The sequence below is a fragment of the Scomber japonicus genome, chromosome 16 (genome assembly GCF_027409825.1).
Source record: "Scomber japonicus isolate fScoJap1 chromosome 16, fScoJap1.pri, whole genome shotgun sequence".
In the NCBI taxonomy this organism is placed as follows: Eukaryota; Metazoa; Chordata; class Actinopteri; order Scombriformes; family Scombridae; genus Scomber; species Scomber japonicus.
In genome coordinates, this window is record NC_070593.1 from 10031993 (window position 1) to 10104081 (window position 72089).

At 39.4% G+C, this 72089-nt stretch overlaps 2 protein-coding genes across 6 annotated transcripts in view; one reads left to right on the forward strand and one right to left on the reverse strand.

Moving 5' to 3' along the window:
- Window positions 1-9133: 9133 nt before the first annotated feature.
- On the reverse strand, window positions 9134-50046 carry mta1 (metastasis associated 1). 5 transcript variants are annotated; one of them, XM_053336147.1, is made up of 18 exons: window positions 49946-50046; window positions 39545-39612; window positions 36073-36166; window positions 22404-22530; window positions 20954-21017; window positions 20475-20556; window positions 19371-19473; window positions 18965-19064; window positions 18295-18483; window positions 17167-17241; window positions 16714-16772; window positions 16277-16437; window positions 15343-15494; window positions 14389-14578; window positions 14102-14191; window positions 13369-13524; window positions 10601-10750; window positions 9134-9810 (listed from the first exon to the last, which is right to left on the reverse strand). In XM_053336147.1, exons 1-17 carry the CDS (start codon window positions 49971-49973, stop codon window positions 10641-10643), a joined length of 1848 nt encoding a protein of 615 aa, XP_053192122.1. In that variant the 5' UTR covers window positions 49974-50046; the 3' UTR covers window positions 9134-9810; window positions 10601-10640. The 5 variants fall into 5 exon arrangements, with proteins under 5 accessions (XP_053192122.1, XP_053192121.1, XP_053192118.1 ...); XM_053336146.1 differs by having other exon boundaries at window positions 9134-9807; window positions 10606-10750; window positions 20475-20592; XM_053336143.1 differs by having other exon boundaries at window positions 10606-10750; window positions 20475-20592.
- A 16013-nt stretch (window positions 50047-66059) lies between these two features.
- Window positions 66060-72089, forward strand: part of crip2 (cysteine-rich protein 2) — a 22914-nt gene continuing 16884 nt past the window's right edge. The window contains exon 1 of the mRNA XM_053336149.1: window positions 66060-66212. Coding sequence (XP_053192124.1) covers window positions 66170-66212 — 43 coding nt within the window. The 5' untranslated portion in view covers window positions 66060-66169. The remainder of the gene's footprint in view (window positions 66213-72089) is intronic.

Below are 72089 nucleotides of genomic sequence, written 5' to 3' on the forward strand. Positions count from 1 at the left end.
TCAGACCTACAGCTGAGGTGGGCTGGATGCTATTTTGTTTCTATCATGGTGTCATGTTGGGATTCCTTGCTGTGAGGGCTGTTATAAATAGGTACAAACTGTCAATACGGAGTAAAACTGAGGGAGAATATAGGCTACAGAGGCAGCAGCAGGGATTATCTCACCCCCAAATGATAGTGAACTGCAGGCCTTATATGGAATAAATCGATGAGGGATTTAGAAAATCCAACCCACAGCCCCATATAGTCTATGCAACAAAAAAAAAAGCATCCACGGATGTAACTTTGGTGACGAAATGACATCTCAGTGAACTAAATCGGGCCTGGAAACACTCTGCGGGTTGTAATAATTATGCTAGATGGCCAAAGTCATTTTATCTTGTCCCTGGGAAGTACGGGCCAGTGCGCAGGCCCGGCTGCTGGGACTCCGCTGCAGCATCCCTCACACTGAGCAGTGCGGTACGATTAGGATCCTCAAACACCACAAAACATTACACCCAAAATCAACGGAGGAGACTTAGAAACACTTTTATAGACCTTATAAAGAATCACTGACATCCACAAGAAACAATTAGACACAGGGGCTATACTGTTGGAGTCCTCTTTCTGAGCTTGCATCGCCTTATCCATATTTTAACAGGTGTAACAGCGGGACCGAGGCTAAAAAACCACACCGCATGAAGGGGAACATATCCTGATTTCAAATAAAAGCTCGGTTATTTACTTTCTGCACAAATTACAGAGCACTGCATTTGGGACATAGTTAAGGAACATGCTCGTACAGCTGCCAACTTGCAAGTAAACACTCGTTAAAGATGATCCAAACGCAATTGTCGAAGAAAAGCAGTTAAATGATGTTACAAAACCGTTAAAAATTACTTCTCAAAAAGCCTCACAAATGCATGTTATTATAAATAGTCATGCTTCCTACATCCTAACATACTGGCTTCATGTCGGCTCCGGCTAAAGGACATGAATCATCCTCAGTGCAGTTTTTTTTGTTCTTTAATTTTGTTTTTCTTTTACCTTTAAATAGTGATCTGCGGTGGCTCTGTGTGCTCACAGGCCGGTTGATTAATCGCAACCACCCGGTGAGATCGTCCAGGATGTGGCCGTCTGCTGTGCGTCTGTCCCCGGCTTCTCCTCCACGGTGTCTATGCACTCTGATGAAACTGACACATTTTCCTTCACTGCAGCGGCAGCACATGCTCAGACAGACCCACACGGTCCTTGCATCTTTTTCTAGTTAACCCTTTCTTCACCGTAGCTCAGTCAGCAGCTCAGACCTCCAAGGCTTCGCTGCTTGTTCCGGTGTTTTACTGTAAGTCGGATGCAAAGTCTACTCCTTCAGTCAGGCTGGATCTGCTACATGGCAAACAAGCTGAAAAGGAGTCAATATTTAAACAAGAGATTATCCTAAACAACAAACTACAGAGCCCTGATGAATTAGAGAATGCATGAGTCACTAACACTCAGCTAATCTTAACCCTCATTTAACATTTATGACCAAATAAAACGTGACACTATGCAGTATAAGCAGACCATTTTAACCCTTAGATGCATACGTGGGTCAAAAATGTTTTCTATTATTTCATATTCCAGCTATTCCTCAAAAAACATGTTATTGATATAATGCCATTTACATTTTTAACTTACCTTTTATATATTTTACAAAACTCTAGTTTTTGTATTACTACCCCAAGCTTCCATAGGAGGGTTAAAAATGACCCACCTATGAACCTCATTCATTTGCTATGGAATTTCATGGGAAGTTTTGGTTCTTATCAACTGTGACTGTCTGTCAGAATATATACTACAGATTATATATACATGTTAAAAAAGTGAAAAATAAAAATATTTCAAACATGAATTCATTCTTCTGTGGATCAAAATATAATACAAATGATTATTCTTAACCAAAATGACAAAAGTGGCATAAAAACACAATGATTCTAACACAGGTTATTTTTGACCCACCAACAGTGTAGGGTCCAGTCACTCGTGCATCTAAGGGTTAAAGCAATAGTGGGACTTTCTGGGAAATAGCTATCTTAGCACAATAACAGAAAAACAGGAAACCTCTGAAACACTAATTAATACCTTATATTTTGTCTGTTAAAAAACAAAGAGTGCCAATAATTATATAACGATAATCGATCATTTGTGGCTTTGTTGGTAGTTATGTACAGCAATTCTTGGCTCAGCTTTATGTTGTCTGGCTTCATACAGTATACCTACTGCAATTTTAATTGAAGTCCAATGAATCTTCTCATCTCTCAGCAAGAAAGTGAATAAGTGCATTTAACAAAATATCAAACTAGTATAATTAACAACAGTTGTACTAAATGGCAATAGGCTGGTTTAGCAGAGTAGCTATAGCTAGTTAACTACCATTTTAGCTTGTGGAATTCAGTTTGGTGCAGTTTAAAGCATTTTTAATCACATATTTACATGTATGTAATTGTAAATTAACTAATTTTATTGATTATTAAATTAAAAAAACACTATATTTATTGTTTCCCCCCATATTTCCTGAAGTCTCCAAAGGCAAAATATTTGCCTGTGTGATTTTTTGTATGCTATAAAAACTAACCTTAATCCATACATAAAAAAGCAGCATGCCAGTTAAATCAATAATTTCCTGGTTTTATGGGCAGTTATGTGCAACTATTCTTTGAGGTTTATGTTGCAAAACAAACTTGTGTAACTTAGCCTACTTGTGGATTTGTGTAATTTCTTACGCAGACTGAGTGTATGGTGTGGACCAGAGGATTATGCTTTTATTTTATCAAGCTGTACTAGAAAGCTTAGTTAAAAATGGGATCGGCGTGGTATGGCAACCTCATTGTACAACTAAAAACTAAGCTTGCTCGATCGTCTGGTACATACCGCCATGAAGGTGATGAATGATTACCAGACCCACCAGTCAATATATGCAGTCTTTTCTTAGTCAAGCTCAGAGAATAATGACCAATCCATCTCATTTAAAAGATTATGATACCGGTACCAGTCCAATACACATACCAATTGAGTACTTCAATCAATAGTGTTCCTTGGTTTTCCATATTTAAGTTTTCCACATTTTGTGCACTTGCTTTTAGCTGGCGTAACAGGCATGTAGGGTTTGTGCAGTGGTCTAATTAAGGTATATTATGGGGTGTGTGCAATGTGTATATGTGCAATATGTTTTTACCATGGGCTGAGTGCAATATTTTGTTGAGTAATTCATTGTTGTGATTGAAACTGGTGATGTTTTGTTCATATGGCGTTCATGTGCGCAGCAACTGAGTCCGACACAAATTTCCCTACGCGGACAATAATAAAGTACATCGTATCAAACAGTGATATCAACCTGCTTCCATCTTTGTGCTAAGCTAACTATCTATTAGCTCTAGCTTCATACAGTCCTACTGCAATTGTATTAAAGTCAATCTTTCATCTCTCGAAAGAAAGTGAATTAAAATCAAAACAGCCAAACTAGTCATACTAAATGGCAACAAGGCTAGCTTAGCAGAGTAACCATAGCTAGTAAACTGCCATTTTAGCTTTTGAAGCTAGTGGAAGTCACAGTTTGGTGCAGTTTAAACCATTTTAAGTCACATATCTACATGTTTTAAATTGTAAATTAATTAATTTTATTCTTTTTTTTAAAGATTTATTTTTGCCCTTTTTCTCTATACAGTAGATGGCACAGAGGCCAGCAGGAAACAGGGAGAGAGAGGGGGATGACCTGCAGTATAGGTCCCTAGCCGGATTTGAACCATGGACGCTGCAATTAACCACTCAACTACCAGGGTGCAATTTTATTCATTATTAAAGAAAAAAAACACATTGCGTATATTGTTTCCCATCTCTCTGACAGCAAAATATTTTTAGCTGTGCTATGCTATGCTATGCTATGATGAAATTCACCTCAAAACATAGGCCTATTTAATGGTCATCTTTGTCATCTTTCAACCCTTATTTTTCTCAACCACAGACGTTCTGTAAATGCTCTCTGCCTTTGTTGGGTATTCTAAACCATTTCTCAAAATGCTAAATATGGGAAGTTAAAATGAGGTGTTATTATCATTCAAAATGTAATTGTTCATATAGCTTTAATCAACATTTCTGACACGTATTGTCCAATTTTTAAAAAAAGATTAGCAACATGATGCTAAAAGTGGAAAAAATGAAACAACCATTCAAAAAGGGCTCCTATAATATCATCTCAGTTTAACACATTTCCCTTTGAAGTCTCACGTCTCATGTAAGGTATGTTCTTGCAGGTAATAATAATTTCCAAACACCAATTGTTCCTCATTCCTGTTGAGACTATTGTACTTCAGTCAAAAAGAATGGGAGTGGTTTCCTACCTTTTAGACCTTTGTAGAAACCCAGTTTAATCTCACCTTGCTTCTATTAATTAATATTTCAGGACTTTGAAGAGGTGTGAAACGTCACATATATCCAGTGACACAAGAATAGGTTACACCTACCCCAATGATAACATCTCTGTTTGTATGTGTGAGAGGTCCTGTTTGACAGGTATGAAGCAAGTTGAAAACCACATCATTAGTCATAAGTGTTCGTGGCATCATGATAATTCACTCTCAAATTATTTCAGCAAAATAAGGTCAGGTGCATAAACCCACAATTAAACAAAGACAGGTGGTTATACTTGCAGCTGGACTTCATTTTTCCATTTTATATTCTGCCAAAACTTTGTTGTGGTTTAAAGGGTGGCAACTCCCAAAACTGCTGGCTAGGACAATATTCAGTTACATCTCCAGACTTTCTGTATACAGACTCTACTCAGACATGTAGCACTGGTGTCATATGAATAACTGTTGGATTAGGTAATGATCTTTTCCAAAACAGTTTTAAAAATTACAATTTTGAGTTCATGGATCATGACATGAAAATAATGATTAGGAACCCAACAGACCTTGACAATAACTCTATAAGATGAGGATTATTCTCAACATCAGTTCCTAATTGTTTTTGCCTGACATACTCCCACAGTCCTGTCAAATGAACATCAACACCAACCACCATATCAAAAGATTTTAAACTGGATGTTATTTGACACAATTATATAAAAGTGCAATATTTTTAACAGCATTGATTGTAGGGATGTTCACCACTTTGGTCCACAGACTGAAATATCTTAACTATTTAATGGATTGGCATGAAATGTTGTACAGATATTCATGATCCCCAGAGGATGAGTCCTACTGACTTCGGTAATCCCATGACTTCTCTTCTAGAGCATCCACCTGGTGAAAATGTTCTCTTAATTCACTGAATTATTTCAACATCTACTTGATGGATTACTGGTGCAAAATTTGGTATAGACATGTATAATTCCAAGACAATATATCATAATAACTTTGGTGTTCCCCCGTCTTTTCGTCTGGAACCACAATTAGGTTGACATTTGTGGTTTTGAGTGAAATAGCCAACTATTTAATGGATTGCCATGATATCATTCTTGTTCCCTTCAGGATGAAATGTAATAACTCCTATTGTCTGTTGCCTTCATCTTGCACCATCATTTCACGTAGTGTATATATTGAAAATAAATGGGACCTCTCTCTCCTCTTTCTCTCGCCTCTCTCCCTCTCTCTCTCTCAACCCCAACCGGTCAAGGCAGATGGCCGCCCACCTAGAGTCCGGTTCCGCTAGAGGTTTCTTCCCGGTGAAGGGGAGTTTTTCCTTGCCGCTGTTGCCAAGTGCTTGCTCATGGGAGAATGTTGGGTCTCTTTAAATTAAATTAAAGAGTATAGTCTAAACCTACTTTATGTGAAAAGTGCCTTGAGATAACTTTTGTTACAATTTGGCAATATATAAAGAAAGATTGATTGAAATCGGGGATGGGGGGGATTGAGCAGTAACTATCTTTGGAGCAGTAGAGCGTGAATATTTGTTGTTGTTTTTGTTGAAAGATTTATAGCATAAGTGTAAGAGAAAATGTCTGGCATCACATGTACATCACAATAATGGAAACCACAAAATCAATTGTGTAGAGCTGTACTGATTTCTGTGATTAACTGGTGCAAAACTATTAAATTAGCCTATGGTCACTCAGTGGAGGATTTCCAATAATAATGGCCATGTGATAGAATATACAATAGTGAAAGGCACATTTGGTAAAATCATTAAACCTGATGATGCATGATAATGTAACGCCACTGACTACAATAACCGCATCCATTCTTTCTAGTTTAACATGGTCTTCTAAAGGGAAATGCCCCCATCAACAAGACACGAATGATCACTCAGTGATTTGAAAAGCATTGTAACAATATTATTTGTATGCTCCGGCCGCATCACAAAGCAGATATGATTTCAATTGGACATTAACAGGAGATACTTAAATAATTTACAGACTCCATATTCCACAGAGCCTCATGAAGATGAGACGGGTGCTCACTCAAAATCGTAATGTTAGCAATCAACATCGACTTCACAATGCAGATGAGTGGCCTAAAACAAAAAATAACAGCTTAGATCATTTATCTACAGCAGGAAAGAGAGGGGAAGCATGTGTGGAACCAGAGCTTTTTTAAAGGTTCAGTCTCGGACAGAGCTGAAGAGCACAATAACCCCAAAACTCCCAGCAACACTGGAGTGGCTTCAGAACAAAGATCTGAATAGAGCCAAACTTGAACCCAGACATCCATGAAAATCTGTTAACATGTGGGTCACAGCTCACAAATGATCTACATCCAGTCTGACACAGCTCGAGCCCATCTACAAAGAAAGACTGAGAGAAAGTGCCCAAATACAGTCAGAATAGAGCTCGTACGATTAGTCAATGGACAGAAGATTAATCTGTAACTAGTTTGAGAATTGATTAAACATTTTAATCATTCTTTAAGCAGAAATGCCATTTTCTGTTTCCAGCTTCTAAAATGCAAAGATTTGTTGCTTTTGTATGTTTTTATATAATTATAATTTGAATATTGAATATTAGGCACAACAAGAAATTTGAAGATGTCACCTTGGACTGTGGATTTTTTCACATTACAACAAGCATTTTTCACTATTATCTGACATTTTAACAGAGAAAGTAATTTGTAAATTAATTTGTAATGAAAATAATCATTAGTTGCAGCCCTAATAGTGTATGCAAAGTGTATTCAGCCACTCATGCTGCACTAAGAGAGTTCAGTTATTTTCTGTTTGAATTAAACCATTTCTCCACCTACAAACTGGGTGTAGACATTTTTAATGGCAGGCAGTTACACTGATCAATAAGGATGTGTGTACTTATGACTACAGATGGATATTAATGTAGCCTTGAAACTGAAACCCTAACCCATGGAATGCAGTCATCACTGACGTTATCCGTAACACCTGTTTTTCCTGCTATGACAAGTCTTGCTGTGTTGTGCTGTGACAGGATGTTTTGTAGCTTGCTTAAAGTCTCTCTTATGATTCAAAACTGTAAATACAATATATTAAGGCTGAATGATTTTGACTGAAATTGCAATTGCGATATGATTTGTGATATTAGAAGGAATGATCATTTATATGTAATACTTTCATTTCTCATTAGAACATATATTAAAATGGTTATGAGTGATGTGTGGGGATCTGTACCAAACAAAGATGTTTTTTTAAGTCTGTAGAACATGATTTGTAGACCTGGATATCCCTACAGCACCACAATATTTCATTTAAAATGTTACGGACACATTTTGCCTTAAACAAAAATTGCACCTCCTGCGGTTTGATAATTGCAATAGGCCATATTGTTCAGCCCTAGGGTATCTTATATATGCCATCATGCTTCACCAGCTCTTGGTTTAAAAATCCAAAATCTGAGCGATACACTTTATAGTTGTGAACAAGGACTCTATTTCTCCCTCACAACTTCCTAATCTGACAAGACTATCCACATTACAGGTGTATGGTGTTTGGCTGATTAGAGTTCTCACAGTAAAAGTGTGTTTATGCAGATCAGTTTGCTGGGATCGTGCACTGTTGTCTGCCACGGCAGCCATCAACCCTGACCAAAACACTATCAGTACAAATTAAGTTGGTTGATTCAACACTTCAACATAACTTCAAGCTTTCATAAGACAGGTGGAGTGTCAGGCTTGTAAAAACTCTCAGGAAATTTAGGGGCTTTTAGGCTCTCTGATGTGCAATGACACACTACCTTTCAGCTAAACCAAGCACACTTTAAAAGGGAAAAAAGCTTGCTTTTATTAAATTTGCAAACATATTGAAGCATGTAAATGGGGATTAAGTTGAAAGGGTTTCACCAGCAGTAGATCCAGAATGAAAGTGACAAGCTAAATATCTAACTTGATAGAGAAACTTTAAAAATTTTAAGTGTTAGATATTGGTAACACTTTCAGTCACTCAAATTAGTATTTACTGTATAAGCACTGAATAAACATTCAATAAATGGTTTAAACTATGATGCAGTTATGCACTTATAAGCAGATATAAGGAGATATTTTAAGGTGATAATTAAAGTACAGTATTTGTCAGTGAGTATAACCTCTCCTACGAAAACAGAATTTATATGATTTTGACTGTGTTCACTACCTGTTTATATACTAGCATCCACTTATGGCTACCCACAGCAGGACTTCTGATTGTTGCCAAAAACAAAAATAAATACTTACGCCTACATCTACATTACAGTGTCATAAACCATTTATTAACTGTTCATATACTGCTTATAAAATGCTAAATTGAGGGACTTAAAGTGTTATCTGTATATGGCCTCATAGTGACTGATAGAACCACTGTGGTTGATGTTTTATATCAGTCATGCAACTGAAGAGCTGAATGCCACAAAGACACTGCTGCTGATTAGCATAAAACACATTGACAAAATGACAGGACATGAAAGCAAAGCACATGTCCATGTTATTTTTAGAACTTTTCTCACAACACATTTATGTTTGTGCATTTAGTCTTTTGCTTTTCTTATACTGGTCATTTTTCAAATGAACAAAATATATGAAGCAATTTGGAAAGAAAAGCTTTTCTTTTTTTTTTTTGCATATACCCTGTTTGCATACCCATTTGAGTAGAAAAAACGGAGTGAATACCAGCTTAGAAAATGAACATTCAGTGCAATGTTTGACACCTTTCAACCTCTGTACAGACACCAAAAAGAAGAGGGAAAATCAATTATCTTTTTTTAATTACATTATCGAAGCATAGATGCATTACTTGTGAAAAAGGTAGAAAAAACAGCAAGTCTTTCTCAATAAGTTAAACCTCTCTGGCCAAAGAGCAGGGCCGGCTCACAAAACAGAAGATTCCCGTAAAGCGTTCAAATTCATTGAAACAAAGGACAAGGAGTTAACTCAAGTCGCTGAAATAAAAGTGCGTCTCCTTGTGGAATATGACTTGTTAAAAAAAACAAAACCAAAACCAAAAAAAAAACAACAAAAAAAACATAGAAGATGCAAGTGGCTTATGTTACAGTCCTTCCACCCTTTTCCACAGGGTTTTGCAAGCATTTTTCATGAAACTTCACAAGTTCCATCGTTTGATCGAAAAACAATAAGCTGAGTTATAGTTGGTAAAAAAAAATTATAATAACAATAACAATAATTACATTGACAGTAATAACGAGAAATGTAAGTAATAAACACAGTCCTGTACAGTCAGGCTCATCTTCTGATCGACCACAGCAAAACTGATCGATTATCAATTGGTCTTCAGTAATCTGACAGACCCGAACTGTCTGAATGAAGCAAGGTGGCCAATGCTGTCGTCTCTTCTCCTCTTAGCTTTCCTCAGCTGCCCTCCGCTATGGTTTACTGGAAAATGTCTTTCAGTTTCACGCCCCCTTCTGCTGTGAAAAAGACACAAGGGAAAGTCATTACAAACCTTTCTCCCGTTGTCAAACAGCAGCTAATTGTTTAGGACTATCCTTTCCTGGTTGTGCAGTCGACTGGAATACTATTTCATTAGTATCTTCTCCACACCGTAATGACAGCACAGCTATGCACCCAGTTCACAGCTAATATACACCTGATCTCTACTGGATTTTACCATCATCAGAATCAACCTTTAGGGTGCTTTCACAGATTACCTGCCCGTGCACTTCAGATTGGTTGGGCTGGTGTGAAAACTGACAATCACAATTTCAAGAAAACTCTGGTGCAGTTCATTTGAGTAAAATCAAAACAGCTGAAGCTGCCAAACCGCAGGATTATTGTGAGAGTGGATACGTTAGTTTAGCATAAATTAAATCCATCTACTGATTATAACTATCAAGAAAGTGATGTACGATCTGTTGAAGCATTATGACGCCACATTTTAGAAATGAAAGATATACAACCCAAAGTGCTGTCAGTCTCCAGAACTTGATTTACCCACAAGGAACCCATGCGGGTAAATCAAATTCTGGTACATGTGGTTCATGTAGTGCTGATGATGCAGGATGGCAGTCAGTAAAACAGTCAAATCAACTAAAATGTTTTTGTTTTGTTTTACTCATCTGGACCAAATAAACTTATTTGGTAGGTATTAAAGTATAAATAAAATCAGCTTAAAATGTTAAGAAGTCAAACATTTTTAAAACATGGCAAGCAGTCTGGGTGTTAAGACCACCCTCAGAGAGACCCAGCAGTGTGCCTCACCTCACCGGGGTTTGCAGTAGAGGTCGTTCCTGCAGAGCGCTCAGTCCAGTTCGTGTACCTCATCCGGCATGGAAACCGAGGGTCGCGCCACTTCACTCACCCGCTTGGCCATGATGTCCCACTGAGGAGTCAGGCCTTTGGATTTAGTGCCTACAAGATGAGGAAGAGCACAAGACATGTTGATTCAGGCTAGAAACCAAACACAGAAACACAAAAAAACAGTCAGTCCACTGATACTACAATAAATACACTACATGATAACGTCTTCTGCCCTCTGGTGGCTCCACAAAGTACATACTTCTTTAGTATATCTACAAACCAAGCTATAAATTATTATTCAACTGTGTTTTCTGCTTTATTCTACAGCGCTTGACGAAAATCACATCCACGAACCAGATCTTTCTTTTCTTTAATGAGAATAGAATAGACTTTATTGTCATTGTACAGGGTACAACGACATTATTATTTAGTGATGCAGCTTTGAATCTTTACACCTGTGTATGAACTCAAATCTCCTCAATGATGCTTTCCAACAGTTGAACAGAAAGTAAACAATTGGACAAACACCAGCAAACAATAATAAAAGACATTTACTAAGTGATCTTTATACATTTCATTATCATATCATGGATGATCTGAGTATTATACTTAAACATGCTTCATAATCATATCTGTTGTGAAAGCCACCTTTGCTAAACCTGAACCTGACCTGGAAAACACCCAAGAGAGAGCAGGTGGTTCACTACAGCTAAGTTACAGCAAAACAAATTGAACACTACATGGCCACACTTAAGTCTGATCCTCTGGCAAATATTCAATTTGAAGGCACAGTATAACATTTAGGGAAGAAAAAAACAATTATCTTATAATTAGAAAAGGTGTTTTTACATTTCTGTCTGCACACGGATTAAAAACAAGATACAGCGTGTTTAATTAGCAAACTTAAGACATACTAGTAGGAAAGGGATTTCTGAGCAGCCTCCAGTCTCTATACTAAGCTAGGCTAATCACCTCCCAGCTCTCCTACATACCTGAAGCATAAACATGACAGCAGTGCTTATCTTCTCATTTAAAACTGCAGTGTGGCACTTTTACATATAAATGAACATCCATTATATTCAAGCCCTTGCCAAACAAGTTCACACAGTGCTGATTAAGCCCATCGCTGTCAGGTAAATCTCTCTGTATGTCACAGTATACAGAGTTTTGACATCCCTGTGTCATCCAGATGAATGCATACTGCACATACTCTATGGTGAGAGCATGCAAACTAGAGATGGGTAACTTCTAGTGTGCTTTGTTAACTAAAGTGGGGATGAAATAAAATACCTGTGTGGCTCTTCTACACTTTCCAAATGTTGTTGGACCGAAAGGATCAAATTCTGAGAGTGAAACCGTTTCACGTGCGTTTTGTGATGTTCAAAAATATTTATGCATCATTTTACAGCCACAACAGTAGCGACAGAGTAGGCTACTGCAGAGCCTATGACATGAGCATGTGCTGACAGTGTTTTTGTAATTACGTTCACTGCCAGAAGGGGGTGACAAAGTCCTGCTCTCTAGCTTTAATCCTCTGCACGAAAAAAAATAAGCAGATTTCCCAAAATGTTGAACTAGTCCTTTTATTAATTACACAGATAGTTAAAACTATTTAACAACTAGTCCAAAAGAAATGATTAAATTGTTATGATTATCAGTTAACAAATATACAAATAAACACGTTTACAGAGACCTTTCCTATCTTCTGAATTGTTAAATTGGTGTTAAAATAAAAAATGAAAACTAATCCCTAATCCTCAAACTTGGCTGATTTCCAACCCAAATCTCCTCCTGGTGTGTTATCCCAGCCTGGGCCTGAGGTGGGCTCACAGACCAGTGGAGATGTTCTCCCTCAGGATACACTTACCAAGCCCTCCTCCTCCTCATCATCTTCCTCTCTGCTGTTACCATGACAACATAGACTGTAGCCTCCAGCTAAAGAAGCAAGGCCGATCCCATCCTCTTGCAATCGTTCTCCCTCCTCTCTCCGTCTTTCTCTGGCATTCTCTCACTCTCTTGATCTCTCAGTCTGTCTCTTCCCCTCTCTCACATCACGAGGGATGGGGAAAGTGGGACATAACCCAAAAAAAAGGAGCCCCTCACAAACTCTTAACCCTTCGGCAGTGAATCATAACTGTGTGTTGTAGCCATCGAGCAGGCTCGGATGCGCCTTTGCATGCTCCTTAAATATTCAAATAATCAGTGTTTAGCAGAAATATTAATGCTTTAACATTTATGCATAATGGATAAAATTGTACTTTGTGTTAATGCGGTAAAATTATTCTGTATTGATTAAAATCCCACAAAAAAATATATTAAAATTAGATTAACAGTTGAGAACTATTCCATTCCAATAATTTAATGAGTGATAACAACTACCTTGAGACTATCATTTGCACACAAATGAACACATACACACTAGTGTGCACTGTTTTAATTAATTTCCTTCATGAAATCTCATATCAGAGCTACCTGATAATTAGTGAGGTGATCAGGACTATCGGTTCTAATGATGTGAGAAGAAAGTGGAAAATAGTTTTTTATTTCAATGCTCTTTTATACATCTTCTACATCTCATATCACAGCCATTTTCAACTACAACAGGAATTGTAATTGAATGAAATGTTTTAAAGTGTGTTCATACTGTTAAATATCTTGTGGTGGAGACTGAAATTCAGAATATATTACGATTTTCAATAATTAATAGTAAGTTTGATTCACACGCTCACCATCCATTCCGTTGTGCTGTTCATAGGAGCGTTTGCCCAGGATGGTGGGTGAGCCATTGTTGAAGATGGGTGAGGATTTTATGGGTGTCAGGCTGCCTGTAGAGATGGTGCCTCCGCGAATGGGAGGGTCAGGTTTGGCTGGACGGGGGTGTGCTTCTGTAAGTGAAAGAGGGAGAGAGAGAGAGATTTTGAGTGAATAGAAGCAAAAAAAATATTCTGTTTTCCTGGAGAAAGAATAAATGTTGCTATCATATGTCTGGGTTTAAGGCACCCTGTGGAGATTTGGACCACTAGTAGCACCATGGAGAAATGTGTAACACAATATATATTCCTGTCAATGATATTACACTATTCTCTACATCTACAGGTGGTGGTAACACAGTAATGCATCTGCAAAACCAGGTAATGAAAGGATTGTTAGTGTAGAAAACTGAATGAGGGATTAAAAAATGATAGAAAAATCAGATTTGCAAACATTTGATGAGGAAGGAGATGCATGCAAAATGTCTGTAGACCTCAAAGATACTGTATGCACAATACCTAAAAATGATTCAAACACACATAAGTGAACTTTAAAGCTCTGATTTTTCCCTTAGAGTTAGTGTATCTTTATCATATTAAGAAAGTGTCACTATGTCAAAAGGAAGCAGAGCTCTCCATTTACACCACACCCAGTTAAAAACCGAATGAAAATAGAAACTCAGTTTAGACGTACTGGGTGACTTTGTCTTACCTAAATATCGAACCACAGACTCCAGAGGTTTACGCCTCATTGGTTTTAGTGGCAAAGGCTTTTTTGGCCTTTCTGGCAACCGCAGGGCACCTGTAGACATTCATTATAAGCATACAGTCAATGAAAGAAATAAAGAAAAAACTGGGCTGAAAAAAAGAAAATGTTTCCTTTCAAATATAAGCATAAACTTCAACAAAGCGCTGGAGCAACCACACACAGATTGAACTGTATGTGTGATACTGTCATAAAAGTGCTCACATATTTCTTCAGGTTTAAAGACTGCTTACATTCTGCCTTGATGGCTGCTGTGTTAACAGGGATGTAGGGGTGCCTGCCCAGAAACTGCGGCCTGATGATGTCATGGCAGAGGCGGCGTGCCACTCGTGTCAGCACAGTGGTCTGCAGGTAGAAAGCCTGTCGCGTCTTCACTGCAAACTTGGGGCTGCCGCTGTGCCGCATGGGCAGGCCGTGGGGGCTCTGCACGCACAATCAGATTAACAACATGTCCGTTAGATACCAGAAACAGTGTGTGTGTGTTGGTGGTCTGTGCTTTCACAACTTAATGAACATTGACAGGCTAGTATTTCACAGGACAAGTCTAATTATCACCTCTCTTATGACTAGAAAAACAATTGTAGTAAATCGTTATCTAGTATAGATTTCATTTATCAGTGCCGGTTGGCAAAAGGTAACAGACTGTAATGCTTCTTAAAATGCACCATTTAACCCACTGGCCTGGCGCATGACTATCAAAGTTATTTTATAGCTAATAATTTACTTGGGTTGGCAAATATTTAGATCCTTTTCAGCTGTTTATGCTTGTGGTTTTAATCTGGCTCATTGACATATGACACAAACATGTAATTAGTGCTAAATATAAAAATAATTAAAAATAAAGGATATAATATAGACTTGTAATGGAGTGTATCCAAAATCTTTATGCTACACTAATCTCCTCCTTGATGTAGCATCATATTAAGTGGACAGATATGGTGGTATCACTCTTCTCATGTAACACTCTCACATAGATACTCACATGAGGGTGAGTAGAAAGGGATTAGCCTGGGAGCTGAACTATTTCTTTAAGTGTAGTGTTAGTCTTAAGGCAAACTTTAAGGCCGTTGTTTGCAGAATAAATAAACTGAGTGTCAAGTGGAGCATTCACAGTAATGTCTGTACTTATGCCTGACTGTCTGTGTGTGTGTGTGTGTGTGTGTGTGTGTGTGTGTGTGTGTGTGTACCATGCTGCTGCGGTTGGGTCCAGGCCTCTCCCCATCCAGCCTTGTGGGCATCTTTAGCCCGCCGTACTTCTTCCAGTAGGTCCAGCATGAAGCACAAAGGCGACATTGCATGTTTGGAGGTCCCCATGAGTACCACTGGTAGGAGCTGCTAGCTGCACATGTGAGCACAGACATTAAACCCACAATTTCATAGAGAAGACTAAATGAATGCATTGTGACAGAGCAATAGACCAACCCGTGCACAAGATGACACATAATCCAGATATAATCACAATCACGTGCTCGAGTGCACACAGTCGAGAGCACAAACTTTAATCATTCATCACTGAATTAACTATAACCACTAAAATAACTCAAACAATACTGTGCTGCAGGGCATGTAATGCTTTCCTCTCTGCACTGAGAAGTAGTATCAAATGTGTGCCACATACAGTGAGTACAGGGTAGATCTGCACTCTTTAAATCACCTGATTTAAAATATCTCTTCTGTAAATGAATGCAGAAGTTGTTCAAGTTCTATTGCTGGTTCAATTTAGTGGTCTGTTGCAATTTTACGTTCATCAAAACACAGGAGGACACACATTTTTAAGATTTAGTTGAGAACACTAAACTTTGGGTTTTTGGAATATTTTGCTGGATGTTTTTGGACATTTTATCCCTTTATTCAATTGTTTCAGTAATTTCACGAAATAAGGGAAAGAAAAATGCAACAAGGGTCCCCAGTCGGACTTGAACCAGTGAAGTTTTTGGTCATAATTGGTTTTAACCCCTAAGACGTGAGGACACCCACAATTCAACGGTAAGTTTGATCTACTGAACTTATGTAGAGAAAATCCACAGATACACAGTTTAGGTCATGGTAGATATAACCATGTTTTATTCCTCTGCTTACAATCAGTGATAGACACAACGCCTCTAGCAGTGAATTACTTACTGTAGCAGCTTTCGCAGGCTCTGCCCAGGCTGGGTGTCTGCCCTTGCCCTTGCCCTTGCCCTTGGCCTTGGCCTGGAGGTGCTGGGACAGTTGCGCCGGCCGCTCCATTCACGAGGGGTGGCTTTACATTGTTACTCAGCTGGTTAGGGTTTGGCTTGTTACTGGTGAGGCACAGAAACAGGGAGAGGGGGGGTCAGACCAGCAAAGATAAGACTGGCACAGAATGTACATTCACTAAGAGAATAGATAACATTCATCAGCCTGCTGCCAGAGACTGCTATTACACCAATACTGTACTGAGAGCTGTCACGACTGCTAATAAAGTGAAAGAAGGGCTTGTGTCCAAACAACAGCAGCAGTCAACTTTTAAATAGCAGTGATGTAAACTCTAAATTTGATATCTGAATATATTCGAATGACAGAGTGGAGATACTCACTAGTTAGGGATGTAGACCTGCTTTAACTTGCTTTCTGCCTCGGCTGCTTTTAATCGTTTCTAGAGCAGAGACGGAGGTTGAGGAGGTGGGAGAAAGGACAGAGACAGTATAGCTTCTGTCATTTGGAAACACTTAATTTGAAGACAGAGTTAATGAATATTTCTGAATGAGACTGATATTTGACTCATTTAAGAATAAATAGAACACATTTATTTCAGCTGAAAAAAAAAAAGAAAAAAGAAAGAGACCATGAACAGTTTTGGAGCCGAAAATGAGATCATGAGCCAGAAAAGGTTTATGCACAAAAATCAATGAATATTGCCTTTTTTGCCAGAGATGTAAGTCACCAGGTGTGAACAAAAATCAATGTGAAACAGTTATTAGGATATAAAGAAAGGAAATTATCATGAAAAATATATAAAGCTAATACTGATGTGTAAAGAAGGTTTTTACCTGCTGTACATATCTGTCTGTGGTCTTCCACATGTAGTAATACTCAATAATACTCGTCAGAGATTTCCAGGGCAACTAGAGAAATAGAGAGAGGACAAAATAATCATTATTTCCCTCTAGGGGGTATTAAAGTGGTGGGAGCAGATGTAAGACTGACAGGTCACAGGTTTCAATCTCCAGACAGGTGAGCATGTAATGTTCTGCACATGCTTCACTGTCGAGACGCTTTTTAGCAGGAATATTATGAGAGCAGCTGTTAGAGGTCAAGAATACTGCAACCACTTACAAGCTTCATGTTGCCTCTTTCAAACCTAAACTGTGTGCAAACTTAAAGAATTCCTCACAACTTTTACACATTTGTCGCAAAAAAACCCACTTTATACTAAAAATATCTTTCCTTAAAAAGGACATAAAAAGAACAACTGGCCACAAAATGTGTTTAAACCTACAGAGACTGTACAGTAAAGTTTCCTCTTAGTAGTTTGAAAGGAAAATGAGCTGTCAAGTAGTGGCCCCACCCATAATGGAGGTTTAGTCCTGTTGTTTGAGAAAAAAGGCCGGGGTGGAAACAAGAGAGAGCGGCACTGACGGCAGCCGGCCACCAGGTGGTGGAGTGATGCACACAGTGAGAGCTGAGCACAATGTGTAGTCGGAAAGTCCACAAACGGCAGCCTTATTCTTCTCAGTTTGAAAGCACAGAGGACATTCTGTGGGCCCCTGGTATAGTCTGGTTTGTCTAGTTTCTTTGGGATGTTTCACAAGATAAATGACCATCGTGCTTTGCTTAAGCATTTTGCACTTTTTCCTATGAGCTGGATGCACTGTTTGCTTACAAAACCATGATTGTGTTTGGAAGTTGTTCTGTATAAAATCAGCTAAATAACCGAATGAAGTCCATATGTCTGCTGCAGAAGTTCAGTTCTAATTCTGTGGTTTATGCACTCAGAAGCAGCAATTATGGGTGCACTGAATACCTACAACACACATCTTTAAATTAGATTTCAGGATCCCACATAAAGGCTGATGAGCAGCATACTGTACTCAATAGGTCTTCTTTGCATATCTTGACTACACCACTAAATTTAGCAGAGATGTTTAGCCCTAAGCTCTTTTTTTTTGGCTACTTACAAAATCCTGTTGGATATCGGTGAAGTCTTTGCCGTATTTCTCTAGCGCCTCCTCAAACAGGTTGGCCTCCGAGGCGCTCCACTCCTCCATTTCATCCCTACAGAGGACAGGCCCACCCTGAGGCACCAGCGCTGCGATGGCTCGAGTCATGTCATAGCCCGTGGCGTGGAGGGTGTCCATAGCGTGAAACTGAGCACAGGAAGGAAATAAGTGTTGGGGTTTTTTCCATGTTGTTCTGAATCTTGTTTGGATCAATTATGCAATTAATATTTCTGCATGATTCTGCAGAGTTCTTGGGATTATATAGTATAGCACATTTTTATTTGCTCAGTCCAGAGAGTTTATATGCAACCTTTGGGCTGTGTGTACATGTGTGTGTAAGTGTATGTGTGTGTAGCCAGAAGGCCTCTCTCATCTATGTTTTATATATGAGGAGGATAAGATCTAGGGCAGAATAGACCCGCACCAGGCTTCTGGGGCCCAGTGCTTGTTAAGGATAACCAGACACAGTCCTCAACAATCACTAACAGACACACACACACACACACAAAAGCATTTTCTTTGATTAACACTACTGCCTTTCTCCTACACTTTCCACCTATGGCGCAATGCTGATTTAACCCAAGGCTACTTTCATGTGTGTGCTTGTATGTATGTGTGGATAGCTCACCAAGGTGATGTCTCTGGAGGCTGCTGCAGCACTCATGTGAAGGCTCGGTTGCCGGACAGAACTGCTGCAGTCCAAAGCTCTAGCGAATGTACCTACTGACCTTTGGGACACAGAGGGAAAAAAAATATCTATAAAAAGGACAGAAAAACTTCCACTGCGTAGACTTCCTATATGCATAGTTCCACCTGACATCAGATCTTTTTCCGAACTATTTATGCAGAAAAAAAGTAAAATCAGCAAAGTCATAAATTTGCTGCTTCCTGATGAAATATTCAGTAATGTAGTTTTGCAAAGCAAATGATACACTCCAAGCCAATTATTACTGAATCAACTACTATATCTAGCTCTTATAAAAAGGGGGAAACAAAGGTTATGAAAAGTTTTTTTCTCTACTATTTTTACTTACCGAGCTACTACTAAAAACTGATCAATCTGTTTCTCTGTCAGTGAGCTGTTGGGATCCCAGACCTTCTCCTCCAGTTTCTCCAGTTCTCTGCCATCTTCCTCGCCTACATAGACCCACATACAGAAAGAGAGAGAGAGAGAGAGAGAGAGATAGACAGCACTCTTACAGTAATTATCTGATGTTGTCAAGGGCCAAAGGGGTACCACCCTCATGAGTCACATCTGTACAACAACAGTTTGTAAAATCTGCAATCAAAATGAGATTTTCTTCATAGTTTCCCCTTTTTAAAAATGTCTCGTGTGAACCTTTAATGAGTCCCAGAGTTGAATAGGTGGGTGCTGTCAAGCTGCCAGCCCGCAACCCACCAGCCAACCTGCCTCAGCTTCTAACACATGTAAACCAAAAAATTTCATTAACATGGGTTTAATTAGAGAGCTTAATGTCCCATGGTGTGCTAATTGCAATTTCAGAGGTTTTCCCACCTGCTAAGAATTAAAGTCTGGCAAAACAATGAAAATTAAATTTGGCATTAAAATAGTCATATTTGTACTGAATATCTGCAAAAACTGAAGAAAAAAAAATCTGGCACAAAAAAAGGCTTCAATTTCAGCCAAAAATATCTGTCAGACTGATCAAATGATGATAATTATAGATTTTAACATTATGGACACGTTGCAAAGTCAAGAAACTCTTCAGAAAGTATAAAGTTTAGAGTGAAATTCTTCAGTGTTTAAAATAAGACCCACATTTCTAATAAGGTTTGGATGTATGAATAGTTGCCACTTTACATTTTGCCATGAAATATAGTCATGCATCTGATCCTTTGCACACCATGCAGCACATAGTTAATATCTGTTAAAAAAGACTGCTTCATGAAATGTTCCTGAGAATTGAGCAGTTACAAAAACGTCCTAAAAAAAATGGAATAGTTCATGGATGCCCTATTAATGTTGAAAATTCTTCTTAAAAAATGACAAAAAAAAATGTCAGTACAGCGCAGGGTAAAATGTCCCCTGCAGAAACAAAAAGTTCATGTGCTACCCTGTGAATAAGCTTCTCTGGAAAATGCTCAATTAAAACTGCCAACATTTAAGTTTGATGTACCTTCTTTCAGCAGGTCAGTGATGTCAGCCTGATACTTGTTCCCAACGCGGATCTCCCCCTTATCAGCCAGCAGGGTCTTTTGCTGAGGGTCATATACCAGTGAATAGAAGAAGGCATCCTGGGAAATACAGATGGCAGGAAGGCGTGAGGATTGAAAGGAATGAAAGGAACAGGAAGCGAGATGGGCAAGCAGAGAGAGAGGCGAAAGAGTGGAGGAGTGCATGCATGAGTGTGTGTGTGTGTGTGTGAGTGTGTGTTCATTTTCCCCCTCTGCTAGTCTCTCGTCTCCTCATTACAGTATGTGAAAAGAACATTCTGGGTCAACACGTTGAATTATTCATCTGGAAACAAGAATCTCTGAACTCATAAGTCTCTTATACACACTCTGTTACAGACCTCCTGAAATCTAACACACCTAATCACAGTTTAGGAGACCCCTCGATGGTACTGAGCATGTGGAGCTGGGTGTACGTACATACCTCTCTATCCAGGTAGGACTTCAGAGCTTCTGTCTCATTCAGCAGCGTCACACAGCACTTCCCCCTGAAGACAAGGATGTACAGCAAGGAGATGAGAAAAGAAAAAGATGTATGTGAAGGGAGGAAAATAAGAAAAAGATTGGTAGGAAGGAGAGAATAAAGACAAAATGGGTTAACGTGCCACAGAATAGCAGACAGGAGTTGAAGTCCTTGGGATAAACATGTTACGTAAGTGTGAGATTAAAGCAGCTACACTTGTCCAAACTCTCCTCTCCAACAGAAATTGTCTAAGAAGAAACTTTGATGTACGATACATTTCAGAATCTGTAATGGTGAGATTGATTTGACTTTACTTTTCCAGTTGGTGCAACCTGCTATTTGACGGATCCTGGGTCGGGGTGTTGACGGTGACACAGCTCATCTCCGTCATTTAACTGCCGCTTGTCTGAATTCTGATTATTTACCGGCTAATTAGTCGTGCCTCTCTGGCCTGAAGCAAATAGAAGTTGTCAGGACTCAAACACCTTAAGTAACCTCGCTGCACACTGGTGTTAAGATAGAAAATTTAATCGAGCTTGATTTTCTAACTAAACAGCTTGTCAGAATTTTTTTCATTTAATTTGAGCAGATGTCAGTTTGCACTTTCTGTGACTCTTCAGAAACTTCATGTAATAATGTGGTAATGATTAGGTGGGTTTGCCCCGAGCTTACTGATGAGCAAGAGCAGTGCTCAAAGTGCACACTGCAGATTGTTTTTGTGCCGGAGCTGTTTAAAACCGACCGAAAATTGAGGCTCAAACTGCTTCCAACCATCTTTGAGCCACCACACAAGACCGAGATCCTTGAGTGGAGGAATCAATGAATGATGTCATCATCATTGACCACATTTTTGGTCAGAGCATTGCAGTATTTACCACCACAAACAGAATCTGAAGAGGTAAAACGTGCTTTGCATAGCAAATAAAATGGGAAAATGTAGTTTATGCAATGTAGTACTTAAAATACAAAAAGGAAATATGGTAATAAATAAGTAATCAAACTGTTAAAAAGCAGTATAATCAAGATGTGAAATATCACCAATTTAATAGTATATACTGCTGTTAAATTATTCATTCTGCTCTAAAAGTCTACCAAATGTTTCATTTTTAACAGTCAACTAAAACAAGTGAAAATAATTCTTTCAAGGGAGATGTTTCAAGTTTCTTGATAATCAATTTCTTTTAAGTTTTGTGAAAATTGAGTTTTTTCTCAGTAGGCCAAAGACAGAAAGTATGTATTAAGACAGAAAGTTTTGGTGTATGCAGCATCATAAAAGTGCACTGAGGAGGTCCAATATTCTTGGGAGAAAGATACACATAAAATTAAAGAGAAACTGACCTAAAAGTCAAGTCACGCAAACTAGAACACATCATTTGTTGGTATAATAGCAGGCAGGTGTGCAGCAGTGTACCTGATGTGTGTGGCAGGTAAGGACTCCAGTTGGCGGGACAGGAAGAGCTCTCTGTGTCTAAGCTGGTGTTTCTGTTTCTCGGGGAGGTCCGCCATCTCTGGATTCTCCATCTCCTCCTCCAGCTCCCCTGGGGGGTTGAGGGCAAAGGTCAAACATACACACATCAGATGAGGCGGAATAATAACGTCTACAGGGGAAAAAATGAGAGGGGGGGGGATGCAAATGTATCGGCTGCAACCACACAGAAAGTCTCGGGTGCAAAATGAGCAACATGAAGCACAGTGATGCACATTTGATGAGCTGGAACAATGAAGTCCCCGGGGAAGAGGAGACCTGCGTATATATACACCATCATTTCACACAAAATCTCACAAACTATGTTTACATGAGACAAAGTATGAAACAAACAACAATTGGCTGAGGTCTACTCGTTCAATTCGGTACTGCTATGCTTATAGTATTGCAGTGGTTCGAACTCACTCCTCTTTGTCCCTTCAGGATTCTCCATCACTTTAATGCTCTCCTATTATTTCCATTTTTTAAATAAAATCATTATTTTGGTAATATCCTGTGTTTCAAGCATGGAAACTATAATAAGAAACTGAATGAGATCTAAAAAACATCAGAGTAGATGTAATCTATTTTCTCTACATAGTAGACTACAAAGGTATGTGAGCACGGTCTCAGTTTTAGAGATATCAATCTCTGAGATTTCTGCCATCGGACGATACAATGAGGGTGACTGGAATTTAATTTGCTCAAAACATTGAAAAATTTATATTCAGCAGTAAATCTTTTCAGAAACAATGTCCCAGTTATTCTGCATAATCCACAAACCTCAATGTCAAAAGGTTTTCATTGGAGCTACTTTTTTTATTTTCTACCTGTCCTGGGGATTATCTGAAGTAATGGGGACACTGTTTTTGGAAAGAGATGTCCCTATTTTTATGAATGAGCACAAATACATTTCATTCACCTTTAAATGTATCAGTGGTGGTGACAGATGTGTCAGAGTATTTGAATAAACTGACCACTGAAGGTATTTGGTTATACATTTAGGTTAGAAGTGTCGTACTAATGTTTAGGATCCCCAGAAAACTCCTCATGAGGACAGAAGTTCAAGAATGCATGTTTATGTTCAGCTCATGACATTGATTGAGCTAATTTTTAGCCACATTAGTGACGAGGCTTTAGGGATTGCAATGTCAGTCTGTCAGTATTTCCACTACTTTGGTCTAGACTGAAATATCTCAATAATTATTGGACTGATTACCATTAAATTTGTACAGACACTCATGGTCCCCAGAGAAAGAAGCATACTGACTTTGTTGATTACTCAGCATCACCTAATGAGGTTGACATTTGTGGTGAAATATCGTAAAACTACTGGATGATTGCCATGAGATTAGGTCCAGACATTCATGTTCACCTCAAGATGAAATAAGTGAACTTTCATCATTGCTGTCACTTTAAAACTTTATTCATTTTTTCCCCCCATTCTTAGGTTATGACAGCATAGCTACAAAAATTATGACATTTCCATTAGACTCGGCTGTACTTTGTGTTTCGCGGTAATCAGCTAATTCTAAGATGCCAAATTGTAAAACTAAGATGACGAACAAGGCACATTAAACCTGCTTTTGATCTTGTTATAAAGCCTCAGCAGGTACGCCATTGTGTTTTTCTTGTCACCTTGGGTACTTTCTTGTTACCTTACAAGGCACCTGGATTCACAAGATCACAACATCACAAGATATTTGGCAGGTGATGCCCTTTGAAATCATTTGAAAGTGCCTGCTATTTTCCCACAAAATTCCCAAGGACGACCTCTCAGATAATTCTGTGTAACAAATCCTCTGGTGCGACAGGATAACCTCCTGGTACCTTGGATTAAAAGAAAAATCGTGTACGTTCATTATTACACATGGGGCCGCAACGGTTTCCAAAAGCTCAAGGTGACGTTCTCAAATGTTGTTTAGCCCAACCAACAGTCCTAAAGATTTTCAATTAACTATCACAGAAGACTTAACCCTCCTGTTGTCTTCCCATAGACCGTGCAACTCTGGCTTCCCGGGTCAAAACTGACCCAGGTATATAGAGGTATGAATTACTGCCTAATTGTGTGTTAGACCTTTTTAGCCAACTTTATTCCAACTTATTACCTACCACTTAAGTTTTATATATATATATATAAATGGAAATTATGGTCAACAGGCCTCATTTAAATTAAATTATACCTAATTTCTGAGTTAACGCCTGTTGTTCTCCCAGGTCAAAATTGACTCAACAAGAGGATTAAAAAACCATGAAATATTCATATTCAAGAATACAGAACCAGAGAATTTGGGCATGTTTTCCAAAAAAATGACTAAATCAATTATGCTGAAACACTGATCATTTAATTGACTAATTGTTGCAGTTCTACACAGTCTAGGAGGAGGGTGAAAAACAGTCCTTGACAACAGGTCCAAGGATGAATGGACAGAAGGACGGTTGGAGGACTATCTGTCCATTTGATTAGGTCATGTGTCTGAGTCATTCTGTAAGAATAGCCTTAGCTGCTGCTGCTGGTAGGCAACATCTCCACCACAAATACCCATTTCCTCATTGGTTGATGAGATGAGAGGAAGGGAAGGAGAAGGTGAGATGGTCAGCAAAACAGATAAACAAAGAGTCAGATAAAATAGGCAAGAAGAGCACTGAGGGAGAAAGTGTGTAAGGCAGCGAAAAAGTGGGGAGAGGGATAGAGAAATCAGCAGAGAAAGAGAAAGAAAGACAGGCAGAGGAAAAAGCCAGAGAGGGGGAGAGAAAGAGAGAGAGAGAGTGAGAAAGTATGGAGGACAGTGGGAGACCTGAAGTGAAACAGAAACACAGAGAGAGAGAGAGGAGAGAGAGAGAGGAGAGAGGAGAGAGGAGAGAGAGAGAGAGAGAGAGAGAGAGAGTCAGTACGTGCTCCAATTCATTTGGAGTTTCATTAGAGGAAGCGAGACAGAAAGAGGGAGACAGGGAGCAGAACAAAAGCAATCAAGGGATTTTCAGGAGAAGAGATGTGTGGCCAAAATCAATAAGTACTCCTTCACTCCCTCACTCTGCCCAGCACTCAGCACCCACCTGACACACCATCAGTGCCCAGTCTGAACACACACACACACGCACGCACACACACACACACACACGGGCCTCACTCCATCTTCTGCCATAATTATTATTAATAAAAGGTTTGAATGAAAAGGAAATAAGGTGGGAAATGTTGTGACAAATTGTGTGTGAGACATCAAGTATACTATGCATGTCTGAGTAAAACGTGTGTTTTGAGGGTACCTACATGTGTTTTACATTTACATTTACTGATGTTCCAGTAGTTACGCAGCCATGCAACTTATAATGAGCTTGTGCTGGTAATGTTTTCCCTACACGGCACAGCATTTGCATAAAAATAATCGATAACACTGCAAAACGTATTCACATTCAAATTTCACAAGGCGTATGTAACCTATTAGCCTAACTGGCTTTCATTGTTATGGAAAAATAGGTGTGTGCCATACACAATGTCTTGATTTATACACTAAAGACTGCTAAATAAAACTGATTTTTTTCTGCACTTTTTAATAAATGAAATGGAAGAAATATGAAGTTTTTTACAGGTAATACAGAAGCTGTTTACGTTTGTGTTTTAACTGAGCTGCACCAAAAACCTCCCACGCAAAACTGATGGCAGGATGGGAACCAGGTTCATGTACAAATCTAGGGCATACGCTTCAAAAATGTAAATGTATACATCACCAAAAGTCATCTAAAGTTTTCCCCCGCAGGAAATTGCTCAGCTCAGGAGTTAAGCACTGCCCACTTTCCTCTCGCATATCACCTCCTGAATATGAATGATTAGGCTGTTTGTTAATACTTTTCCCATCTTGACCAAAATCTGCAAGGTTTATTTCCTGACACTCTAATATGCTGCTTTGAATAATTAGCAAACATAAAAAGTGATCAATGGATCAATCGCCTGCTGAGCCGCATCAGATAGATCCTGTCACATCTCATCTCTCATCATCAGCGAGATAATAGTTTAAAGAATCGTTTATTGATTTTTGCTGTGTGTTGTAGTAAGATTGCTCACTTTGTTATCATTTCTTCTGAAAATAGCAGAGCAAGGCACCTCCATCTGTAAATGACCACATAAACGAGGCAATCATACGCAAAACAAGGTGATGGGATTAGGGCTGCATATAATGACTGTATTCAGTAACAATGAATCTGTCAATTATTTCCTTGATTAACTGATAAGTTGTTAGGTCTATTGGGATGATCCCTGGGCATCAAGGCCAATTTCCTGTTTGATTTGGTTGCTGGGGCCTGGGAAGTGGCTCATTTGTAGGGACGGTGGACACTTGGGTTGGTGAGACATAATTACACATCTACACACATTACTGATGAACTGGCTACATACTTACTTTAGTTTTTTTGTTTAATACATTTATTGTACTTTAAAGAGTCATGTGTGGGTCAGGTCATGACACAAAGAGGGCTTGTCTGATCATTTTTTGGTAGTATTAGTTTTTCTTTGCTACCTTTAGTTGGAGAATCACACATGACAGTAGTGTTGTGTTACTTTGGGGAGCATTAATCTAATCCATTTTCTTTCTACTTTAACAGGTAGCGCTAAAATGTTTAGAGAGGTATTATTTGGTGTTCTCCTTTGTGAGGTGTAGCAGCAGCTTCTACTAGAGTGTCTCTTGTGGGTGTTTTTTTTTAGTATGACAGAGAAAGTGGTTGACGCAATCTAAAATTGGATTCAGATCTGCAAAAATTAACATTGATCAAGGAAGGTAAAAGGTCAAGATCTGCTTTAAATGAAGAAACCACTGGTTCACATATTGATGTTGCAAGTAACTTGAGATTTTTGCCAAAGTTTTTATTGAAAAAGATGTTGATCCCCCCGTTTTTGGTTTGTTTGAGCATGTTCTTTCAAGATTCAAGAGGCCTGATGGGCAAACTTTAACGTTATAGTGAGTCTTCACAAGTAAAGCACAAGAGGCTTACCTCTCTGCTCTACCTTCTGTGGACTGAAAAGTTTAGAATATGGTAAAGTCAGCTGTCTTTAAGGCATATGAGGGTAACATTTCAGGGGCCGGCAAAAGACTGTTAAACACATGTGGAATTTGCACTGTATTTGATCTCACATTTTAATCTCTGGTGCTCTTCATATGGTGTGAAAGTTTTCATAAATTCTGATCTTGTTGTTCCAGAAAAGTTCAGTCTGTGCCTAATTACATCGCAAAATATATTAATTAACACAAAGCCACATGTCCGAGTTAGGCTGCAGTGCTGGCCAATGAATATGTGTTGATATGCTAGCAGTATAAAAGTGACAAATCCCAGAGAGGAGATTGTTTGTCCCCAAAGTTTGAACAGCGGCCCGATGGAAAAAGTGATCCAAGTGTGTACAATGATTGCCAACAAGAGGGTCATTGGAAAAAAGAATGTCCTTTGCAAAATATCCCATGTGAAGTCATCTGATGTGGCTGCACCTATTCCTAATCCCACAGCTGGTGACGCAGCAGAACTGGTGGCTCCATTTCAAATGCAGGTTAAGCCAATAGACATCTCTAAGATTGACTTCAGTTAAGCTCCATTCATGTCTGATGACTTTGTAACTCTAATTGGGAGTGACTAGCAAGTTCCTGTCAGAATTTTGTGGGACCCAGGAGCTCTGAATACCTTTGGTGGAGAAGGCAATCTCGCCCTTTTCTTCAGGTTTAGACACAGGGAGATGGTGGAGGTGCAAACCATTGTTGTGCCCATGCATAAAAGGATTGTCCTGTGATTTGGTAAGGGGAGACGCGGAGGTCGGTTTTTGTCTGAAACAGCGAGTTGAAGGATTTGACATTTTAAGAAATGACCTGGCAGGTAGCCGTGTGTGACCAGACAGGGTACAAATACTTAATGTTTTAATACAAACAGACTTCATCCTTAGAACCTCCAGAGGTCTCCGAACCAGATCAGGCGGTTTCTACAGTCTTTGCTCCAGAACCGCAAGGGGTCACTGAATCAGAGCAAGATGTGCCTACAGTCTTTGCTGTGACTCATGCAATGAGTTGCTCTGGCTGATAATGATGCGGTTTCGGAAAAGTTTCGTGATGCAAAAAAAAAAAAAAAAAAAAAATTGCATTGTCAGTGCCAACTGATCTGTCTGTTTCTCATTGAGAGCTGTTGAAAGAACAAAGAGAGGACCGGTCTCTGAAGGACATGTATGACCTGATTTTGCCTTCTTCTCAGGTGGGAGAAGTTAGGCTGGGGTATTTCCTCCAGGATGACCCCTTGCTTAGGGTGTGGGCTCCTCATGGAGAGGCATTAAGTGGTGATCTTATTGTGCAAATTTTACTGCCTTCAAAATTTAGGACATGAGTAATTCAGACAGCTCGTGATAGTAATGCAGAACATCTGGGTGCAACATAAAATGTGCTTTGGTGGACTTGCCTATCATCATTTTATATTACTATCCCAGTTTTGATGTACGCTTAAAAGTTTTGAGAGGGGGGAATAGGTACTGGGAGGTACTAAAGGTTGCTGATGTAAATATGAGCTGATCTCATTTGATGTTTGTAGATCATAATGGATTAGAAAATTGTCTAATATTAATGAATTTTCTTGTATCTAATATTTATTTTGTTCCAGGGTCTGAGGTGGGACCTCACTCTTAAGGAGGGATGTGTAATGGCCCCTGGGCATCAAAACCAATTTCCTGTTTGGTTTGGTTGCTGGGATCTGGGGGGTAGCTCATTTGGAGTGACGGCTGACAACTGGGTTAGTGTGACTGCTCACATACTGCATATAAATATATTAAGTAAGTGTCTAAGCAGTCAGTCTTTCTCTCTCTCCTCTCTAAGTTTCTTGGTTTGGTTGGATTTTGGTTGATTTATTTTTTGTTTACACCCATATATGTCTGCACAACCACTACTTTAAAGTCGTGTGTTTTCCCCATTTTACCCATCCTTTAAGCTGACATGTCTGTAAACTATGAAAAATGTTCATCACCATTCCACCAAGCCCACAATTCAAACTAATTAGTTTTTCTTTTTTTGTCCAGACCAACAGTCAACAACCAAAGACATTAAGTTACACTCACGGAGGACTAAAGAAACCCGAAAATATTCACAGTTTTAGCATTTTTGTTACTCATGACAATTAATATATTATTAAATTAGATAAAGTAATCGTTGCAGCTCTAGATGGGATATAGTTTTCACTTCAAGAAAAGAACTTATGAGATCAAAGAGAGCAAAGATATAAGAAAGATGTATGACTTAGTGTACAATCTGCTATGATGTCTTTGTTGGAGAAATTCAATTTCAAGCCTCTGTCCAAAAAATGGAGGAACTTGGCTGCTCCATGGCTATGCGTCCTTGAGTAGCAACTCAACTCCCCAACCTCAGTCCCCCTCCTCTCCATCTCCGAGCCAATCTCCTGGCAGGGCACCCACACCATACTCTCGACAAATTGCCTCTCCATCTCACCTGTCCCAGCCAATTATCAATTATTGATGAATGGGTCGCCTTACCGGGCTGAGAGACAGGGAAGGGAGGGAAAGGAGAGGAAAGAGAGCAGGCTAGAGGGCGAGAATAGGAGGTGAGGAGAGCATGGCAGACCGTTATTACCTTAACAAACTGACTTCACCTCGATGATATAGTGCGTGTTAATGTGGTGGTGGCAGGGATGCGGACAGAAGCAGACAGCTACATGCGTCCACTCAAAAATCACTGGTTCACTATTCCTGATAGAAAATCAATACAATGGGAGACTAGACACTTGATCTGAGAATTTTGTTATCATAATATTATGACATACCTTAAATATTGTCTTAACCTAGCCTTAAAATCTGTATTACAATGAAAGGAAGCACATTTACAAACCTACCAGACTGTCTTATCCTTTAACATTTTTTTCTTCTTAGTGGCTTAATTATTTAACTCTGTGTTAGATTAACTGCACAAAAACACCAGTAATCACCACATTATCAATACTATGATGAAGATTTGGTCAGTCCTGCCCAGCTCTTCCATCTATATCAAAAGAGGCGATTGTGTCCCGGCATCATCTCAAGGAAGAATTTCAATTTTAAAGTCACGCAACCTTTACACAAATGCACAGTTGAACATTTTTCTTCGTTCACAGCACATTCCAGACAGGAGTAAGGACAAGACCAGCTCAGTCAGGGGAAAGCAAACAATGCAATAGGACAATGTAGTGCTGATCATGATGTATTATGGTGACTATGGTGACAATGGGACTTCAAGTCTAGTTTTCAAGATGTTTTACGTGCGGGTTTTCTTGTAAAGTTGGAACTGCAGAATCACGCAGTATGCCGTTTAGTTATCAAAACATTTAAGCTGAAGATTTTCAACTCCATAAGAAAAGTATTAAGTGACTAGTACAACATGTAAAGCCCCTTGTATGAAGTGAACATGTCTGCACAGTATTTGGGCTATGTTACTGATTGAATCTTTGTCTCTTAAAGATAAAATAAATAATTATAATTAAAATCAGAATGAATTTAAGCGTCTTCACAACCACAAAACAATGAAATCATTGTCAACATGAGATCCTCTCAGTAACCGAAATGCCTGTAAATGACAGCAGCTATAGTTTTTATTTCACCTATCCTACAAATATTCAAATTATGTACAAACTAAACATGTTTATGTGAGCACAAGATGTAGAGAGCAGATGTAGTTTAAATGCAAAAGACCTTTCCTCCAATCAGGTGGATTATTAGACTCACATATGTAAATCAGTGTGTTTACATGAGCTTAAGTGAACTCAAGCGATTTACTGTTGCAATTCTGTCACGTATGGGGACTTACAAACCCCCCCCAAAAAAAACACATCACATGGTGCAGCTGAAGTGTATCTTCTTGTCTAACCCTCCCTGCCTGATAAACACCTACGTTTTTCAAAATCCATGTTGCCAATTTGCAATTATTTTGCAGAAAGCTGGCGTTACACTCTCTACACCTGAGTTACACTTGAATATTTTCTCAGACGTGACAAAGCTCCTTCCAGAGACACACGATAACAACTGTTTTCTCTCATCAGCGGAGATCATATTTAATAAATGGAACCAGCGAGGAAGAAACTCAATGTCTGTAATTGTGGTAAGGATTTCAGCCATTCATATCATTCACGCTTTTCTATATCACTACTGTACATACTCCGTGACAGTGCTAGCTTTGTTTCAACAATGTGGTAAAGGGAGTAAGGGAGAAATCTGATTAGGGGCCAAGTACATGTAAACACGAGTAATTAGGTTGTTGCAGCACATGCAAAAATTAGTAACCTGCTTTTTCTTGACTGCGTGTAAATCTGGTGAAAGGTGGCCACTCATGAAAAACAGCAGCAGTTCAGTTTACTATAAGAAGGATAAACAAGTCTGAAAAGGTTTACTGCTGCACGACATGTAAACATAAACAGCAGAGGAAGGTATTTTTAGACCAATCTTCTCCTTTCTTCCATGCCAGATTCTTTACATGTTTATAATTTATAATATTGAAAGATTAACATTTTTTAACTACATTTGCACCTGTGAAATCTCCTTGTTCTCAATGACAAGCACATGGATGATGCTGCTTTCACTGTGTAATCGGTACTATTGATAAGGCCGCAGTTCATAAAGCTCTGCAGAGAAATGTATCCGATCATTGTAGTACCACGTCCCATTTATAAACATATTTTGTCAAATGCAGAGTGGTTTTGCAACTGAAGTGGTACAACATGACACTACTACTGTCAGGGTGAGGGGGTTTCACATACAGACTCCTGTGCTAATGTGTTCTCTAACAGAGGGGTAAAGTACTTTGAGTAAAGCACCCATAAAAAAGGGATGTGACCCAAAATGCCCAAAATGCGTTGGAGGCACCAGCTTTAAGAGACCAACTGTTATAATATACTGCACTTAGCCCAGGACCAGTTTGACTTCAGCCAAACTGGTCCTACTTTAGTGAATCAGTTCACTGGCAACATTGTTGTCCATTGTTCATGGGAGCAAAGAGCCACAGCTTCAAAAATAGAAAAAGGTTTGAGTCACGGCAAATTCAAATGTTAAAAGGGAGGGGCCACGGAGGTAAAATGCCAAGTCCGCCACAGAAGCTGACCACTCAGGAGGCTGCTTCGGTCACAGGGGAGGGGCTAATGCTGGAGCTGGAGGCCCCATTGAGGGAGCGCTCAAGAAATCTCTGCAAGCAAAATATTTGATCAATGACTCACAGCAGACACACATTAGGACACATGGGCTCAAACACACACACACACACACACACACACACACACACACACACACACACGCACACACACTCGACTGCCATTCTCCACTGATCCATAAAGAAACTGAATTAAACCGACCCCTTTAGCAATTACTGTGACAGGGCCCAGAGCTAAAAACTCCCAAGTCCATCATGCATGTATAAGAACACACACACACACACACACACACACACAAGCTCAGAGAGAGGCACATACAGTGAGGCTGCAGCTACAGAAACGCAGACAGGATATAGCCCACACCCATGCGGTGCGCAGCCATTACTGCCATGCATTTTTTACATATTGCAAATGTCTGGAAGCCCCTTACCAAACTGCAGCTGGCAGAGCTCAGCCAAAACCAAAGAGGCCCATATAGGAACAGCCTATACAAACATTTCTCCATGAAAAAAAAAAAAAAGCCCTGCCACATCTATCAGTGTCCCAGTACTATGAGATGATGCTGAGTATGTGCATTTGTTTAACCACAAAAGCAACAAAACAGAGGTTTTGGTTAATTAACTTTGATTATAAGTTAAATATTCATGTTTACTCAATATTCAACGTGCAACAACACAAACACACACCAAAACAATTTAAAATACCCAAATGTCTGTTTCAGTTTTAAGTTTGGAAACTGTGCCTAGAGAGAAGTCATACTGCTTCATCATCCTATTAGCATTCACACTACCAGAGTCTTCAGCAGAATAACTAAACATCCTGCAAAAGTGTACTGCGCAGATAAAGCAGCATACATATGAACACACACATACACGCACACACACAGCTCAAAAATAATCACAGACTTCCTTAAAGGGACACACACACACACACACACACACACACACACACACACACACACAAACACACACACTCACACACACACTCAAAACTGATGCTGTGTGGTCCAACAGAACAAACAATCCCCTTCTGCCACGGATACACCCCCAGGCCTCCTCTGTGGACACTGCGGTCAAGACTCAAAAATACACACACGTTATACACACACAAGCTCATGCAGCCTTACAAACACATGTGTGCTCATTTAAACAGGACACTTGGTAGCTCTTGAACACGCACACGTACTGTTTCACACCCCAAGAGCCAACACTGAGGCTGCCACACCCAGTCAAAGTCTAGTGGTCGGCTGTGCTACAGGATGGCAGTGGTTCTACTGTTAGTCTGACAGCACTACTGGTGAAGTGGTCGGGAGTTTAAAAAAAAAAGAAAAGAAAAAAAAGAAGCCTTATATGCATACTGTATATTCATTTTTAATCATCTGTCAGTGTTAGTTATCTATATTGCTTTGGCAATGGCAATAAATCTTAAGTTTAATTTTATTACCAATTCAACACTTTTAACTGTATTTAAATGTCTTTTTGTTTTGACATGTGTTGCTTTTATGTCCTGTCTTGATGCATTTCATGTTTTATGTAAAGCACTTTGAATTGCATTGTTGAAATGTGCTGAATTGAATCGAGGTACAAATGAAAATGTGCTGAAATGTACTTGACTGTATTACCCTGCTTGCTTTTAAGTTTTGTGCATTTATTTCACGTGCATTTTAAAGTTGGGGTGGACTTCCTGCAACCATGTGCACGAACAAGAGGCCACACAGAGCTGGACTCCTCCCTGAATGCTCCCAATAAGCTCACATGACCTTAACCTGTGTTTCCCTGTGCTGCTGTCACATTGCTCATGCAGCAACACAACACACACGGACAGAGAGAGAGAGAGAGAAAGAGAGACTGTAGGCTTTTCTTAGTCCAGATGTGAGACAGATACAGTCCACTCAGCTGCTCCACTGTGTTCCCATGTTAATATGTTTTCACACAACAGCCTTGGCTATTTTTTTTCCACCTTTGCTCATTTAACACTCAGAAAAGTCACAATAGAACATCATAGATTAGCCCACTACATATATTATTTCACGCTGAGCACAAGATTAATAAGGATCATGTCATGTTTGACTAAATATTCAACAAAATAACAGTAGAATCGGTTTCTAAATATACAAATATGGCCTCTAGACTGCAAAAATATACAACTTGAACCAAGTCTTTCCTTAAAGCAAAAAAGGAAAAATCTGTAGATGGTGTGAAATCACTCTCCGCCTTTCATAAAAGACATTTAGCCCAAGCATCATTCATGGTTCGTTATTTGAGATGCTTTGAAGGGTGGAAATCATCGAAACATTCTAAAAAGGATTCTCTAATCTTTGCTTCCTTTTGTTTGCATTTCAAGATAACTGGTGAGGATGACTAAAATCCCCACCAGCACGTGGGTAGTGGGTGAATTCCCCACCTTGGCTTTACAGGAGATGGAGCAGGGTGTAGATAACTGTGACCGAATGCTGCCTACAAACAACTCATCTTTCAACTGAGAAACGTATTCCTTATATATCCGCAATTCAAATGAATTCATCCTGTACTGTAACGTTGGCTTGCACATGGTTTACAGTGCAATCCAGTCACCACACAATGCCTCAAATAAAGACATGAGTGACTTTTTAGTGCTGAATGGTTGTTAATTATTTCAAAATAGATAGTTTTCGCATGTTCTAAGAGGCGACATCAAGTCATGTTCCAGAATAAGCAAATATCCTGCAGTGGGAATAAATCCTGCATCTTCAGTCTTTGAATTCAAGCTCTCTGGAGCAGTGGCCTGAAGGCATCATTTCCAACTGACCACTGGGGAGGTGACCCGGACAGTCAAGAATGGCTCTGGCCTTTTAAGTGGCACACTTTAGTTACCTGCAATTTCCCATTTTCTTTCTTTCCCATCACCATTTTAAACTGCTTATCGTTGTTTGACTGCCTATTTTTTTTTCCCCACACAAGCCTGCTTAAAAAGGTGGAGCCCATTCAAAGTCTGATCCCGCTGCTGCAAAATTTGCTCCAAGCTCTGGAGAACAGCAGCACATTCGAGTACATGCTACAACACCCATAGACACAGACACACACACACACACACACACACACACACAAAAAAAACCACACACACAGGTGTCGTCATATTGATACACTCAGCAGATCGAATGCTGTCTGCAGTCAGGTCTATCAGAGTAGGGTGGGGAGGGGTGGGGGCTGCAGTCTGGACCATTTCTCTCAGCTCGGTAACAGCGCACAACCTCAATTCAATTTTGATTCATCCCTTAATAAAATCTAGTGTACAAACAAGCCTCACACTCATGCCAAAAAAAACAAATAAGAGTGGTATTTCCCATTTCTAGGAATCGCGTCTGATTGGATTTGAAGGCACTACAACTGGAAAAATAACTGGAGGAGGCGTTGCCAAAAAAAAAGAACCGCTTTAAATCCCGGCTTGGCGTTGTTTTTGATGCCTGATGCTCGCCGGCTGGGTTGTGGTCACTCACTTGCATGTTTGTCTGCCAGGGCGATGAGTGTGCTGGAGATGTCCCTGCGCCGGTAAAAACACACCACTTTGGCCTCCACGTTCCCATTGGCTGTCTGCAAACCAGAGACAATCGGCGTTACCACGGCAACAAGTGGTGCCGCACACAAGAGCACCCACACATGCATGCACACAAACGCACACACACACACACACGAATGAAAAACCTATAAATGAGGCTAATTCTTAACTTTGGCTGAAAATGCAGTGTGAGACTACAACGATTCTCCACTAAGTGATGCAGTGACCAGGACAGTGTGGCAGTGTTGGGAGCTGCAGGATTTTGATGCGTTACATTATTTCCAGACAGGATGAAGGAAGACACAGTGAAATTAAAACTACATTAATATCTGCAGTGGTGGTGAAAGAGACCGATAAGGCATTATGATGCAGTTTTTCCACATAATGTTACACTGGTATGTTGAAATAATGTTTTATCTGATACCACCTGAGAAGGGAAACTATGACTCAGGATAGAATAACTAGTGAGTAAAAAAAAAAAGCTTATTTAGTAATGATTTTACCTTTTCCTGTTTTTTTTTTTTGGGGGGGGGGGGCTCTATCCACATAAAAGAAAATGGCATAAACATTTTGCCTGCGTATAAATTGCTATATTGATAAACTGACATTCTTTGAAGTGTTTCATATTATTGACGATCACATTTGTATCCTATTATGGTCCGGGCATATTGGATTAGGAACTCTCATGAATCCTTACAGTGGGATATAATGTAGGAAGGAGATAGAGAAATGCAGAATAAGCAGACTTTAAAACGCTTTTATTACTGCAAACATTTATAATTTGCCAATCATGAAATAATTAAAATCTAATTGCTTCACATTTCCTCTTTTGAAAAAAAAGGTGCAATAAACAAGAAAAGATCATTTCCCCATGTATGATTGCTTCTGAGCTCAAACTCTTTTTTTTTTTTTTAAACAAAATGCAGGTTGTTTTCATGAAATGCTGACAACATTCACGCTGATCTTGTTCCCAATTTCTTTTTCTTTTTTTCTTCAAATTATGCAATATGTGTCATGCTCTGTTGTTGCATGACACACGGACATTTGCAAGCACAGATGCAACCGCAGCTATTCTCAAGATGTAAAAACACAACTAAGAGAATGACTCTGTTTAGCATTTTCAGTACAAATTCATAGTAATGCATGAGAGTGAGGTTTAGAGGCTTTTAGGCATCAAACAAGCTGCAAACTTAATGAACTTTGGAAAAGCATTACACCTAGGTGAGTTTAGACTAAGTTCATGTCACATCTATTTGTACGAATCTCTTATATTTTCAACAATTCATCATTTGGTCTATAAAAAGGGAGAAAAATTATGAAAAATGCCCAAAATGGTGTCACTAAATGTCTTTTAGAGTGCTGTATCAGACAATACAGCACAGAATTGACTATTTGTCTCGGCTTTGTCTCGGCTCTTCAAACATTTTCTTTCGTATGATGTGTGATCAGTGATCAAACCATGATGATGAAACATATTTATTTGCATTTTAATATTTGAAAAACATATGTGGCACTAGATAAGCAAACCAAGTGTTCTAAACTTAAGACATTTTGTTTTTAAAGTTTTGTAAAAGTAGAAATTGTTGAAATATTTCTTTTCCTCTCCTCACTCTGCTCAATACTTTCTAGACCTGCACCTCAGACCTCATGGATGAGAAACCCAAAGGAGAGGAGAGGAGCAGAAAAACTGACAGTGACAAGCAGAGTAGAAAGCTCACTCTGAGCTCTGTGTCAATCACATTAAACAGCCTCTGTATCATCCAGCACAGACCTGGGACGGGGGACGGGGGACAGACGGGCACCTGTAAGTAGTCCAGAGACCAGACTCTTTTTCTGCTTCTGTGACAACAATGTACAAGATGGCAGGCTGGGATTTATCAGACACCTTCCAGAGCAACATTATCCGCATACTTGTGACATGTTAATACAATACTGTCTTTACTGCTTTCAGTGCAGTTCAGATTCACATCATTTAAACTTCACATTCCCTGTTTTTAAAATGGAATACTGTAATTTTATTTTCCACAATAAAAACTATTTCTATGATGTTTTTGGCATCTTGACAGTTGCTGGCTGGCCTTTATCTCACAAAATGTTGGTATAAGATACAAAAAAGCTGTTAAATAATTAAGTTTTTTTTTTAAAAAAGATTATATTGACAGTGTGAATAATTATGACAGCGTGCCAGAAAAATAATCAATTTTCATGTAATAACCATAAATTAAAAATCCTTTGGACTAGAGCTGAAACTGAACATTAATTTCATTATTAATTAATCTGCTGAATATTTTATTAATTAATTATTTGGTCATTAAAATATTACAAAATAGTAAAAAAAAAAAAAAAAAAAAAGTGTTTCATTAAAACAAATGGACATGTTCAGTTTATTTGATCAGAGCAACAGCCTAAAAACACAATGATTTCCAATTTACTGCCATTTATGAAGAATGATGAAGAAAATCTGCAAATTGTGACATTTCCAGGAGCTTAAACACACAATGATGAAATGTTTGGTTCTTTTTGGCCTACTGACAACTAATTAACAACTAAAAAAGTTAGCCGATAAGTTTCTGTTGATCAACTCATTGAATAACTGACTCATCATTTCATATCTATTCTGAATTTATTTACAGACATTTCCATGAACATATTTTGTGAGTGTGTTGTTTTATTGTAACACCTTGTAAAGTGAAACATGTAGGGATCCTCATCTGGACTAGAAAATAAGAACTAGAGTTGAAGAAATTGGTCAACTTATCGATTAGTCAGTCGACTGAAAATTAATTGTTAACCGAATAATTGTTTTTCAAGCACGAATGTTAGGTTGTGGATTTACTGCTTTTCTCTGATTTTTACAGTTTAAACTATGACCTATCTAACAACCTAACAACATAAAAGAAGTCACCTTGAGCTCTGGGAAACTGTGATAAGCATAATTACTGTCCTTAATAGACCAAACAACTAATTGATTAATCGAGAGTATAATCAGCAGCCTACTTGTTAAGGGCTGTTGTAGCCCTAAAAAGAAAATTATATAGTATATCATTATTTTCCCTTCCACACTAATAGGAAGTGAGAGTTTTAATTTAGCAATCTGGGGTGGTACTGGACTGTTAAATTCATTTTTATTATTACAAAAGAACACAGCTAGAAGTTTATGACCACCCAGAAAGGACAAAAAAAAAAAAAAGCTTTGACTAGTAGAGAAATTCTAGAGAAAGTAAAGATGTGCTTCACACCACAAGCTGCATTTTCATTTCTTTATGGTTTAATACAATAATGAGCATGATGTTCATGTTGTGCATGACGTGATGGGGTCAGATCTGTGCTGGATTAGAGGGAACAAACTCCAACCTCTGACAGTCACACACACACACACACACACACACACACACACACATACACTCACTCACCTTATTCAGCTCCTCTATCCTCCTGATCAGCAGTGGGTTACTGGACGAGTTCTCAAAATAAACATAATCTGCAAGAGGAACAGCGAGAGGGAGAAGAGGGAAGAGAAAGAGAAAGGAGGAGTGGAAAATGGAGAGGGAAAAAAAAAGAAAAACATCAAGAGAAGTGTCAGTCAGTATTGTGCAAGGTCATCCAAATATTCAGGGTGATTTCCAGTTGGACCACAATATGACAGCTTAATTAGTCAACAGGAAAGTGAAACATAGGCATCCACCGAATGTTGGTTTAACTCGATTAGGATAATTTCATACATAGGAGATCCAGTTGTAGTTGGGAGGTCTGACTGAATGAGACAGTGACGCACCAATAAACACACACACACACACACAGACACACACTAAACCCTCCATTCAGACTTCAGCCTTCATGCTTTCTTTGTCTTACGGCTCCTTTCAATCCCATCTCATGTGTGCTGTTGTTGCCGTTTGCGTGCATGTGTGTGTGTGTGAGAAGCTCTGCAGTCTTTAACACACGTGTATGACTTTACTATGCATTCAAGTGTGTGTATATATGTGTGTGCGTGCGTGTATGTGTGGCTCTTGGCACCGCTCCAGGCCCATTGGAGGCTTAGCTCTCACCAGGATGTCCCCACAGGCCCCAGTCTTGGTAGGGTGCCTGGTCTTAGCCCTGCATGTGTCTTGGCTGAGTGCTGTCAGATTATACCCCACACTTGGTAGGCTGCCTGGAGCTGGAGCTATCCTCCCATCAACCCCCCCCCTCCTCCCCCCCTCCTCATCCTCCTCCTCCTCCTCCTCTCCCATCCCCCCACGCTCCCCACAGGCCTCCGTCTTCTTGACCGACTAGGCCAGAGATCGTCTGAAATTCTACCAGCAGAACCGCGATACACACTGACTCTTTGCTTTTTTCCCCCACATCTCCTGCGTCCAACACTAACTGGTTTAGGCATGCACCCATCATGCTCGCACACCCAGCATCTGCTCCAACATCCAAATCTATCCTACATTACCATTACTGCCACTGCTGAAGGAAAAATCCACCTACAAAACACTGTAACAATTATCTGTAATGTATCCTGGGTTTTTGTTGCTGTTTTATTTGTAGCAGCACAATACAGATAATGTAGCATGCTGGAATAAGTAGTAGTGCTCTTATTAATTAGTCAATTAACTGATTAACTGAATATTGCATGTTTCTTTTATCTTGGTATTGAGCACATTTTGACTTTTGTCTTAACTTGATTAAGCCAGATTTGGACTGTGTCTAACTCTACTATAACTAGCTACAGTGCAGGTTGTTCAATGTAGGACAAAAACAAGCAACATGAAGACACCTTGAGCCCTGAGATACATTTATCGGTAAGTGCAGCAACAAAAGAGTTTGATAGCTAAATGAGAAAACATTTCACATGTGCACACATCTGGCTGCTAACCTCAACATTTTGCTCTCAAGTTCAACAGTCACACAAAAGAGAAATCTCGGTATCTATTCTCAGACAAAAAGAGAAGATACCAATTTCTCCACCCACACCGATCTTCAACAGAACATAATGCAAAGCAGCCGCAACACTTGCTGCGTCTAGGAAGGGCCGCCCGCCTTTGACTTCTCTGCTGGAAAACCTTTTGGTCCGCTATCCCTATTGGTATTCCTCTCTCCACCCACACACACACACAGACACACAGACACACACACACACACAACTGAAAACAACTGGTTCACACCCCTTTTCTGAGGCTCTTCAAAAGAAAACTGAAAGACGTCTCTGGTTGAAGTAGCTAAAAGCTGGCATGCTGAAGAAAAAGTAGGTACAGTATAAAATGTGATTTAATGAAATAATGACCAAATAATTTGTATGCACTGAACATCACTGAATGACTAGCTGTGTAAAGATGTGAGAGCACTTCAACTCTTTTTTCTTGTGGGTTCACAGAAGCAGTAGCAGCAGCAGCAGTAGTTCAGAAAAGCATGTAGAGTGTAATTTCTATGACAGCTTCATCTGGCAATAACAGACACATATTCACTACAGGAAGGAGATGGAGAGGTGGTCACATTGTGCCTCGCTACACTTTACCCTGTAACAGCTTGTTACTAGACTCTACTGACTCTGTGATATCTTCGTCCCACTGCTGAATATCAAACAGGCCAACTTGAAATTGAGCAGTGCTGAGACAGAAAAATGAAGACAAGATATCTGACGTTTTCAACCACAGAGGGGAGGTCATAGGTTTTAAAAGTAAAACTTGGCTTTTTGACTAGCTGTGATCACCAGACTGGCTGCGAAAAAACAAAAGTGAGTGAGACTCTGTCCCAGTGATGAATAACTATGGCAGAGCCCTTAAGCAACAAACTTCATTAGAGCTGAATCAATAAGATGCTTAATCAATTCCTAGATCACCAGAAAATTAACAGCGACAATTTTTAAAAAAAGAAAGAAAAAGAAAAAGAGAAAAAAAAAGCCAAACATTTGATGGTTCCAGCTTTGCAAATGTAAAGATTTGATGCTTTTCTTTGTGTTAAAATCATAATAAATTGACTGTTGATCTGTTCCCAAGTGTTACCATATAGGAAACTGTGATTTTTCTACATATCATGAAAAGGACTCATTAGTTGCTGCCCTATCCTACAACTAACGAGCTGGAACTAATGATTATTGCAATCATCAATAAATCTTTGAATTATTAACTGAAGGTGATCTTCAAACAGCTTGTTTTGTACATCAATCAGTCCGGATTTCCAACACATAAACAAAATCTTTATGTTTGAGAAGCTGAAACCAGCACATGTCTGATAAGTGACAAATAATCAATCTATTAACTATATTTTCTGCTAATCGAATGATCGTTTCAGTACTGATGTGAATGTATGTACTGTTACTAGAAAGGTTTAAGCTTGACTGCTAAAAGAAAGAAAGTTCTCTGTATATAGGTATAAATGGTACATAAAACTGTCAATGTTCAAATTGGCCCTGATCAAAAAGTTTTTACACCCTAAGAAAAAAAAAAAAAAAAAGAAACAGGGATAGGTCTCAAGTCAAACCACGGGGAGAAAAATGTTGACGTTTAACTACGGCCTTCAACATTCGCCAGCTCTGAGGGAACCATTGATCAGGAGCCAAAATGCGTCATGACACAGTAAGACACTTTTTTTGGTTGGTGACTGCTCATGTCTCCCAGTACATTTAGGGTCACTGTGAAGGTGGGATTATTAGGACAGCTCGCCGTCTCCCCTTCTTTTCCTGGCCTGGGAACTTACGTCACTGACACTGGAATTGCTGTTAAGTTGAACTTTAAAAGCCATGTCCCCTCCGGCAAGAAAAAAAGTGAAAACACGGGGAAAACGGTGGAGTTAGAAGTGACGGTCATGAGTGGGCTTTGGGGAGTTTCTTCCACGTGAGAAGGTGAAGATTAGTGAAGAGCAACTCATGAGCAATGAGAGCAAAAGAGAGGCAGAAGAGAGGGCCTGTAGGCACCGAGCAGTGTCACTCAGTCTCTCCATTTCCCATCAGCCCTCCTGCCGCCTCAACCCGCGAATAAACCCCCCTACCACCACCATCACCACCACCACCACCACCCTCCCTCCTCTCCTCTCCTCTCCTCTCCACACTCTCCATCCCCCGCTTCCAGTGTCAACCAATCAGCATCCTCTGGCGCCTGTGATGTCACGGTGCAGTCGAATTTTGCGTGAGCCAATCAAGGCATGTTACCGAGCCCCAAGAGAAAGTCTGCTGGGTGGATTCAAACCAGGCCAGAGAGAGAGACAGACAGAAAAGTCAGGGAGACGCAACGATGAGAGAGGGAAAACATGAGATAACTGATGGGGTCTGAGCGAGAGAGAGAGAGAGAGAGAGAGACAGAGAGCGCAATAGAGAGAGAGAGAGACATATATGGACAGACTGAGGGATTTTAGACTACCAGACAGGCAGATAAGTACAGAGCATGATAGAGATGGAAGTGGGCGAATGAGTTAAAAAAAAAAGCAAAAATCTAAAATGAGAGACAATGAAAACGGTAAATTTATTGACATTAAGGGGGAGGACTTGTGGGAAAACATTCATTAGCTTGGTACACACTTGTACTCCACTCAGAGATTCCTATCCACAATTACGCACTTGCATCCTAACAGTTAGAGAGATTCCATTTATATTAAAGATAGTTGCCATAGTCTTGTCTGTGTTGACTTTTTAATTATGTAATTATGGATGATTTGGGCTGTCGAGAGCACGCAGCATTTACTGTTTATTCAGCACAGAGAGCAGTAGGTGTCACCTGTGCCAACTTTATAAAAGAAGTGCCACGGCAGACAGTGAAAACACATATCTTTGTGTGCACTGGGAAAAAAGTATAGTCGGGACAGCCTCGGAAAGTCCCCCTCTCTCCCTAGCCTATCAATGTTGTATTAGGAAGGTAAGTTTAAACTGAAAGTGATAAAAGAGCCATATCCTCTCAGATCTTCTTTTTATTGCCATCCTTTACCAAAACTTGACGTTATGTAGAAATGCTCCCTGCAAATCAAAAGCCAGGCTTCAACATGCTCTGAACACTACGTTTGCAAGGTTTTTTTCTATCTTACCAATTACTGGCGGTTTGTTAAGTAGCCTTGGTTGCTAAGGTTGTTGCTAAGGTTTTCCCATGTGTTGTCTGATCAATTTCAGCTAAAAAAAATATACGGATGCATTTGAGAAGTGGACATTTCGAGTAAAAAGCGAGAAAAAGTAGTCAAATATAATTACTTTTAGGTTGTTTCATAGTTTGTCAACGTCGACTCCTGATCAGCCAGAAGTCAGCAATCACGCAGCTTCCCAAAAACTAACCAATCACAACAGAGTGGACTCATCCGGAGGGGGGGGGGGGGGGGGCTTTCAAGCGACTGACTGACTTAGACACCAAGACTGAACCTAGGGGCTGCATGAGAGGTGATTATAGTTTAAGTATGGAGTTTTTTTGAAACTGTAAATCATGCAAAGATATTCCAGTAGAGCTCCAGAATATAACACACAGACCTGGAAATACGCATGATACGTCTCCTTTAAGTTTGGTCTGAATGATTGCTACGCACAGCCTGACAGAACATGGTTTGAAATGTTAAATACCCTGTCATAGCTGATTTTTTCTACTACACCTTAACGCAGTGGTTGCCAACCAGGTGGCAGGAAACCCCTAAAGTAAATCTCAGGCCACACCACATGATTAACTAAATAGAAAATAAGTTATTACTTCTTACTGGACACAAATTTCTTCATTTTTTTTCCCCTTACTTTTCTCATATATTTCGCTTTTTCTGGAATACTGCCGTCGTACCTCCAGCACGAAAAAGGAAATAGTTTGGTGTAATGGTTCACAGCTCATAGACTAATGCATTGCAACCCCCTGTCTTAGAGGGCAGGAGATGGCATTGCCAAGCACAAGTCAAAAAGGGTAAAACCTTAAAGACTATATCCTAATGAAGAAGCTCTGCAACCACATCCGTCACACTATCTGCCAACATTTGGTGACCAGCTGATAAAGAATCAACACAGCCTCTACCACCAGTACTCCAATTCAAGTCTACTGGGAGTGAACCAGTGCTTAGCAGGCATATAGAGAGACAGGTACTCTAGCATCAATAGCAAAGTCAGACCAGCTCACAGATAGTATGTATACCTGAGTTGTTATAGCTTTTCAGAGACTAAACATTTCTTCTAAACAAGAACTTAAATTCAACTTCTCAAATGCCTCAGTGTTTGAAGCCTTAATACAAACAGCTGTTAAGGAATGAAACTATAACACTGAGGGTCAAATGAGCTACATTTGTTTAACAAAAGGTGCCAACTTTTTAGCTGATGCATCATTTGAGATGAAAAAAAAAAAAGTACTGAGGCTCCATATGCAGCCCTTGTAAGTACAGAGGTGGCGTCTATATACAGTTTACTAATGAAAAGGGTTGGGGTAGAGCTACGCAGGGAGGTGGAGAAGCAGGAAATGGAGAACGTGAACATCCGCCCACGCTTGTCCATGCACATATACTACCCCCTCCCACACCTTATACTGATGCTTACTCACATACAAACACACACACACACACACACAGGGAGGTGTGTCTGTCGTCGTGAGCAACAACTGTGGAAAAAATAAAGGCTCAGGCTGTCATATTATGGATGGAGGTTTCTATGGTAATGGCAGGTAATTTCATCTTCTGAATCAGTCTCACACCTCATTTTCACACTTGTGTATCACTCACTTTCGCTCTAACAAGGATGATCGAGACACACATCTGTTCAGGGTGAGGCCTAAGTAACTATCTATCTATCTATCTATCTATCTATCTATCTATCTATCTATCCATCCATCCATTCGTCTATCTATCCCATGGAGATATTACTTTTAGACAACAGATGAATGCCTTTCGTTTAGTTTGTCTTTGTCACCTTTCTCACCTGTAGATACATGAAATAATATAATATAAAGCTAGAAATTGAATAGTGTACAAAGGCTGAACAGGACATCATTTAATGGATCAATACCGGCTTAAATAAACCCGATCAAATGCATGTTGTAAAGCTGCTGTCTTTTTATCTATAGTGCAAACGTTTCACTTCATATGCAATGATTATTAGAGCGTTTTCAGTGCGAATGACTGACTTCTGACATGCAAGCTGGAGAAAGGGAATGATTCACTGAGCTCCAATGCTTACAAATCTGTTTCCTAATCATTTATCTCTCCTCTCTCTCTTTCCCATTAGTAAAAACGTAAAAGGGTACTAAACTTTGCGGTGCTGACCAGCGCTTTCACCGGTTAAAATGATAAACGCTTGCAATGGCAGGTCATGTCAGTTCTTGGTAACTGACGTTAATTTCAGCAGTAAGTTGGGGACAAAATCAAACATGTCTGTTGCCTAGTTAAAAATAATTTGTGAGTGTTAAAACTGTCCAACACCACTGTACAATTGTGAGTTGATAAGTGTTTTTTGTTCTACTAAACATCTCCAACAGAGTTATATGCCTTCTCTAGGTTATACCCATATTAACAGTTTAAGCTTATGAACTTAAAACTTTTAAACCAGGACTTTTTAGTATTGATCAAAGTTTGGATTAAGTAGCTTATGAAAAATGCGGTGTGCCAAATTTAGCGGGTTACACGTTATGTCAATGTGTCAGATACATATTTAATCAACACTGCATATCTTCTGCTGATATGTATATCATTATTTTTTTACATATACTGAACCTCTTTGGCAATCAAAACCCTTCAGGATTAATTTGGTTTTATCTTATCTCATTTTTAGGTTGTAGCTCAAGTGTGCACTGGGCAGCTGTGTCATTTAGGTAAATATAAGTATCAGAGCGGACTCTGTGTTGGCAGGCACCCATTAATAAAAGATTCAGAATGGGATCGGGACCAAGAAAACTTGGAAGCAATAAATTAAATATCCTTCTCTGTCAAAGTCCTTACGTTTGGTGATGTTTAAGCAGAGAGGGATTTCCATTTCATAAAAAAGTAGAAGAAACTTAACAGCCATTACGCATCTGTCCTGCACTTGTGCTGCAGCGTCTTCTTATTCAAATGTGAGTAATCAGCCCAACGTGTGCAGGTTTTCCACAAAACTCTCTCAAACAACTATTGTGGGGCGGTTTAGGCGACCGGATCTTTAACTCCAAATAATTGTGGTCCTACAAAGAAGCCACAAGGCAGCTAGCGTCTCTCAAATACTGTTTATTGTGATGTTGTTTCTGCAGTTTGATCCCTTAAAAATGAGATGATGAGGACACTTTGTTGAATAAATCTAATAGCTGAAGTGCTTCTGTCCAAGTGACTGTCCTAAACTCTGCAGGACGGCGATGAGCAAGAGAGCTTCACTCTGGGAGTACACCCACCAGACCAGCGAGAGAGACAACTGCCAGTGTGGGAAATTAACACCAGCCAAACAAAGTGTGGGCGCTGTCAAAAGTTAGTCAGTTGGTAAATTAGTAAACACTACAACACCTTTGAGTAGATATTGAATCATAAGCAGCATGGAGAAAATCCTCACCAGTCAGGAGCCAAAAGAAGTACGAGCAGTGATGAAGTTTTGAAGTTAGGAAACACTTTGACACTTTAGCACATTCTGTACATGATCTGTCACATTCAAGCAGCCTCAGTGTAAGTATTGTATGTGGAGCGCTCAAAACAACCTCCTAATTGTCACATGAGAAGAGTCATATTTGCCTAAGCAGTAAGTCTGCAGCAAGTCTTGGTGCCTCGATGGGGTTTAGACTTTTAAAACCACCGTGGTCAGTGCAAAGAAACTCTGGGATAGCTTTTTTTCCCTTTCCACCATGAAGATTATAAGAACTATGGCATAGCCTATACTGAGTCACCAGCACTTTCCTGCATAGTGGGAAAGCACTAGGAAGAAGCACTGCAGGCGACGGAAGAGTGGCTTGTGGCCTGCACGGTAAAAACAAAGACATCAAGGACTACGGAGCCAGCTTTTGTCCACGGCTCATTCACAGGGGAAGTCATTGCTTTTCCAAGATGATCCTGCATTGTCTTGCTAAGTAGCGTCCATCTTTCGAAGGGTTCTGCTTTGTTCGGATGTTAGGCTCAATTGGGTCTCAGGAGAAGCTTCAGTCAATTATGAAACTTATTTTTGACCTAAATTGAGTTTGTTTGTTTTTTAAAAATCTAAAAATTGTAATTATGATTGTGGAAAACACATTTAATAGTATATTTGTTCAGTAATAGTTTCAAAATAGTTTAAGTTAGTTGTAATGTTTCAATTTTACCAACAAATGGCAACTTATAATTATTATTATTATTATTATTACGATAAAAAAGAACAACTTTATAGTGTCAGTGTGAATTCATTTTGATAAATTTTAATTCCACTTGAATATGCAGAGTGCTACATTAAAGAGACAAAAACACAGCATCTATAGACCACGGGCAAAACACATGAATCACCAACTTTTACTACTTTGTAAGCAATGTTTTACCAACGAGATATATCTCAACGTAGGAGTGCAAAAACCTACCAAATTCAATAACATTTGGCTGGTGAAGTGTTAACTTTCTGCCCCGCTGTGGACATAATCCTGCTCTCATTCAGGTAGGCCTTGTTTCATTTGACTAAATAAGAGGGCTTGGACATTTCCTACAAGCTATTTTTGATGCAGGTACCGAGGTCAGAACAATTCATCTTCAAAAATGTAATAAAATACTCTCTTTCCCTCTTTCACTTCCACACACACACACACACACACACACACACACACACACACACACATACACACACACACACACACAGAAAAAGACTAATCCACCATTACAAGGAAAACAACCTATCAGGAAACTTGTGGCTGGATAGTTACACCTATAAAAAGGTGTCATGGCACACATATATGTGGTCCAATGTTTTTACACTTCATCACAGCGAAATCAGATCTAGCAGTAACACTTTACAATATCACATTAAGTCAAACTTTTGTAATACAAATGCTATTCTTAATGCATGAGGATTATTCTACAATCCTTCTTTAGTGGAATAAAAAAAAGCTACCTCCAACTATGGTAAAGATCTACAGTAAATTTAATGTGACTATTTTTACACAGAAACTAATGGATGTGATTGAGGGCAACACAAGCAGAAAATGAGTGGGAGGGGAAAACAGGAATACTAATTAGGTATTAACTGGAGTTGCCTGTACAAAAAAAGAAACCCTGATTAAAGATGTGGAGGGGGGTTCAAAAAAAAAAAAGAAAAAAAAAGCAGTTTAATCGTGCATGAGGTTTTTATTATCCAAGTTCTTGCAAGTAAAAAGAAAAGCAGCATTTAAGTTGTTTTTTTTTAATCTGTTTGTTTTTCTGCACAATCTCTCTGTAAAAGCATCCAGTCCTGCCTGCTTTCCTTCAACTCTTTCTGCAGGTTAAAGCATTAATAATAATGTTACTTCTCATTATGAAACGGTAGCCCGGGCAGTAGTTGAATAACACGCAAAAACTTTTACTATATGTTCGCCATGATGCCTTAAATATATAGAAAACGCAATGTGTGTTACTTTAGGGTGCACCAGTCTATACAAGTAGTTGTTTTGGGGGGTCATCGTAAGTTACAACAAGCACAAAAGAAACGAGGGAAAAAACAGCAGCAGCTCTGTAAGCGAACCACTACTCTTCATCATCACCACCACCATCCTCCTCTTCACACGGTCACCATCATCATCATCTGTGAAGCACAAGGCTCTTAGCTTTAGGGGGGGAAATAAAAAAAAGGAAAGGGAAGGAAAAAAGACGGACCCACGCTTCTCTGTAAATACAAAATAGACCCGCGGTGAAATAATGGCGAGTCCGCCATAAAATTAACCAAAAAAACACGCACGGAAAGGTTCTACAATGTTGTCCCCCCTCCTCCTCTTCCCCCCTCACCTTACCTCCAACCCGGTACATGTTTGCTGCCATGACTGCCCCGGTCCCTGGCTTCCTCTCCAGGTAGAGGGGTGGCTCTCTTCTCGCTGCCGGAGCTGTGTTAGCACTGCCGCCGCTGTGTGTTGGAAAATGGTGGATTGATCAATACGAAACAGACTAGCCGGAGAGACCTTAAAGAGACAGTACACCCTTTTTTCTTTTTCTTTTTTTTTGTATTTCCATAACCCCGAAATCTGGCGGCGGCAGCTTTTGTGTGTGTGTGTGGCCACGAGTAGTGTAACAAATAACCACTTTAATTACGCTTTGTTTCGTTAACTTTAGCTTGCTCTCATTTTAAAGAGAAGAAACGTCGCTGCGCCACTTTTTTTTTTCTTTTTTTTTTTTTTTTGCTGTAACATGTACGTGACGTCACTGCCTCGTCCAAAAAAACAAAAAAAAAACAATGGTTAAACTTCTCAAGTTAATTTTGTTTCTTAGTTAACATTACCTGTGAAGTTAATTACCTGTTTTTGTATCTTAACTGTTCATTAGGATGAGACAAAGTGGACAAAGTTGTACAACATTCACAAAACCTAACCCTCATCCTATCAACTTATTTAACATACAAGGACTAAACTATTGTAAGAAACAACCATCATAGCAAAATGTTGACTTATTTCTTCTCTAAACATCATTAGTTACAATTAATATTTATTTATTTATTTAATCCTTTATTTTAAAAGGGTTGTCTCTGTGAATCTCTTTTTCAAGAGAGACCTGTACTTGAAATTCACACATGTATCAATACACAATTCACACAATGCAAAAATACACAATTCACACAACACACAATATATAAGTTAAATATATATGACACATTTAGAGAAACATGATTGACAACATGCCAATTCAACATTTTAAGAAGTTCTAATGATATAAGACAATCCAGTTTTAAAATCTTCTGAAGCTTGTTCCATTTGTGTGCTGCATTTAAAACCACGTTTACCATGTTCTGTTTGTACAAGTAGTACAGATACATTTAAAATAACCTGATACCTGACATCACAGGTAATAGTAATAGGACCCATGGCAAACATGAACTCAATAAATAGTTTCATCTACTAAAACTGCAAATGCAGAATTTAAGATAAGAAAAGGTGTATCTTTATTGATTCCCCTTGGGAAAAATTCAAAATTGACACAGCAATATAGTGGGAAAAAAGTAGCAGCGTAAGGGTGAAATTGATCAAATAAAAAATTAAATAAGTAGACAATCTCTGTGTAAATAAATCCGCAATATATACATGTGCAATCCAGAATTTCCTGAGATTATAGACGTGTGCAATGTTCCTGGGATTAACATAGTAAGGACAGCATTAGTCTTTTTGTTGGGAGTGGGAGGTACTGGGAGCTGTGGCATTGTACAGTCTTATGGCTGATGGTATGAAAGAGCCCCCCAAGCACTTTGAGGCACATGGCTGGTTGAGTCTGTGGCTGAACGTGCTCCTGAGCTGCCTCAGCTCAGCATGGAGAGGATCATGAGAGGGATTGTCCATGACTGTAAGAAACAACCGTCATAGCAAAAATGTTAACTTATTTCTTCTCTACACATCATTTGTTATGTAATATACCTGATAGTATTAGGATCCATGGCAAACATGAACTCAGTAAATAGTTTCATATATTAAAACTGCATAAGTGGAATCGGGTGCTATTGACGAGGGTCCCCCAGGTGCAACACGTTGGTATTTTTTAAGCACTGACTAAATCAAGAACAGAAAACGTAATGTAATGAAGTGATTAGAAAACAGTCATGAAAAATTGGAATATATAATGAGGCACCTGTAAGATATGACCAAAAAAAGCATACCTCTGGGGTCTGCGGGTACCCCTGTTCATATAGGAGTTTAAGCGCTTGAGCAATTTTCATTAAGAAAAGTCTCATTATTCTTTGGTTCAACTAATAAAGCTATCCCGATATTTTGAGCTTAAACCTTAACATATTTGAAGATTTGGGTAATACCTATGAGGGTTTAAAACTGCTATCTATTGTCTCCCACAGTGGATAAGACAGACCCTTGTAAAATGTAGACACACACCAGAAAAAAAGCCATTTACCTGGAACATGGTACTCCAGAAAATTAAGCATCCCTGCCTCATCCTTAAAGCTAACTCTGTGATCCCAAATCCCTTGGCTCAGTGATGTCAAATGAGGTCCATGAACCACCAGGGGAGCACCCCATGGGGTTACTGGCAAAATGACAGGCTTAGTTAAATTTAATTAATGTATGTGAAAATGGTTTCTAAACCCATAGCCTAGGTTTATCCCTCACCACTGAAATACTTCACACATGTGCATATGAAATCCTACCATGTTGAGGTATCTGCCTGAAATTTCTATACAGTATGTCATTTTAAATGTTTCTCTTTTTTGACTTATGTATACTGATGTATAGGATATTTTATGGTGGGGGTTTTCTTAGGTAATTAAGGTTATGGTATTATATAGGTTATATTTTCATATAAATGCAACATGATAACAGTTTTGATCTGATATTTAGGATTCATTTATTTAGTTTTGTCTGATGGGAGTCTTTAAATACGGTAAGGGTTAATGATTCCCCTTGTTATTTTTCTGTTTCAGGATTTCCTTGAGTCCACAAATCCACTGATACGGTCATACTTTGTGAGGTATATAGTAAAATCATGAAGCATCACAGTTAAGTTTAGGACCATTAAGCTTATTAGACCACCTACTTGGGCCAGATTTTGGAATAATTATATATTTTAGCATATAAAAATGGTTTGTTTTGTATCACAACAAAGACTAACTGTGACTATGCAATGTCTTCCTCTTAAATGTCTACCGAACACAGCTATTCGCCTTGTATATTGTAAGATTATATTGCCAAAATATTCCAATAAAAACATAAATTGCTTTACAAATAAGCGTTGAGCTTTTGTTCTCAGTGAAGACAGTCCTTCATGGAAGATGTCTAATAAGTGAGACAATGTACAAGCAGAGAGAAAATATGGATTAGTTTTCCAGCTATTATTGTTTGATTAGCTCAGTTTCTGTGTGGATACAGGCGTTCGGCCTCCATGCTGGAGGAATGCTGTGGTGAAGGCTACATCTGATCTATACCATATGGAAGCCTCAATTACTGTGGCCTAACACAGGGGACTACAGTCTGCAGTCACATGACCATTATAAGCCAATCGTGTGTACTTACAGTATGCACTCCTGCCCAAGTGTGCAGGCTCAATGTTGGATCTGTGCTGCATTGAATGGATTTTGTATTGTGTCTCAAGGCTCTGACAGTGTGCATGTGTGTGTGCACAACAATGTATTTAATTTAAATGAAATTAAAGTGGTTTTGAGAATGTTTTTAATGCCATTGTGCATAGCAGGCACTACACAATATTTTGACGTAGGCTATAATTTTGTGTTGAACATGAGCATGTTGAGCATTATGACCCAATGGATGTTTGTACATTAATAGTATGCAGCTCACTGCCATATGGAAATTACTGTGCATCTCAGCATCTGTCTGACATAAAACATCCAGCCATTATGTCACTGAATATTGCTGCTTGGTGTTAAGAACATTGCTCACTCTCGTGCACTATATTTTGCATGCTTAAATTGCTAATTGACTCTCCTTTGGAACAGTAAACATGTACAGTATTGCAGTATATTGCAGTATGTCACACTACGATGTGTGTGTTATTTTTCATCACACCAGACAGATTTCTTTAAAGCTGTTCTAATGCTTCCCAATTAAACTGGGAAGAAAACAGTGCCAACACTTAATATGGTCTTAATTAAAGGAAAATAGGTGGTCAACAATGTAGCCTTGTATTTGGGAACTGTGGCTACTTTCATTAGGACTGTTTGTTTACTTGGTTGCTTGCTGATGTGCAGATGTTCTTTTGAATCTATTGCTCCTCTGCCAGATGTTACTGCAGTCAGGAAGACAGGCAGGAAAGCATGCAGGCAGAGCTCTATACAGCACACTGCAGGTGTTTTCTCTGGTGAATCTCAGTCTGTGGAGATGGGTTGGCCTGAGACACACAGTGTGTCTGCATAAACTCCCCTCGTTTTGGTTGCTGTGCTGGAGAATGACCTTTGATGGCCTCTCTTTCTATCTCCTGCTTTCTCCTCCTCTCTCATCCTTTTTCTTTCCTCCACTCCTCCATGTATCAAATAAATACAGGAGGGACAAAGGCACAGAGGAAATCAATTAGGCCTGTTTCCTGGCAGAAACCATTCCATATCTTTGATTGGGCTTCCTCATTTGTTCTCTCACTGGGTGCATGGATCTCAAAGACACTATGGGAGGTGCAGCAATAACGGCACTATTGTTAGAGCACTCTAAACCTATCAGTCAAACTGTGCATGAGTGTAGTCTTTATTAACGGTGGAAAAAATTACCCAATTATTTTTATTTTGACTATATTCCTGATGGTGTTGCTTGGCTGACTCTTGATGCTCAAAAAAGGGTGGTGTTTTCTCCCCAGAGAGTGACTGTTAGCCAGGTTGGTGACAGTGATGTTTCAAGCTGCACCACAGTCTGTGTCAATAACCACATACTGCACAATCCCTGCTCTGACTCATGCTGTTTGTATAAAAGAATAGTGACTGTGGAAAAAACATCATATAAACATCTACGTTAGCCCAAAGAGACCCTGTGATTTTGTGACAAAACTGCTCAGCTATTTCCACCTGAAGAGGCATCCACACCACTGCCATTTCATTTAAGTAAAAAAAACTCATGCATTGGTTCAGTCTGTCATGCCATGTCACAAGTATAATTTTTGATTGTCTGACTTGGTTGTAAACAAGTACAAAACAATATAGTTCTTTATTAAATACTTTATTGGTGACTAGCCATGTTTTCACTGTAATAAAAGCTTTGCCACAAAGGAGCACAGACTCATTTTTATTGGGAATCTTTGCTGTAGGGGATCTGTCAGAAAGATTTCACAGCTAAAAATATCAGTAAATGAACAGATACCTCACAAGGAATCATGCAGGAGAACTGCAGCTTGTGTTCATATATATCAAACTACAGGGGGAGCTATTGTCCTGCTTTTGATTAAGTAAAAGGTTGATACAAAGGGATGGGTGCTTTAAGGCCTTGCACAGTTGGATATACTGCAGTACAATCTTATGTAAAATATATATATATATATTTAAGCTCTGAAACTCACAATTAACAAACAATAATGCTAAAGTCTAACTGAAAAACATCATTAACTTCTGTTGTAAGATGCTCCAATTTGCAGTTGCCAAAGTCTACCAGCAGGGGTCATAAGTCACACAGTCTTTTCCATTGTCCTCAGTTGCTCCCTGAACAGCAGTCATAAGTGGGAGAAATGAAGAGGCCAGCGATGCAGCCATGCCTAACAGCGGAAATGTGAGTTATTATGAATTCTGGGACGATGCCAGCAAGTAGCATCAGGGCTGACACATAGAAATGATGCCTCCTGATCTCAAGCACAACATAAATCAGACTTTGCTATTATGATCCCCTTATCGTGGCTCCAGTATAGAGCACAAGAAAGATGGGCTATTTCGTGTGTGTGTGTGTGTGTGTGTGTGTGTGTGTGTGTGTGTGTGTGTGTGTGAGAGAGAGAGAGAGAGAGAGAGAGAGAGAGAGAGAGAGAGAGAGAGAGAGAGAGAGAGAGAGATTTAACTTGCTATGAGGTTTCACTTGGGGTCAAGAGTAATGTCCCAATTGGTGAAACGCTAATTTTTGGGTCAGTTTGGTCTGTCGTGTGTGTGTGTGTGTGTGTGTGTGTGTGTGTGTGTGTGGTCTGTCATGGTCATGGCTTTTTGGGTCCGTGCATAAGGTTAGGGTTAGGAAAATAGTGTAGATGGTAAGGGTCAAGGTTAGGGTAAATCTCCAAAAAATGAATGTCAGTCTATATAAATTATATAGACTAAAATTCATTATATAATATAATGCCCCCAAAAGTGACCATGGTCTTGTGTGTGTGTGTGTGTGTGTGTGTGTGTGTGTGTGTGTTTGTTGCACTTATCTACACGTATTTATACTTTAAAGGCCCTCACAGAAATCATGGCCCAAATCCAAAGGGATTAACTGTATTGCACTTTTGGGTTATTGATAGTGTGACCTTCATAGAATTGAAAAGGAATAACTGTTAGACTGAGATTCAGGACTGTGGATGCAGACAGTAGACTGTGTGGCACTATATCTTTATACATCCCATAGCATTCAATGGTGTTTTCTCCATCTGCCCCACCTTGCAAGGGAATCCTGTTGTTAAGTGATCACCCTCCACCACAAGATTACGTGCCAAAATGCCAGGAGCCGCAGGCGACAGAAACACTTTTTTTTTTCCTGAACAGCTGGTGAACCACCAAATGTGTCTACATCTTCAGAGAGAAAGACTGGCAGTTGGTGAGAGGACTATGTGGGGGAAATCCCACAACACTCAGACATGAAAAAAGAATTATAGGAATGGCAAATGGCTTCAGAAAGTCATATATTAAATTTCAGACTCAAGAATGCTTGGTATTTTATTGGCTGAGACATGAAGCCAAAGCAGCACCAGCTGATGTCAAGATACTTGAAGAATAAAGAATCAGCAACATACCAGTTTAATGTCTAACCTGGCATGCAACAAGCAAGCACAAACTCACACAATCTATTCAATGTTATACACGAGTTAGATCACAGAATGATCAATATTGGAGAAAGTGTTGCCACTTTGTATAATGTTTTATGGTTTTCATCAGACACACTTGACAATGAAAACCAGGTGTAGGTACCATTAAGGTCACAGAACAATCTGAGCTGTGCACAGTAACTTACGCTATACTGGCCTCTCAAATTATGTATCACTGAGGTTTTCAGTCATGTGTGAGTCTGAGTTCCTGCCAAGAGAAGTTTTTTTTGTTGTTGTTGGTCCAATCAAACACAAAAAATGCAAATCTCAATCTAGTGTGCTAATTATGTACTTCAACTTGTTGGTTAATTGGTTTGGATGGAAACCTGGTTACTCTTGAGCTTCCATGATGCTTGATTCGAACCACCAATATGAAGCTTAGCGAAAGTTCAGACAAGAAGACCATCTTTTTTTTGCTCACGTCTGTAGTTTTATTTCTCATTCTTCGGTCATTCTGACCCTTTTCACGGCTTGTATTCGTCTCTGTTAAAGCTCATAATTTCCTTGCTGTTATTTCTGGAGCATCAATTGACACATCAACTGTTCACATCATCTGGTCAGATCTAACCAATAGCATGGTGACACACCTTCTTTGTAAGCCTATCATATTGCAGCTGTCTTTTTAAATGTTCTCCTTCTCTGCTCAGGTGGTTTCTTGATGCTGTTTTGCACCACCACCTCCCCATCACCACCCAGTCTTTAGATTCATCAATGCATCACTTCAACCTCAGCCTGATCAGTATCAGCAGAGTCAGATTGACATTGTTGTGTCTGCGCTCTCTCTCCTCTATCCATTTCTCCCTCTCCTCTTTCTTTCTCCCTTCTCTCTCTTATCCTTTTTCTCCCTTTCCCTCTCTCTCCCCCCTAAACAGTCAAGGCCGATGGCCAACGCACCAAAGACAGTACCTAATCATTAATATCATCTGTATAATAAACATTATGTTTACTTCATTCTCTGGTCTCTCCTGATTAAAATTATGTTGTATGAATGTCTAGTTGTCTTGTCCACATGAACAAAGCTGTGTAGACATAGAAAATTGCTTAATAATTAGGTTGTTAATTCCAGTAGCATGTTTAGTATAAGTGCATTTTGTCCTCTGAGATATCTGATTTCACAATAGGTTGATTATTTATATCTTAATTGTACTCGTGCTTTGCTAAACACAATTCAGGTTTGATCAGCTCACTAAAAAGTTTAAAGAAAGATATTTATTATTTATTTCCATACAACAGCATTTCTTCTTGAACTACATGATGGAACCCATTACAACAAGATGTGTGGCCTATTTAGAAAGCCTCCTCAAAAAGATCAATAACTTAATGATGTATCAGGGCTTTATAGTTAAAAGCTTAAACCTGGGAGATTAATTGACACATCTCATCATGTAGTATAGTTTACTGATGTGAAAATATATTACATACATTGGATGTCCTCAATATAGCTTGCATTACATCAAGTTTCCAAGTGCTAAAAGAGGTGTTTCCCACTTCTTTTGTCCTGCAGGGAACAGGGTGGAGGTAAAAATCTAGCCTTGTCTTTTAAGACCCCTACATGCACCTAAAAAAGAATGGGACCATCGTTTTCCATTACAGCACCACACATGTCACATGTCTAATTATACACCACAGTAGCAGTGGAACAAATGTTTTTTATGTGCTCAATGTGACTGGTCATTTAGACTTGGACCAAATTCCAGGGCAGCTATATCTGAAACGTCCCTCACTATGTGAAAGACGGGCTTTGTTTAATGCTGAGGTAAAGAAAATGTTCCAGTGCTGGGTTTTTTATGATGAAGTTTGGGCTCAAGAGGGCTGGCCAAGCAGGCAAGACCTTGTCACACTGACTGAAATTGTTTATGGACAGACTCAGAATGGGAAAGCCTGTCAGATTGAGGACAAGTTAAAAAGTAGGCAGTTTCTTTAAGGGATTGCCATCAGGCATCATGTCAAATCTTTCTGACTTCAAGTGATGGGAAAACAAATCCGCCTAAATTGTTGCTATTACTATAAATCTTATCAGAATATTTTAGAAGTTGGTACCAAAACAATAATTATGTCTTTTTTTTGCAGAATGCTGTACCTCATATTGGAACTAAACACTTCATATGTATCTCTGGTAGAAGATATCCAAAACAATGCATACAATTAGAAGAATAGTTTGACATTTTGGAAGACTTATTCTTGCAAGGAGAAAGGGGTTAATACTCCTGTGTTTGTATCGCTCGGATTTGGTAGTGGGTTTGAGCTAGGTTTTGTCACCATTTGTCAAAAACCTAGCTCAAACCAGGTACCAGTTCCTAGTAGTTGGTTTAAGCTGGCGAAGTTTTGACACCAGGTACAAAACCTAAACCAAATACTAGCTCAGAACTAAGCTGGTTTGAGCTAGGTTTTTGACAGCTGGAAGGCCAGCTACCAGCACTGAGTGGGCAACTGGTTTACCAGCTCTCAAAAACCTAGCTCAAACCAGCTTCTACCAGCTACACAAAACTGGTCCACCAGTTAAATCAGGTTGAGTGAGCTGACTCAGCAAGTAAATCAAACAATAAAAGCTAATGACCAGCAAAGGTTTGAAGCTGGTCCTGGTTGGATTTTTCAGCAGGGGAACAGATAATTAATTTAAATGAAAACAGGTAGCCTGGCTCTCTTGTTTGTTTTAGCCATACAATCACAAAAATTTAAAAAAAAAGGTTGTGTTTTTCAGGCTGGTTTTTCCCTCCTTGCTTACTTGCTAAGATAATTGTCTTAGCAAAAATGTAGCATTGGTTACAGAAATAGCGAATAATACCAAAATGTTCCTTTAAACTATTCCCAGTGTGTATCAAACTCTTCATATATATTCAGACTACATGGCCTTGCTGAAACAGCTGTCAATCGAATGACTTCTTTGCTGACTGATGCTTGATTGATGAAGCTCACACAGCACATTCACCAGGAGGAGGCATTCAGGAACAATGAATTGCTGATCAGACGTATTGATCACCAAGTTACATTTTAACTACATGCTGCTGCACAAACAGAAAGAACTTGAAGTCAGACTGACTGCTCCAGAAACTCGAAATGGTGTGAACAGCAAAAAGGGCAGGATTATACAAAGCAATAAATGTAATGGTATTTTAAATGTTTTTTAAATAGCGTAGTCACTCAAGTCAAATCACCTTCTAGTATGTAGCCTAATTTATCTTCTTCTTAATTATCTTCTTCGCGCTAATATTAAAATTAAAAACTATGTTGAACACAAGGTCATGTATCCTCTCTGTATTTACAGTGTAAATCCCATGTGCGTCACAGAAGAGATTCCCTCGGAAATGACAGGGAGTCTGTGAGAGGGAGGATCACAGAACATAGATATAGAGACATCAAAACCTCGAAAAACTTCTGCCAGCTGTCTTTACCACACCCACCTTCCACAGGGACCATCCCTGGGATTCAGAAGCCTTTGGAACAGCTCAGCACATGTGCCCCCCAAACACTTACATGATAGAAAATTAAATGACAGATTTATCAAATGTACAGTATATGTTCCGGCTAAAAATAGACCTTTAGATTAGGCAAGGGAGCAGTAAAAGTGCAAGCAGTGGAGCACACCAACATCACTAAAAATGGCATTCTGTGGAATCTAAACCCGTCACAGTCCCAGTGGGAATAAAATATTTCAAAACTGGCTGCCAACGGCTGAGGAAAATACAGGGGCACTCTCTCAGAGCTATGGTTGCTTTGTCTTTTAGCAGCCACCCCAGGGCCAGATCAGAAGTCCCAGTGCGGATGTGTATGATGAGCCAAGGTTAAAGAGGTCACTGTTTCTATGACTAAAATTTGGCTCGAGGTGATGTTTAGCCCTGAGGCTGGTCTTTAACAAGCGGGCAGCAATTTAGTCAGATAGCTGAGTACCATGTTAATTCATTGTGAAACAGCCCCTCATCTCCATGTGGTTTGGCTGCATTAGAACCATAGAGAACCTATAGACATCTAATTCAGAAAATGATGTTGAAAAGATTTAACACACCATAAGTGTACAGCTTAATTGCATATTTTTGCCCTGATGGCTATGGTCATATCATATTGACAGATGCATTGGAACAAACTTCCTGTGATAGACTATTGACTGGCAATTCTTTTTGCCACAAACTGTGTAGAAATACTTCCTGTTTTTAGGCTACGTCCACACTTTTTCATTTTAAACGCATAGCCATCCATACTCCACTGGTGTTTTAAAACCTTTGAATTGGAGACTTCTGAAAATGTTCTAATTGGTGAAGATTTTAGTTTGAAAACTTTTCGACTGGATGGGGGACAATGGAGACTTTTGAAAACGATAATGCAGTCATCCCTGTTCACTTCATGTTTGGGTCTTTCAGTCGTGACGTGGCCTTCCCTGATTCATTACACCCTGATCACATGACAAGCCTTAATCTATGTTTTCCACTTCCTTCACTGCCTTATACTCTTTCAGTACACAGTTCCATCTCGTTGTCGAAGTCTCTGGTCTTACTTTTTGCCATTGCTGTTCCTTCTCCATAGTATTTTCTGCAACTCAGCAACCAACCTCACAGTAGACTATTTACTTGTACCTGAATGGTCATGTGTCACATGTGATGTGTGTTTTCAGGCGTGTTAGTATGGACAGAGATGATTTCTGAAATGATGCTGAATGCTTGTGTGGACAGAGATAATTTTAGTTTTAAAGCACTGTTTTAAGATGAAAACATATTAGTGTGTAATCTTAGAATCATTTTAAAAGGGACGTAACATGAATTTTGTGATTTTGTTTATAACTGGAAAAGGTTTGATTTAATATGTGGCGCAATTACTGTTTGACACCTGAATCTTACGTGATGGAGATGTTGTATGAACTAAGTGAAAGCAGATGACCAGTATTATCCAGGGTTCAATTAATAATGAAACTATCACAAAACACCAAAAATTAATTTTTCTAGTTGTGTGGCATATACACATATTATATAGCTAATTTGAAACACCTCATGTATATTTTTATGTAGAGCTATTTATATGATGGCTTTACAAGAATGATATGATCCTTTCAGGAGACAAATCTATCACATTAAGAGGCCCAGAAAAAGAGAGCAGATAAAACTGGCCTCTCAGTCTTATCCACAAGATACAATATCTGCCCATTAAAATCTCACTCTCCTAGAGTCTGTCTCCCACCGTATCATCCATGGAGAATGTTCAATCTTACCCCTGTCTCCGAGCAGAGCTAAACATAGGCTACTGTTTCTAAAATAATCGCCACTCTAGAGTATGTGCAGTAGGAACATTTCAATAATTAATTCAGGATCTTTTTTTCTCTCTCTCTGTCTTTTACACATGCACATGCTCACCCAGCAGATCACGTGTCTCCAGTACAAACAGTATATTCGTACACTTTCAGAAATTCCACAGCTGTTTGAGGTCTTTCAAATGATGTGCTTGTACAAGTTAAATAGAGACCTCAGAAGGCTTCAGTCCAGCCTAAATCATCTGGTTGCCTCTTGCACTTGTGCCCATTTGCTGAAAGAGGCCGCTTGCTGCGGTGTTGGGCTGGGCACAGGCTGGCGATTCTGTAGGCTCCTCAGAGTAAATGATGTCACGTGGCTAGTGTGGATTATGTTCGCATTTGCATTTGCGGAGACTGAATGTGTGAGTTTGTGTGTGTGTGTGTTCGAGGGGGGCGGGAGAGGCAGGAAGGAAAAAGGAAGGAACTGAAGGCACTGGATTGTCGTCGTCTGGAGCCAAAGGCAGCTTTGGCACCTGTTTGGCCTTGGGACACAGGGCTTATGTAATATATGTTGGAGTAAATAGTGTTATGGACAGGTGCATTGCTGGAATTCATAAACACCCATCTGCTGCTGGATGGATCACTGCTCAAGGCCTGGTGGTCGTGTGTGGCAAAGACAAGGGTTAGGGTCACAAAGAGTTTGCTTCTCACTGCGACTCCATTTTAATCACATTTATAGCTATTAGAGTAGTAATACGACTTATTATCGTACAAAAAAGAAGACAATGTTTCCAAAGAACTGGGATTATGTAATGTAAAATAAATAAAAATATATGTAATGTAATTCTTCTTTTATAAGGAAGTATTGAATAATTTTGAATAATTTTGAATTGCATAAATGAAACCTTTTTTTAATCTAAAAAAATAACCTTATTTAATTTGTTTCATATGTTTGCATGTGTGTATTTATTTGTGTATGTAAGTTTGTATTTACGTGTATGTTAGTAGCCAGGACTGCAACTAATGATTATTTTCATTATCAATAAATCGGTTGATTATTTTCTCAGTTGTTTAGTCATTTGTTGTCATAAAATGGTGAAAATTGCCAATTTCCCAAAGCCAAGATCCTCAAATGTCTACTTTGGTCCCAGCCAACAGTTCACAACCCAAAAATGTAGTTTACTATCACAGAAGAAAACGTTAAAAAATCATATTTGAGAAGTTGCAATCATTGAATTTGGAAGTTTTCTTCTTAAAAATGACTCAAAATTCCATTTATGTAGCTTTGAAATAACCATATATCCCTTGTAAGGCAATATTTTAGGATGCTTTCTGATCAAAAAAAAGATCAGGATGTGTTGTATTTTCAGACACTTTTCAGAAATGTATTTTCAGTCACCCTTGTTTGCTTTATCCTGAGTCGATAAAAGTAACATGCTTTCACGCCCTTAGGACCACCTCACCCTTCCCTTCTCTCTCAACTCTTTTCTGTCTATTCCTGTCTTTCCTCATGGGGCTGCACGGATGCTTGATCTGCCTTGGGGAAAATAGTGGGGGTGTGAACCTGCAACCAGATCAGAAACAAGTTAAAAGTAAAACTAGTGGCCTGGATATGTCCACTCCAGTCTCCTCAGAAGCGCCACATCACACAAGCCTATCAGGGTCATCAATTCCCTCATTTATTACTCGCATTTGCTTTATACTTACATATATCTCCACCTTGAAAATGATTGAAAAAAGGTATTAGACCTTATTTTTCAGGGAAAGGTTTGCTGATATTCTTTCCTTTTTTTAGAAGTGCTAAGGTGTACATGCTGTACATGTTATAAATTACAGAGGTAGCTATTGTGGGTCATCCACTAATTGGAAGATTGGCGGTTCGATCACCGGCTCCTCCAGTGTGCATGTTGACATGTCCTTGGGCAAGATACTGAACCCCAAATTGCTGTGCCATCAGTGTGTGGGAGTGTGTGACTGTGAATGAGTACTAGGTTAGATTAGATCTCCTGATGAGCAGGTTGGCACATTGTAAGGCAGCCTTTGGCATCAGTGTATGAATGTATGTGACTGAGTGAATGTTGACATGCAGCTTAACCCATAAACAGACAACGTACACCATATACATTTTTTATAACTTAATAGGGGCAATATTTCCTGGTGAAGATACAACTAATAAAATCCAAAATATACAAAATGTTTTGTGGAAATGTTTAATACATAACATCAAAGTAAATCAAAAGTAAATAAAAAGAATAATCTAATTATTAACATCTAATTTTTCACTCCTGCCTGTTTAAGGGTTAAAGTACCTTGAGTGCTTCGAAGACTGGAGAAGTGCTATTTAAACGCTGTCCAAAAAAACTAAATACATAAAATAATAACAATAAAGTATTATTCCTTTTATCTTTATTGCATGTGGTCAGTGGAGCAAGGATTTCAGAGAACATTGGCTGTTCAGGTTCGGTCTCCTACCTCCTCTTTGTCTCCATTTCACTCTGTAGTATATTTGACCTTCTCTCCTCTCAGCAGGTTTGTCTGATTGTGCACCACAGCTGAACTGGCAGCAAACCTGCAACCACAGCAAACAACTGGAGGTGAACAGTAATGAACTCGTGTCCTCTGTCAGACACACAGTGCTGAGGCAGGAAGCCATCTGTAGTCGAACTGTTTAGTGGACAGTTCAAGCTGGGAAACACTTTGGGACATTTCCATGGTCAACAGGACTGCCTCTACAGTTTTGTGCCTTTAAGAGGCCACAAAGTCTCCAGCTGACCGTTAGGCTGAGGTCTTTTTAAAAACAGTAAACTCAGAGATAAGGAGGAACCGGTTACAGGCACGCTGACGGGTGCTAATCAGCCAGGACAAAGATGTGGGAAATATCAGAGTGTCTGTTCCGGGACCGGGTCCTGCACTGTGTCACCAGGCAGACAGACCAGACAGCACCAATGTGTGAAAGAGATGACCTCAGTCACACACTCAAGAGGCCCAGTGGAAAGAGGCAGACTCTTTTCTAGAGGAACTGATAATGTATTGTCTGAGTGTTTTAATTAGTCACCGTAAATGAATGCAACATCTACTTGTCATTCTGGACTGTGAAAAATTCAGAAGCTGTTTTTTCTGCTCCGCCTGTCTCCATCAGTAGGGCTAACTTGACATGAAGCCAGCAGCCTTCTAGAGGGAAAGCTGATCCACCCGAGCCACGTTTCAGCATCTTCCGTTGCCTAATAAATTCCTACAAGTCACTCACTCTGAAAGAGTGCATTGTGATACAACCAAACACTGCCTACTCCTCTTGTGGAAAAAGGGGAAAAAGGAAGTGGGAGTGCAAGTGTCCCTATGGACTGCCTCACCACTTGCTCAAAAGGTTTCCCGCCTGGTCTGGGATGGCTGTGACATACCACAGGCTGGCCCATGGAGAAAGTAATGCTGCCTTCAAAGACTGCTCGTAAGACTTACAACTCAAAATAAAATAAGTGTTGCCATCATCATCAACCATCAGTCCCAAAAATAGAGATGTTCAATGTGTCATATGTGACAAAGAAAGCAGGAAAACCTAGACAAGCTGGAACCACTACAGACAAATGACAAGATGAAAAGCATAATTGATTATTTATTTATTTGTCTCATACAATTTGAATGTTCCTCATGCCATATGACTTGTAATGCATGCTGAAATAACACTGAAACTAAATTGGCCGTGTGGTTACATTTTTATGGCACAAAAATAGAGTGTGTTTAGAAAAAAACAACTCCTAACATGAAGAAAAGTTACAGAGCTGGTGCTATGTTTACACTATCATCAACAAAGGACTGTTGTATTGATTAATGAAAGACAGCAAAGTGAAAAGTAATATGGCCCAATTTAAACTATGGAACAAAGTACCAATAGATATCAGGGAAGCCAGTTCACAAAGTATTTTTAAGAGAAAGCTAAAAAACATTTACGTTCCTTTTTTTTTGTAAAGCTGCAATTATTATCATTATTATCATTATTGCTAGTAGTAGTAGTAGTAATAGTAGTAGTAGTAGTAGTAGTAGAATTAACTGGTACGTACAACAGGCTTATGTACGCACACGAATATCAATTCATAGTTTATGTGCGTTAATACTAAATTATTTCCCATAACACGTGAACGCAGCATGTGGACGTTCTCGTGGAGGGGGCGGGGCTATGTAAATGAGCGGCTGACTGAATAGATGCTCCTGGTCTGTGTGTGCGGAGCGGGACACTTGCTGTGGACAGAGGACGAAGAGAAAGAGAGAAAGAGAGAGTGGACGCCGCTCCAGACAAACAAAACAATACATATATTTTCACTCGACCCCAGAAAACATCGCAAACATGGCTTCAAAGTGCCCCAAGTGTGACAAGACGGTGTATTTCGGTGAGTAATACCCGCTTTATTTTGCTCCTGGCTGCGGCAAATTAACTACTTTGGGCAGATGATGGTGACCCCGCATGTAAGCTAAACGATACTCGTGATAGGGGATCGATTCTCTATGTAGGACAACTTGTTTCACATTTTCTGTACTGCTATAGCTGAATTTATAGTTTACAAATTGCCCCAATTTATATATAAAGCAGCTAATGCTCATTCATTGAAAAAAATGTACATTTCACATGGTAAATTAGGCTATATTGACATTTGTTTAAAATGCCTACTTTTTAAATGGAGTTTTGAATGCGCACATACACTTTTGACTACTTTGGAAAATATATCAACCTGCAGGAGTATATTTAATGCATTTTTATGTTAAATATACTAATATTAGTCTGATATTCGGCTCATGAAGCTTAATTGCTTACTGATTTATGTGTAATGGTGGGAAACTTGTACATTTTCCCAAAGGAATCTCTCACATACAGTAAATAAAGTTCACAGCATTCCTTAGATTAGGCATTTTATTTTAGGGAAAGAGTTGCTGGCACTGTGAATGATTTACACAAACTTTGGGAAAACCAAAAGCTGGAGAGGCAAAGGGGTCACAATGTAAATATGAGCTGAATGAGCAACTAATTCAACAAATTGATTTAGAAATGCCCAGTCTGCACTGTCTTCACAAGACTGGATGAATGATTTATCTTATGTTGACTGTGATCTGTGCCATTTTTTTTCTCTCTCTTTTTTTTTTCTCATTTGTTGTGTTTGGTAAACATCCGAGCTTTGGCAGTTGGAAGGTTTGCTGATGATGACGCCCTTGCCAAGAGTGCAAAAAATGCCATATGCTGAGATTGCCCACTCATGGAGGAGCGCAGTAACATCATGCTGCGTCAGTGGGAAGAAAAAAAACCTGTAAACATGCATTAGTGGCATCACTGTATACAAAGACTGAGGGGAAAACAAAACACCTACTTTTAAGCAAAGAGATTTGAGTCACACTGAGTTGCAGCGAGATAGATAGCATATTGCATTTACTATGACAGATGTTTGCAGTTGAAGAAATGCACACAAGCAGGAGCAAAGCGGAGGATTAAAGGAGCTTAGGTGGCGAAGATAAACAAAAATTAACATGGCCACATTGAATTTTAGGGCTGCACATGTTCAGTTTTCTTGAGAGGTTGAATTTATTTTTAGAGTGACATATTACTGTCCTGTTGAAGCTCTGAGTAATCCTCTGTTTATGTTTTGCTGCATGCTGCCTACAAAAAAAAAGCAGGCATCTTTTCTACACTTCACAGCACACATCAGAGCTGTCACGGGGGTCAAAATCAATTATGTGAGTGGATGGAAGTCCTCTTACGTAACAGGAGCGACGGCAGTGAACATCACAGCTGCTGCTCATCCTATGGGTCCCTAATGTCACTGGCATTGGAATAATATCTGCGTAAATAAGATTTATTCTTTCCCCCCAAATACAGATTTTATGCACGTCTGAGTACTCATTTGTGGTTGTACTCTTAATTCACTGAAACGAGTGAGTCACAGCTCCTCAGTGACGTGTGTTATTTTTTTATGTAACATACTGAGATCCAGCCTAGTGGAGTTATTTTTGGTCGGGGTGTGTCTTTGGGTGGAGAGCGTCTGGGGCTGAGTCGCCTGTAATGATGATGATGATGATGAGGAGGGTGATGATGATGAACGGCTACTGGGAGGGAAGCATGGCTTGAACTGGATTGCATATGTCATGAACCAGGGGAGGACTGGAGAAAGCGACGGGAGGGGTTAATGACATTATTAAAGTTTCAAGCTACTGCGAGGGAGTCGCATGGGAGAGGTCAGGGGAGGGAGAAATGTTGGGCCTGTGCTGCTGCCCACAGACTGAAGCATCAACATGATGTCAGTGATGAATTTCAGATACCGGAGAATGAGCTCAGCCGCTCCAACCTACGTGTATCCTCCACATCCAGACACTTGGCTTTCAGGAGACGCGTGATAATCTGCACTGAGGTGAATTTTCAGGTCTGCAGAAGCCATTAATGTCAGAAAACGGGCACAAATATGGTTGTAAAGTTGGGGGGGAAAAAATCCCAAAGTTTCTGATCTATATCCACACATGTGTTATTGATGGAGAAAATTGTGTATTTCCTGTCCCATCTTGCTCCCATTTTCTTTCTTCTTGTGGTTGCGGTTCATGGTGTGCTATATAGAGAGTGGTGCCTGGCCCACCCTGCTGTCACCCACCTGGTCCTCCAGCTGGTGTTGTCAAATATTGGATTCAGTAGTGCTCAATGTTTTACTCTCTTCTTTACTTTACTTTACTTTACTACACTACACTTTGCAACAGAACGTCATTTCTCATGGCGGTGGCAAGCCACAGTCTGGGATGAGAATCCTTTATTGGTTTCGGGGAAATGTTTTAATTATTTTCCGTTAGTTACTTTAATGAACATCTGTTTTATGGTAGTGACGGTTTCTGTTTAATTGCCACTAAAGGCAAATGTTGACTGTTGCTGCTGTTTTTACTTTGCTTTTTAAGTGTATGAAACCTCAAAGTTAAAGTCCCCCTCCACTCAAAAAAGGTGTCTTGCTTCTCGCTGCTCTAGTTACAGTATATGTTTGGGCGTCACTGTGCAGAATGATGTATGTGCAGAGTTTAACACTCAAAGGCTGCTGAAAAGGGAACGTTGTTCTTTTGATTTGTGACATCTCAACTGGTTCTGGAGCCAGCCCTGGTCCAATATTCAATTTATGCTAGTGTGATGTGGAAATTTGAAGCCTCCACAGTGCACAAAAACTGAAGTAGGAGACTTATTTTGTCCTGCAGTTCAATTTTTGAAATGAAAAATCTTTGCACATTCATCTTAATGAGAGAGAGACAGAAGGAGTCGATAGCATTTTAAGGCATTTGACAAGATAATTTAACTTTTTTTGCTTTATTTGAGTAGAGAACTAGGAAATCTTTAAGTTTTGTCTTTCAGAAACTCAAGTGAAATGTAGATTAAGCAGTAATCTCAGGGGTTTGCTCTGATATTACTTTTTTACTTCTAGAGTTGCCTGATTTAAAATTCCCAGCGTTCACAGTGTGGTCTCGCATCTGTTAGTTCCTGTTGTATGGAGATGCTTAGAATACACTGGGGACTATTGGCTGACATGTGACCAGGGCCCAGTGGAAATACATTTGTTAGCATGTGAGAGAGTCCATGCAGAACACAACACAGCACGGCTCACTAAGTCTCCCCCCAACAAGACCCAAATTCGGCTGAGCGGGTCCAGCCACAGCTCTTGTGTGCGACAAATTGGAGCAGAGCATCTTTGTTCAGCTGAGTGAATAAACGAGGAGCTAAATGGGAACTGATGGTACTCCACTGTGAGTTTCTCTTTCTTTCTTTCATTCACCACCTCCTCTCACTCTGTCTCTCTTTCCTCTTCTTCTTCAATCACTTGGTTTTGCCTCAGGGCCCTGAATTCCTCTTCTCTCAACTACAAGTACTAGGGGGGAGGAAATGGGGTAAGATGACCCGCCTTTTATTTAAACGGAGACTCTCGAAGCGCCTCATGCATTATAATTAGAAACGACGTCTCTATTCACAACAAGGCTCTTTCTGTCTCCGTGCACGTTTGTCCTCCCAGTGAGGCAGAATACCTTAGTCCTCTCTGTCGAAGATACGGAGCGGTGCACTGTTTCCCACACACCTCTCTTTTTTTTTTACCCCGCTTTTACCCCCAGACATCCACACAATTCCACCTCCCCTCTGTCAACACCAGCGTACCCTGTTCTCCACTTTTCTGCCCAGTGGGCTTTGTGAATGTGCCTCGTCAGTTATGTAACATCATTTCTTGAGTCGTTGCCTCCTGCTCTGTGCCATTGCATAACCTGAAAGCTACTGTGCACTAGTCAATGAGGGTCCTTCTTCTCTGCCTTTTTGAGGCACAAATATGATCCCTTAATGGAGATGGCATTAAGCTTGGTGCTGAAAGGCAGGCTGCCCCTCCCTGCCCCCACTTCACAGGTGAAACCATTCCACCTTGCAGCAGAATGACTTGTTGTGTAACAGCAGAGGCACAGAGGAACTATGAGGGTTGTCTATAGTTAACAATCCAAATATATTTTACAGTTTAAATCCTTAATATTTTCATTATTTAAACAAATACAGAATATGATTTTTAGGCTTTTCAGGCAATCAGTGCATGCACATTTATCAGAGCCAGCTTAAATATGTTGCCAAAAAAGCTGAAGGCCAGATTTAAAGTTTTTAAAGGAAGCAATGCTCAAACTACCAAAACAGTATTTGATAAAACACAGAAAAACATTTAATCACAATCAGAAAAAACAGATCAGAACAAGATAAACCAAAATGAAATGGTATAATAACAAGAAAACTGAACTCACAAAAGGGTAAGACATTCCTGCAATGTGTGACGCATATCAAAACACTCTGACACGCACTTATTTTCAGTTAAGCTGGCAATTCTCCCCTGGATTGCCTCTGTACCTCTGGGCTACCTTAAGTGCTTCCTCTGCCTTCATGACATGGCTAATGGGCTCATCTGACATAAGATAAATGATGTGATGAAGATAATTTTACTTTCAAGTGACGAATTTGGGCTGTAATGAACTATTATTTTCATGATTGTTTAATCTGTCCATTCTTTTCTTGATTACATTATTAGTTGCTTGGTCTATAAAATGTAGATTGCTGTTGTCATGAGCACAAAATGACGTTTGTCCCGACCAAGAGTCTGCAACCAAAGGTTTACTGTCATAGGAGACTAAAGAAACCAGAAAAGAGCAGCTGGGGAAGCTGCTGCAAGTGAATTGGGACATATTTTTCTAAAAGAAGACTAAAAACAATTAATTATCAGAATAGTTGGAGATTTATTTTTTGTTCTAATCCTTGCAGCTTTAGAATAAACATGTTTCAATTAATTTGAAAGCAGCCTCCAAAGTTGCAAAGAGCCTTATTATGTTTATCCAAAAATGGTGTCACGATTATCCATCCAGCACGGCTTGCTAGTTTTTTACTCATATAACAGAGCATTACCATCCCCCCCCTGCTGGAGTACCGATGGCAATATGTTGGACTTATATCATGTGAATTTTGAAGAGTGACAGCCTGAATCCACACATAAAGGTTTCACTGGTGACTGCTGGATCCTCACTGTTAACACATACATGTAGCTCTTCTCTATCTGTCTGAGTAGACAAGGTGAATTTGCTGGCCCATGTGATCAATACACCTGTCATTTCAATAGACTGTATATAAATATGGAGGATTTGTCGCCACTTCCTACCACTATGCAAAAGTGAAGCCAAAATAGGTCCTTTCCAGGAGAGCAGGCATTTTGCTTATGTGACGTCATTTGGAGCCAGAGCCTGCACAGCAGAGTCAACCCCCTTTTTTATGTCGTCAAATAACTTAGTATAAACAAGCTTATCTGAAAAATGAGCACTTAGACAAACAATTTAAGAGCCTAAAATGTCAGAAACCATTTTGGGGAAATGTTTATTTTACTTTTTTTTTAGTGTGCTTCATGTCCCGTCCGCTAACAAGAGGGGGGCGGGACTTATGGGACATACACTGCAGCCAGCCACCAGGGTATGGATATTTTGGCTTCACTTCTAAGGAGCAAACATCCAGAGTTTTACTCTTTAACTTTGAAGCTACGTTCTCTGACAGTTTCAAAGGAAACTACTCCACTTTGACCACACTCTCATGTAGACACGGTCAATTTTATTTCGCCACTTTACAAGACTCAGATGATTTCATTCAAAGAAGTCTTAAGCACTGCTACATTATATGCCTCTGTCATATGATGTCTGCTCCTCAAGGGATGATTATCCAATTACCACTGGCTAGATCTGAAGGTGCCATTGCACTA

Bases quoted from the DNA above. Each gene is read 5' to 3' on its own strand.
- mta1 (XM_053336146.1), bottom strand. From the start codon at position 49,973: ATGGCAGCAAACATGTACCGGGTTGGAG. The intron at 39,613-49,945 runs GTAAGGTGAGGG...TTCCTCTTGCAG, and splicing joins AAACATGTACCGGGTTGGAG to ATTATGTTTATTTTGAGAAC. The intron at 19,474-20,474 runs GTACATCAAACT...GGGTCTATGTAG, and splicing joins CACTGACCTGCTGAAAGAAG to GCGAGGAAGATGGCAGAGAA.